Here is a 72,089-nt window from a genome sequence, read left to right as displayed (position 1 = left end):
CCTTCGAAGTAATTGGTCAGAACACCTTTTGTAGAGCAAAGGGTCATCCCAAAAATACTGCTTAGCTTCATGATGGAACCTCTTTCTCCCTTGGTGATTCAAGTGTTATGGCTCTATTCTGGCAGCCAGGTAGTTTGCAATATCTGCAAACCAAGGAGCTTGTTTTTCAGAATTCATCAGAAGCTGCTCATCAGGGAATGTCTCCTTGATATGATCTCCTTCTTGTGGGCTTGCCCTCTCTAATCGAGATAAGTGGTCAGCCACCTTGTTATCACTTCCTCTCTGGTCCTTGATCTCAAGGTCAAATTCTTGGAGCAACAGTACCCATCTAATTAGTCTTGGCTTGGCATCCTTCTTAGCAAAGAGTTGCTTGATTGCTGAATGATCAGTGAATACTGTGACTTTGGAGCATATTAGATATGAACGAAACTTGTCACATGCAAATACAACTGCCAGCATCTCCTTCTCCGTCACTGTGTAGTTGGCTTGTGCCGGAGTAAGAGTTCTACTGGCGTAGTAAACAGTTCTGAAGACTTTGTCTTTTCGCTGCCCAAGAACTGCTCCCAAGCCGAAGTCGCTGGCGTCACACATTAGTTCAAAAGGAAGACTCCAATCTGGGCTTTGAATGATGGGTGCGGACACCAGTCTCGACTTGAGCTCCAGGAAGGCTGTCAAACATTTTTCATCAAAATTGAACTTCTTGTCTTGCTCCAGAAGTTCACAAAGTGGTTTAGCGATTTTGGAGAAGTCTTTAATGAAACGTCTGTAGAACCCAGCATGTCTCAAGAATCTTCTGATCCCTTTTACTGTGGTAGGGGGAGGTAGCTTCTCAATTGCTTCCACCTTAGCCTTATCCACCTCGAGGCCCTTGCTTGAGATTTTGTGTCCTAGCACAATGCCTTCTCTTACCATGAAGTGGCATTTTTCCCAATTCAGCACTAAATTGCTCTTTACACATCTTTTCAACACCTGTTCAAGGTTATTAAGGCAAGTAGGAAAAGAGCAACCAATGACAGAAAAATCATCCATGAAAATTTCTACTTCTTCTCCTACCAAATCAGTAAACAAAGCAAACATGCATCTTTGAAAAGTTGCAGGGGCATTACATAGCCCAAAAGGCATTCTTCTGAATGCAAACGTCCCATAGGGGCACGTAAAAGTGGTTTTGTGTTGGTCTTCAGGAGCAACCGGGATTTGGTTGTATCCCGAATACCCATCTAAGAAACAAAAGAATTATTTCCCAGCTAGATGATCCAGCATTTGGTCAATAAAAGGAAGGGGGAAATGATCCTTTCGGGTAGCATTATTTAATTTCCTGTAGTCTTGACAAATCCTCCACCCAGGTATTTTTTTGGTGGCTATTAATTCTTGTTTGTCATTTTTAACTACAGTAATGCCACCCTTTTTTGGAACGCATTGCACAGAGGCAACCCATTTACTATCTGAGATGGGATAGATTATACCTGCATCAAGCCATTTGATGATTTCTTTTCTTACCACCTCCTTCAAATTGGGATTCAGCCTCCTTTGATGCTCCACAGATGAGCTGTCAGGGTCTTGGAGCAAAATCATGTGCATGCAAATTGTTGGGCTAATTCCTTTTATGTCAGCCATGGTCCAGCCGATTGCTCCTTTGTAATCTTTGAGCTTTTGTGTGAGTTAAAGTTCATGTTCATGGGTTAGCAAAGAAGAAATAATCACAGGGAGAGTGTTGTCTTTACCCAAATAAGTGTATTTCAGGTGTTCAGGTAAGGGTTTTAACTCCAAGGTAGGTGGTTGCTCTACTGAAGGCAATTTCGGTCTTTGCTCCTGCTCTGATCGGTTTAAGGATTCAAAGTCCCTTTCTTTTCTTCCCTGGGGTTGGTGGAAACTGATGGATGCAAGGTATTCTTCCAGCTCTTCAAAGTCCTTCATGCCTATCTCTGGCTGCAAATGCTCCTGATGTTCTTCTCTTATGACCGAGTCAAGGATCAAAATGCTAGAGCATTCCTCAGTGTTATCTTCATCAAACTTTATTGCTTTCATGACATTAAACTTCACTTCTTCTCTGTTTAAACTCATAGAAAGTTCACCCTTTCTGACATTTATGATAGCATCACCGGTAGCCAGGAATGGTCTGCCCAGAATTATTGGAACTTCTTGATCTGCTTCAAAATCTAAGATGATGAAGTCAGCTGGTAGAATGAACTTGTCTACTTGGACAAGGACATTCTCAATTTTTCCTTCTGGCTTGGCTATAGATCGGTCTGCAAGTTGAAGAGTGACTGTGGTTGGTCTTGCTGCTCCTATGTCAAGCTGCTTGAAGATGGAAGCTGGCATTAGATTTACACTTGAGCCCAGATCACAAAGTGCCCGACCAAGATAGTTCTTCCCAACTGTACACGGGATGGTGAATATACCAGGATCCTTTAGTTTGGGAGGAATTTTAGTCAGGTACTTGCACGATTGTTGAGAGAGGGCTACGGTCTCAAACTCTTCGATCTTTCTTCTTTTTGACAAAATGTCCTTCATAAATTTTGCATACGAAGGCATTTGCTCCAGAGCTTCTACTAGAGGAATGTTTATGTGAAGTTGTTTCATCAAGTCGAGAAACTGACTAAACTGATTATCCTCGTGTTGCTTTTTCAACCTCTGTGGGAAAGGAGGCTCAATCGGTTCACTCCTTCTCTTGCATGGGGGCACATAAGTTGGAACTGAAACTGATTCACTGACTTTTGTTGCTCCAAGGTCTGCTACAGGTGTTGCGTCATCCGGTTTGATTTCAGCAGACTCATTGCTCTGGACCTTCTCTTCTGGTTCTGTCTGAGCTTCAAGGTGTGAAGGGTCAGTGGCTTCTTCAACTTCATTTCCTATGGGCTGTTTTGCTGGTTCGCGCTTTCGAGGTCGTGCCACTAAATCTGGGGGTGGTAAAGTCTTTCCATCTCGTAGGCTTATAGCATTACAATGCTCCTGGTTATCCTGAGACGGCTTTTCTGTGTCACTAGGGAGTGTCCCTGGTTGCCTCTATTTGAGTGCTCCAGCCAGCTGACCAATTTGGGTTTCTAGGTTTCGCATGGCTGCGCTATTCTGATTCATGTACTCCTTGACAAAAGTCTCAAAGGATTGGGACTTCCCTTCACCCTTATCCCAGTTTTGTTGGTTCTTCCTGGGATACGGGGGTCGGTTCTGGTAGTTTCCTCCACTACCTCCAGCATTATTTTGATTCCTCCAGCCTCGGTTATTGTTCCCTTGATAGTTGTCATTGCTCCTGTTGTTGTTGTCATACCCTCCTGCATAGCACACAACAGCTAGATTGTTACAGTCCTCATATTCATGAGGACCTCCACAAGTGGGACAACTCTGACTTGATTGAGTCAAGAGAAGTTGCTCAGTTGGTTTTTCTGTTCCATGGGCTTCCAGTTTTTTATAGTGTTCTGGAGCGAAGCCATTTGTGCTGAAAGAGCATCAGCTGAGCTTAGCTCAAGAACTCCTGCTTTCTTAGGAGCACTGTGTCGTGTGGAAGGCCATGAAATATGTTTTTTTGAAAGTTTTTCCAATAACTGGTAGGTTTCTGGATAAGTAAAATCCAAAAGATCTCCCCCTGCAGCTGCATCAACAGTTACTTTCAATGGTGGGGTTAGCCATGATAAAACGTGTGAATGATGCCCCAATCAGAAACTCCATGATTCGGGCAAATTCGTATCAATTCTTTAAAGTGTTCCCACGCTTCATACAGACTCTCTCCATCATACATTTGAAAGGAAGCTATATCAGCCCTCACTTGGGCTTGTTTTGCTTGGGAGAAAAATCGGGTAACAAATTGTTCCGCCAATTGCTCCCAATTGGTGATGGAGTTTGGGGGCAATGTTCTCCTCCATTCTTTGGCTTTTCCAGCTAAGGAAAATGGAAAAAGCCGCATCCGCATGTTTTCTTCCGAAATACCATGAACTTTGAAATTATCAACTATCTCAGCGAAATTGTCCAAATGGCTGTGAGGGTCTTCCATGGGCAGCCCATGGAACTAACCAGCGTTCATAATCATTTGGAACATTGCAGGTTTTATTTCAAAGTTCGAGATATTCAAAGGAAGGGGAACATACCCTCGCTCTGGACCATTTCTGAAGGGAGCAGCCATATCATTCAATGATGGCCCTCTTCCTTCATTCGGTCCTTGTTCAGGCTCATGATTATGATTTCCATTGTTATCATTGTTTACAACCTCCTCCATTGTAATGTTTTTCAACCTTTGAGCTCTTCTTCTATTTCTGAATGTTCTCTCGGGTTCTGGATCAAAAAGTACTATTTCTAGTCCAAGTTCTGTAGGTTCTGTGCTCATACAAATGGAGGAGGTCTATCAAAACAAAAAGACTGCAATTAAACAACAAAAATGTTTCCTTAAAAAAAATGCCCTTTCTTGCCAAATGATCCCCGGCAACGGCGCCAATTGCTTGGTCGAACCGAGAGCTGCTCGGGAATATCTTTTCAGAGAGCAAGAGTGCAGAGTAATAATCAGGATTGCCAACAGGAGTAATCTACTCTGACTAAGAGTAACCCTCTTCAACTATACGCAAGCGTACGTGTCAAGCAATATAGGGTATTGTAGCCCCGGATTTATCGTCCTCAGGGAGCAGTTGTGAAGTAAGAAGCGCTAAAGGAAACTTATTTTGTAAAATGGAGCAACAAAAGAAAGTGTTATTCTCAGCTAAGCTTCACAAAGAGCAATCTCTGGGCAGCTAGTTAAACAATGTTAACCATTCTGAACCAGATGAGAGCAGTGAATGACTTAGCACGGTCATCGAATAAAATTTTTATCAATTTAAGTAACTTCACGAGCTGTCAACGAAGTGAAAGTAAGAGCATCAGCTGGTAAAACACAATTCAGTTATCGTGAGGAAAAGGTTGTGATAGAAGGTTGAGTTAAGATTAATTTCAGAAAAAGTCAAGTAGGTGTTACGGGTTCCATATTTTCATCCCTTTGGTTAACCCTGCTTGGTAGCATATTTTACAAGTGGATTTTGCTCCTTCCCTTGTTTTGCTATAGGTAAGCAGGGGGTAAGGCCTTACTCTCCACGTTACTCCATAGTACTTGGAGTTATATGCAAGGAAACCATGCTGCCTTCTCAAAAGAGCATGGATTCACATGGCAGTGCTCCCCATTCCAGGTGTTTCTCCCTCCTTTCTTCAGGCTAAACTACCCCAGGATCTTGAAAATGCTCCACACGCCTTTGTCAGTGTTTCATCAACCGAGTGGTCCCGGAATGAGGTTGCCAGCCCAAAGGGTTTCACAAAATCAATAAATTAAAACAAAGAGCAACTCAAAATTCATTTATAAAATATGTGTTCCTTACAAAGTTATCCTAAGACAAAAGGGGTTACTTCTATGGAACCCTCACCTACTTAGAGGAAGTTAGCTTCTAGTGAGCATTTTTACAAAAAGAAAACAAAGAGATAACGAGTCCTAAGATGGGCGCTGATGATGTTCTTTATGAGGAATGCTTGTTCCTTTTATAGGGTTCTTCATTTGATCTTCATTGTTCCTTTCATCAAGGGTCTTGCTCTGTTTAAATCCTCTCCAATGGTAGCTTTGCTTCTTGCCAGCTCAGCTCCGAGTAGAAATCTTCTCCAATGGTAGCCTTGCTTTTTGCCAGCTTGGCCTTAAATGGAAGTGGTCCCCCTTGCTTTTGGCTCCCTTTGTGAGTGGGAGTATCGGATTCAGGGAGACACCTCCACTCCTTCTGCTGCAGCTGACGTGGCGGCTTTTGATTGCTCAGCTTCTTTGCTTTCGTACTGTAGCAGAGGTAGCACCTCCACCTTCTCTGTTGTGGCTGACGTGGCGGCTTCCCATTGCTTCCTTTGACTGCTGTTGTACTACAGCAGGCTTTTTCTTTCTGCGCAACACTCCTTCTCTCTTCATTTTGTGGTTCCTTCTGATGGGCCTTAGGTGTCCTGAACAAAGCAAACTAACCCAATAGTCATATGAAAAAGATAATGTTAAATTTGCTCTAGGTCTACCTTAACTCCCACTTTCGGTATTGCTCTGGTCCACTATTCAAAACAGTTGCTCTATATGGAAAGAAGAAGGTTGAAGGGAGTGATTTATTACCAAAACATGGGTTTTGTGGAACAATTTACACTTAATTGGCCTCAACTTTTGAGGACCATCAGGTATCATCCTGGCAAGGCCAATGTGGTAGCTGATGCTTTGAGTCGGAGATCCAGTAGTTCATCCAGTTTGTTACTTGGTAACTTCGATGTGGTTGAGAAGTTCCGCAACTTGGCAGTGACCGCTCCGTGTGAGAGTGTACTTCTCGGATTGGAACCATCTGATGTTGTGAACGAGCTGCTTGAAAAGATTAAAGAGGCACAAGTTCAGATAGAGTGTCTGGATTATGTGAAGAACCAAGATGGTGTGTCTTGGAATGATGATGGATTGCTTTTGTTTCAGCAGAGGATTGTAGTTCCTCGAGGCTCATTGACAGAGAAGGTTATGGCAGAAGGCCATAAGGGTCAGTTTTCTATCCACCCTGGTGCTACTAAGATGTATCAAGACTTGAAGAAGAACTTCTGGTGGCCGGGCGTGAAGAAAGATGTTGTTATCTTTGTGTCCAAGTGTTTGGTTTGGCAGAAGGTGAAGATTGAGCATCAGAGACCGTCTGGTGAACTTCAACCTCTTGAAGTACCACAGTGGAAGTGAGAAGGTATTTCCATGGACTTCGTGGTGGGATTGCCGAAGACTCAGGCGGGTTGTGACTTTATTTGGGTCGTTGTGGACAGACTGACGAAGTCTGCCCATTTTCTTCCAGTGAAGGTGAGCTTCACTACAGAGCAGTTGGCCAAGCTTTATGTCCGCGAGATTGTGAGGCTTCACGTGGTGCCGAAAGTATCATTAGTGATAGGGACCCGAAGTTCACATCTCGGTTCTGAGAGGCGCTGCAGGAGGCTTTTGGTACGCAGTTGAGATTGAGTACCGCTATCACCCTCAGATTGATGGACAGACTGAGAGGACCATCCAGACCTTGGAGGACATGTTGCGAGCTTGCACATTGGAGCAGGGCTCGACATGGGATAGGTACCTTCCGTTGGTTGAGTTTTCTTACAACAGCAGCTTTCATGCTAGCCTGGGCATGGCGCCCTACGAAGCACTGTATGGTAGGAGGTGTCAGACTCCTACTTGTTGGTCTGAGGTTGGGGATAAGGAGCTTTTTGGCTTGGACTTTTTCCAAGATACCACCTTGCAGATCCAGATGATCCGTGAAAAGTTGAAGTAGGCGCAGAATCGCCAGAAGAGCTACTATGATATCAAGCATCGTCCGCTGGAGTTCAGTAAGGGTGAGCACGTGTTTGTGAGACTTTCACATGTCACCGGTGTAGGTCGGGCACTCGGAGTGAGGAAGCTGAGCCCGCGATATATTGGGCCACACCAGATCCTTGGTAGAGTAGGACCTGTTGCCTACCGGCTTGCCTTGCCTCCGAACCTGGCTAACATCCATGACGTGTTTCACATGTCTCAGCTTCGGAAGTACATAGCAGATCCTTCGCACGTGGTGCAACCGGATGATGTGGAGGTTCAGGAGAACCTAAAGACTCCCGTCGGACCACTCAGGATTCTCGATCGTGGCGAGAAACAGCTGAGGAGCAAGATCATTCTGATGGTCAAGGTGCAGAGGACCGGAAGGACTCCTGAGGAGTGTACTTGGGAGCGTGAGGACGAGCTTCTCTGGCAGTACCCTGAGTTTCGACCAGGTATATTTCTGATTTTGAGGTCAAAATCCTAAAAAGGTGGGGTGAATGTAAGAACTCGCACCGTTAATTAAGGTATTTAATTAATTAATTATGCAAAATTAGGAAATGACTCCATAATTGACCCTAATAATTATTTACGAGGCTTAATAATCATAATAAGTGATTAAGAATGCTGAAAGTCGCTTTTCGGAAGAAAAGCGCAGATACCAGTTCTGCTAGTCGGTATAAATGCGTGCCGAAAAAGTATCCCGGAAAATTAAAGTAAGAGCATGATAATTACTAGAATAATATGTAGGACTTGTAAAACGAGTTTCAAGTCCAAATAATGAGAACGGGTGCTAGAAACCGGTACTGGCTTTGAAAAGCGCGTACCGGAAAGGTGCTCAGAAAAATATAAGAAAAATATGATAAATCTTAGAAAATTATGTAGTTTCATAATCCAAAGTTTGGGATTAAAATGCTAAGCGTAGCAATTAAAGTTAATATTGTGTGTTTGGGCTATAAATACTCTCATTATGGGCACAAAACCCTAGGATCAGAATTCTATACGTGACTTGGTGGCTGAGTGCACCTTGGCACTGTTCCATTGTTGTGTTCTTCTTCCTTGAGAGTCTTGGAGCCATTTCTTCCTTGTTCTTTGTGGTTTCTTCTTCTTAAACACTTGTGTGAGGGAGAGTCACCTTTGGGAAGGGGTTTGTGGTGTTGTTTATGAGTTGTGAAGTCTGTGTGAGGGAGGTTTGGTTGTTGACTTGTTGGTTTTGGGTTGGGAGAAGCTTGGTTTTGGTTTTTGGAGGTCCAAGTGGTGACCTTTGTGTTAAAGAACCAACCTTTGTGAAGCCATTTTCGTGCATCTTCCTTGAGTCAGACCTGGGGGGCTGTGTTGAGCTCCAAGAGCATCTCCATTCTGAGTTTTGAGCCTTGGTATGTTGTACCAACCTTTAACTTGAGTTTTAAGGCTTAAAAATGGTACCTTTATGCATCTAATGACTAAAAGATGATAACTTGTTGTTGGGTAATGTTGAACACGCCTAGAAATGCATGATTAGGTGTTTAAAATCGGTAAAAAGGGAACCTTTAAGGGATATCTTCACGAAAATGCAGAAACTGCATTCTGTCGTGAAATATCCGGATATGTGAATCTGTATATCCGGATATTGCATATCCGGATATGGTCCCGAGGAATATCCGGATATTCTGGGATTTCGCAGAACAGTAGTTGTGCTGTGTGTACAGTAGGCTATTGGGGGTTTGTGGACCCTAGTTTGTTAAAGTTGAACTTATGTATGCATTGGTCTAAGCCAGTATCATGGGATTAAGGGCTTGTGGCTTTGTTAGAAGCTTTAAGACTTGAAAACATAATGAAAAGGCGTTGTCTTTAATTTGTATGTATGTGGTACATGTTATTGATTTATATTTGGTCCATATCAGATTGTGATCTGCTGTGATTGGACTTCGAGCTTGTGGCATTGGATAGCTAGCTTAGAGGTAAGCTTTCGTGTCCTCGGTTTAGCCATGTTGTGGTTCCATCATGTCCCATGTGGATATGGTATATGCATGTTGTGTTACATGCTTTTGATGTTTTGGAAATGCTGTTGAGCTATTATATGTTAGTGCCTTGTTGATATGCATGGAGGTGTTCCACCTATACGGTAAGCCTGAGTATGTAGAACATACAAGAGGGTGAGGCTGTGGGTGAGGTGCAAGCGGTGTTCCTTGTACTACATGTAGGGAATAGACATATTCCTACATTTCTCTAGCCAGTAGATAGTGATTACACACATGCCATAGATATCTGTTGCACTACATAGTTTTGGAACTGATAATGATATAAATGCTTTTTGAACTTATATTGCACATGTAAGTGAGCTTGGGGTGGAAGATCCTTGAGGACCCCTTGTCTTACTGAGATTTCTAGTTTAGAGATCTCACCCCACGTTTGGGGAATGCTTATTTCAGGGTCAGGTAATGTTGAGACCTCAGGCGGCAGGAGGCCGGAGCTGAGTTAAATTGCTGTTATATTATGCTGCTATGATTGGATGCTGGATTTGCATGTTGTTTATATGCTTATAGCTTCAGTTATGTTTATGGAGTTTTATGATGAGACTGGTTGTGTACTATGTTTATTTGGTGAGCATGGGGATTGTCCATGACACCTAGTATTGTTATGTCTTGAGTCTTTGGAGTTGTATTAATGTATCAGGATATTGTCCGGATTACTTGATGTAATGCCGTGATTTAGATACACACTTTATCTATATATTGAGGTATTTCAGTAGATGTCTTAATGCAATTTACATACAGGCGATATTTTATGAAATTGATTAAGTAATCAAGTTGGTAATTGATAATGAAGTCATAATTGAAAAGAAAAAGAATATTCTGCATTTTTAATTAAGCACCGCTTAGTACGATGTAATGTTAATATTCCGGGTATACACGGGGTGTTACAATACTTGTTCTTGATAGTAACTTTATTCAACTGACGGTAATCAGTGCATAATCTCATGCTACTGTCCTTCTTCTTAACAAATATAACTGGTGCTCCCCACGGGGACACACTTGGCCTGATAAACTGCTTAGCCGAAAGCTCCTCAATATGCTTCTTTAACTCGGCTAATTTCGGTGGTGACATCCGATACGGAGCCAGAGAGATAGGCCCCACACCAGGCAATAGATCAATCATGAACTCAATCTCTCTATGAGGCGGAAGTTGCGGAATTTCATCTGGAAACACATCCACAAACTCCTTCACCACGGAAATAGTGTCAATCTCCTCATGACTTCCGCCTACTAAACCCCCCACAAAGACAATCCCAATGCCCCGGCCCTCAAAGCCTTTCTAACCTGCAACACAGATAGATATGGGGAAGAACTAGTAGCAGAATCATCAGCAGCAAGCACAATCCTTTTACCACAGCAGTCTATCATAGCACAGTTCTTTGACAACCAGTCCATTCCCAAGATAACTTGAAGGCTGATCATAGGTAAACAAATAAAATCCAGCACGTAATCTCGGCCTTCATACTTGAACTCAACATCTTTACACAACACAGATGTATAACACTCCTCTCCAGTAGCAGTAACCACTTTCATTGGAGGGCGAATGTCGTACATTTGCAGATTTAGCCTAACGGCCATAAAATCAGACATACAGGAGTGTGTAGCTCCTGAGTCAAATAACACTTCAACATCCATATTATCAATATAAATTGTACCTTTCACTAGATTCGGAGCCTTTTCCGATTGTTGACGGTCCATGGTATATACCCTACCAACCGTCTGAGACTCTAGCATAGGTGGAACAACAGAGACAAGAACAGCAGTAGCTTGAACTGCCATAGTCCTCGCTTCGTTCTGAGGACACTGCCTGGAATAGTGACCGGATCTTCCACATTTAAAACAGATCACTTCACCGGTAACACATGGACCTCTATGCTCCTTGCCACATCCCTTGCACTTGGGAGGAGGTCCTCTATCAACAAAATTCTTCTGAGTCCCGGGCTTTTTGACCAAGTCAAAGGGCCTATTCACATTCAGCTTCTTGCCTTGCATCTTTCTGTTCTTCCAATAACCTGAGCTCGTTGCTTTATTGGCGTTAGGTGCCTGGGCCTCAGAGGACTTCTTGGTTTGGGACACCTTGTACACTTCTTCTACCTTCCTGCACTGATTTACAAACCGACTGAACTCTCGGATGTCACAATTTGACATCTTCCGAGACATCTTCTCATTAAGACCCCATTGGAACTTGGAGGTCATTTCAGCCGGAGAGGGTAAGGCTCGCCCATAGTTGGCGTATTTCACCAACTCATTAAACTTATTGAAGTATTGGTCAATAGACATCGACCCTTGCTTGAGATCGTTATACTCATTCTGCTTTTGTTCCCTAGCCTCCCTAGGGAAGTAGTTATCTAAGAACAATGTCTCGAACAACCGCCAAGTGATTTCCCGGCCTTCAGCTTCTAGGGGTTGTACGATATTAGTACACCAATCCTCCGCTTCTTTTTCCAGCATGTACATGGAGTAGATTAACTTCATTGCATCAGGGCATCTCATCACCCTGAAGATTTTCTCCATCGCCTGAAGCCACTTTGCTGCAGCCATTGGATCATAACCCCCCTTAAAAGTAGGAGGTTTATGTTTCCGAAAAGCCATCAATCTTCTCTCTTCAGCTTCATGTTCATCAACATGCTCTGCACGTGGTTGACGAACCTCTGTGTGATGACTGTGGCTTCCAGAAGGATGACTAGCTTCACCTTCATTGTTACCCGCTACAACCTCTTCTTGTGAAGGAGGTGGAGAAGGCGTAGCCGTGTGAGGAGGAGGAGTGGGTTGCCGGTTCGCGGGCCTAGGACCCCTCAACGTCCTCAACTCGGTCATCATCACGGCCATAGCAGTCCGCGAGTCCTCATTTGTCTTTAACAAATTTTCATTGGCTTGCCTGCTAGCAGCCAACTCCCTCTGAACGGCTGCAAGAGCTTCAGCCACGGGATCAGGTTGTACGCCCGTTGCCCCACGGCCACTTCTGGGCCTCACAAGAGCAGCCACAACAGGTTCTGGCTGAGCATTGGTGTTTGATGGTCCGGGGTTGTTTCGGTGCCTCGTCATGTCACTACACATGTTACACAAGAAGTGAGTTGATCAGGCACACACTTATTGATCACAAATGCAATAATCATCAAGAGTACTAAAACAACTATAAGGCATCAAACACTAAGCATACACAACAATAGCTAACAATTATTCCCGATGAAACTGCTCCGATACCATAAAATGTAACACCCCGTTCTAGAACCGGTTTGTTAACATCGCATTATGATATTAAGCGCAGTTACAATCACATGGGTTCAATTAAAATCCGGATAAATTTTTCATTTTTAAACATGCCGAATTTATAATGCCCAATTGCGTGATCATAACCATATTACATTGCGGAATAAAATGAATTAAGCTTAACATCATACTCTTATATCCTTAGACCAAAGGTTATTAATTGTCTTCTTCTAATCATTAGCTACGCGTTGCTTCGAACTGCTTCTCATTTGGAGCACTGTAGCTCGCGTTATGACAAATTAGAGCAACGTAAGTGTATGTTGGACACAGGCCCCGCGCACTTCAGCGCGCTACCGGGCGCTCAGGTGCGCGTTATCGGGCGCTAAAGCCTCCATCTGGGCACTTAAGCGCACGGAGGCAGAGAGCATCAGGTCTTTCTGTGTAAATGGGCACTTAAGCGCGCACCAGGGCGCTTAAGCGCGATATCCTGGGCGCTTAAGCTCCCATTGGGACGTTTTAGCGCGCAGAGACAGAAGCATCTCCTCCTTCAGTGGCTAAGGGCGCTCAAGCGCGAACCAGGGTGCTCCAGCGCGCAACCCTGGGCGCTTAAGCCCCATTCTGGGCGCTAAAACCAGCGGAGACAGTAAGCCTCCCATCTTTCTGCAGCGAAGGGCGCTTAAGCGCAAACTAGGGCGCTCAATCGCGCAATCCTGGGCGCTTAAGCCCCTACTTTGGGCGCTCCAGCGCGAGAAGACAGAGAGCATTGGCTCTCACAGGGGCAGCAGGGCGCTAAAGCGCGCTCCAGGGCGCTACAGCGCGCTGCCAGGGAATTACAATACCCTCATTTTTCAAGTCCAAGTCTAGGGGAAGATGCATCCCCATTCCAAACCCCAATTGTTCATGCCTCAAAACTTAATCCTAGCACTTATCCAACCTCTCCTCATAAGATTTAGCTAGAATTTGGGCAGCATAACCTTTGTTTTCTCAATTTACACAAAAGGTACCTAATTGATTCTCAGCCTAACCAATTCAATAACTCAATACATAAAAAGCATGCATATATTGAATTTCAAGTAGGCATCATTTACAGTACATATTCATTACAAATCATGGAACTTAGCTTACAAAACACTATGATCATTCCCTTGGCTCCCATCAACAAAAGAGATGACCAAAGGCATGAGCATAGGCTAAGTCCATTCCAATATACCAATCATAAATCTATCATTGCCTATAATTACAATTCTATACATGTGAGCTACAAAACAACATGTATAATCTCAAAAAATGCAACACTTCATGCATGTGCTAATCCAGATATGGCCACTTGCCACCAGAGGCTCCTGCAGCATCCTTACCTGAAAGGGGGTCCCCATAACACGGGGTGAGATATACGAATATATCCTGTAAACCAGGGGTCCTTGGAGCATCTCTCCACCCCACAGTTCCATATCAGTGTAATAGCAATAACAATAATAATGCAGTAAATACATATCTATGCAAAGTGCAATAACATCTCCAGGAGAAATCCCTCGAGCTCTCAAGCTGTCCTAAGGAAACTCAGATGCAAATAGTCCTACTGGCCAGCTAACTACCAAGTATGATTTACGCATCGTCATGCAACATACCAACATAGGGAAACACCATCCTATGCCACACCAAATGCATACACATACGTATAACAAAGCATTACACTATTTTATTGCATTTATATACACAATCACAACCTCTACCCTTTCAGGGCTTGGTGGAACAGTCAAGGGAATTACACCCAAGGTCCGAAGGCTTACCTCAATGCTTCAGTCGACCTTTGTTCTTCACCAACAGTTTCAGCAGCCAATTACAATAATCACTCTTTTCAAATAAAACCTACACAAGGTTTAATGCAATTAACACATATTGCATCCAATAACATCTCATAGCTATCAACCAAACTATCCAATTCATACCAAACCTAAGCATGAATTTACCTATTCCAATGAGCTAATCAAGCTCCATAGCTTGCACCAACGGTTGGTCACTCAATGTTGGTCCAATTGCCTCAATCCTAGACAACACCAAGGCATAATCAACAACCAACCATCTATCACCAATGCAAGAAAACTCATAACCAAGTGCCATATTCTTGCAATTTTCCAAATATACTCATTTAACTATCTAAGCTCATTTTCACCGATTAAATGTCATTCCTAGCATTTTTCATAACATGCACTAAGTCTCATTCTTCCTAGAACATAGCTAATTCAACTACATTTCATCAAAATCCCAATTTACTATTCATAAACCCTAACTTATGCAATTTCAAGGAATTATGAGGTTCAAGGGGTAGAATCTTACCACCAATGGTTGCCCAACCAAGCAAGGAGCGTTCCTCAAGCTCCCATGGAGGTAGAAATTCCCAAAATCCCAAAATCTCACAAAGGGCCGAATATTTGAGAGGCAATATCTCTCTCCACAATGCTCCCCACTCAAAACTAAGCTTAGATTATGAAAGAGGGAAAGATTTAGAGTGGTTTAGTCTTTTGAATCACTCTAATCGGTGGAGGATTGCTCTTCCTCCCTTCCTTCTCCTTCCCTCTTCTCTTTCTTTTCCTTTCTTCCCTTCCTTCTCTCTGGCTGTCGACGGGAATGGGTGGGAAATGGGTTCTCTTTTTTTGTGTCTTAGTCACTTAACATAGGTTAAGTGACTTTAAGCGGGTATTGGTTCGTCTATCTATCTATTCAACTCCATTAATTACCAAACTTTACCCAAAAGTCTGGAATATTATTCTAGGAATATTTATATTTATATTTTTATATTTTGGGCACTTTCGCCAGTACCCATTTATACCCCTTAATTTTCACTGAGTACACTTTTTAACTTCAAAGTGACTCAGATTCATTTAATTAAGCCTTATACTTAATTTTACTCACTAAAACATGCTTAATTATTTAATTACATGTAATTCGCTAATTAATTAGGTTAGGGCTATTATACTTATATATAATTTTATTTATAAATAATAAAAATTTATACCCTTAAATAATTATATCTATTTTGAGTATATGAATTTATTAAATATTTTGGGGTTTTGTTTTTATCCATGGATAATTTTTGTTGGATCAAACACTTACCACTAAGTCAAAAGTTATCAAGAATACAACTCTTTCTGTTTAGAGGTGAACAACAAGGGTGTTGGTAGTTGTATGTACGGAGCAAGTGAAAGAGATGACTGGCAATGATGGGTCCAGAACCTCTAGCCAAAGTCAATCGGAATAATCGATGGTAAACAACAAAGGGATGTGTGTGTGAATTCTGAGAATAGTGAGAGCTCTAAGACTAAAATGAGTTATGAAGGTGATAAGTCTGAAGTGTCTTCCCTAGGGGGGTACTATTCATGTATTTATATTGGCCTTGGAAAGCAATTATAGAGATGGTCATGCCCCAATAGTGGTTTTCCCATATGAGATCGTGGGTGTCAGAGAATAGAGGGAAGATTGTGGGTGCAAATCCATGATCTGAGTTGATAGGCTTAAGCCCAAGTTGAATAAGTCTATCGTGGATGCAGGCCCACTGGCTTAAGCCCTAACTCGAGAGGGCTTCCCCAGGTGGGAAGTCTGTCTTGGGCTTAAGCCCAATAAAAGGATCCAGAATCATATTCGCAACACTTTCTATTTATCCTTATTAGCCCAAGCATCATAGTTTGATTTGAGTCTGATTCCACATTGAAACTTGCCAAACCAAGATATTAACTTAACCATTTATTTTGATATTTTACTTATAATTTTTTATTTTTTATTAGGGAAAAATGTTTCTGCAGTTAATGCAGATAAATTATCTGCATTTTTTCAAAACGACGTCGTTTTGGCATTGAAATCTTAAAAAATTATAAATATAAAGACTATTATAACTCTGAAATAAATTAAAATTACAAAAACACCATGATTTTCGCCCTAAAACGATGTCGTATTTGACGTACTGCAGATAACTTATCTGCAGTAACTGCAGAAATAGGAAACCCTTTTTATTAATTATATTTTTGACATTTTACATAATAAGGGCATTTTTGATAATTTGACGGTTAAATGATACGAGGGATATAAGTCATAAATGATGTAATTACATGGATGTAAGTGAAGTTTTTCCTATTAAAATTTAAAGGGATAAGATATTATCCCTACCTTTTTTGTGTCTACTTTACATACCATTCTCCAACATCGTTATATCATAATCTCAAAAGTAGAGAGAAGTGATAAAGGTTGGTTGAGATTATGATCTAATGATGTCGGAGAGTGGTAGATAAGTACGTATGAAAATGAAAAGTAGGTAGATATTTTCAAAAAAAAAAAGGTAGAATAACGTATCTCAATTTAAAAATATAAATATTACTTCAAAAAAAAAAAAAATTATAAAGTTAAAACACTAAAGGTTTTTAAAAAATATTAATATAATTTTCGGAAATTAACTAGTTAAAAGCAATATTTCAAACATTAATTTATATTAAAATATTTAATGTTGATAAATTAATAATTAAAGACAAAAAAATAAAGTATTATGCACAAGAAAAACATAATTTCTTTAGGTTTACAATTTTTTATAAAAAATTTAATTAATCTAATTCCAACACTACCAGTATATAAGGTGGCTTTCCTAACAATAATTTATTATATTCCCGATATTTGTATATAAAATTTTTGTTCATAATATCAACCCTATGTTTCATAACAATACATTTATGAATGTAATTCTTTCGTTATATGAAACGATTTCAAACAATTTTTGTGTTAATAAATCACTAATTTCAAAAGCTCAAAAGCAATTTAAGGTTTCAATGTATCGATTGAAAATAATTTGAGAAATTTTCTAAACTTTCATGTAATAAAACCCAGAAATTCAGATTAATTTTCTTGAAATATTGAATAAAAACATGCATATGATATATGGTAGAAAACTCACATCAAGTAGAACAAAAATTCCAAGGTTTACAAGATCAATTGCAAAATTTTCCAAACTAAAATTTATCATGAATTTAATTTATTGAGGAAATTATATTATGTTTTACTTTTTTTTATTAATATCATTGCATTTCTTTGTTATTTTTTATTGACTCTTGTAATTTTAAATATTTGTTAAAAATTAATATGGTTTTCTATACAAAAAAAAATTCACATGATTTTTTAAAATCTTATAAATCCATATTGTCCTATCAAATCTTATAAATTCTTTCAAAATCTAATCTTATGAAATCTTGATCGTAAAAAAGTCTTTAAAATTCCTCCAATTCTAAATAATCTTTTAAAATTTATAAAAAAATTTATTTCAAAAAATCTTTTAAAATCTTAACGCAGTACACCGTGAGTTTCTAACCGTACGAAAAATTTAATACATCTCAGGGCCACCACTTACCAGTTATTGAGTGGTCTCTTTTTCATAAACAAAAAATTTTCTTCTATTTCTATCTTCTTTTTTTATCCCCCCCGCCCTCCTCTCTTTTTTTTTTTTTCTTCTTCTTCTATTTTGGAGAAGAAAGCCACCAAAAAACTTCTCCTCACCGTAATGCATTTGGATGGAAAAACAAAAAAAAAACATCCACAATAAGTATACAAGGAAGTGATTATAAGCGAAATTATTAGGGATTTTTTATCCAAACCTATAGTTGAAGGGACATCGATTACATTTGCTCGTTCAGTTTTCGCTAAAACCGTTGTCTAACATGGAAGTGACGACTATTCTTCATCTTCCATTGCAACCTTCATTCTCCGTTGATTTCTCTGTAAAGTTCTCTTGCTTAACCTCAAACTCCACACCTCTTTTCAAGTGTTATGCTCATTCAACTCCATCGCTGTTAGGTAACTTTCTGGATGCTGTGAATAATGTGTAAAACTTGAAGTAAATGGGATTCTTGGTTTTGTGTTGCAGCTTTTTTATTCATTCATTTATTTATTTTACCAAGTGAAATAAACTGTATTAAGTTCTGCGTGTTTTTCTTATTTGATATTTTTTTTTCATGTTTAAACTGTTACACTTCTATTCATCCAGGAGGAAATGCAGAGAATTGTGTTTTTGTTTAATTATTTTCAAGATTAAATGGAAAATTCTGTTTTGCTTTGTGTAAGTGTTGAATTAGGTCTTGCTTAATTAGGTTTTTATTAAATTTTAAATGTTTAATCTTTGAAGTTCTCTTCTTTTGCAGCTGTTTTATGTTAAGAACCTTGGGATACACCACCCCAAAAACTAGCTCAAGAGGTGGGAGTGCTCAAGGCCTTATAAAGGCCATATTAGTTGCCCATCCAATCAATGTGGGACTATATATCTCAACACGCCCCCTCACGCAAGAGCCCTTTAGGCTAGAAGCGTGGAAATTGCACAGGCCCATTTTTGGTTTACCTTTTTGTGCTTTTTTTTTTATTTATTTTAATTCCACTTTTTAAAGCGGGGGACAGTGAGGCTCTGATACCATATTAAGAACCTTAAGGTCAAAAACGCCACAAGAGAAAGTGGGGGGCGGCGAGGCTCTGATACCATGTTAAGAACCTTGGGATACACCACCCCAAAAGCTAGCTCAAGGGGTGGAAGTGCCCAAGGCCTTATAAAGGTCATATTAGTTGCCCATCCAATCAATGTGAGACTATATATCTCAACATTTTACTTCACCAAGTCAAATAAACTTTGTTGGGTTAATGGGCCCTCGTTATTTTCTTATTGATTTTGTTCTTCTTTTCTTCTTAGCATTGTGAAGGGATACAATGTTATTTCCTATGTCATCTTCTATGTTCCAAACGGTTCATTTTAGTCCTTTTTTCCTATATTTATTTATTTCTTCCCTTTTATTTGTTTTCCTTTTCCGTCAATCTTTTCGTGTATTTTATCTGAGTTCATGGACAGCCAATCCCAAAATCCCAACTAATTTGGGATAAAGATGATGATGATGTTCTTATTTTTCTTTCTTTTTGTTTTTCATGTCTTAATTGTTACACTTGTATTTTTCCAGGACAAATTGCAGGGAATTGTGCTGAGGCTGCAAAGAATGAGAATGTAATTTCCCTTACTCAGCATGGTTTGTTAATGAGCTCTTACTTTTACTTACTTTCCAATGTTTGGCTAAAGGGAATGATTGGAGTGCTCCTATTTGTGTGTTTGTATGAAGTTGAGCCTAGAATCTTGGTCTCCATTATTGCATGTTGTTAGAGTGTAATATAAGTATTTCATTTTTTCCATGTTATCTATATCTAGTTAAATGACATTAATGCATCTGGTATGCATTTACTTATGGATTCTATGGAAGGGTTGGAGCTCAGCTAATAACAAATAGACATGGTTCAAATTGTATACCATGAGAAGTGAGGTGAGTAATATCAGTTCATCGAATGTTTGATTTTCACAAGTACTCTCTAGCTTCTGGTATTTTATAATTACATTTTCTTTTTTACATTATCTTTTAGCTGATCTCCAACTATCATGTGCTCTTTCCTTGAATAGTCTCAGGCTCTCAGCCATAAATATCAGACTAATTATGATTACATATGTGTTGACTAGATCAGAGAGTAAATGAAGTGCTTGAAAACTAGAACAGAAAGCTGGTAGTATCTTAGTCATCTGCTTTACCCAAACTCCAGTAAGCAAGAACCAGGATAAGGTTGGAGAAAAGCAATTTTATTTAAACGGGACCATATCAACTTGAGTTCATCGCAATGATCATATATGTTGACTGTTCAACTTGAATTAGGAATTCAATCCTTCTATAAAATATCTATTTACATTTTCATTTTATCAAAAACCTATCCAACCATTTACTCATTAGGTGCAATTTCAAGTGAACTTTATCACTTGATACATGTGAGAAAATAATTTCCAAAATGGTGTAGTATGAAGAGTGCAAATAATAAGTTCTAATAATATATGATTTATGTGCAAGTGTTTTTTTTTTTTATATAATATTTTTATTGAAATTTGGCCATGACTTAGTAGGAGTTTAATTCTTTTATATTATTGAAGTTGTGAGCAATCATGACTTTGGGTTTTAATTTATTTATAGTATTTTTTATTTTATTGGAGCGGTGGTAAGTTTGCTTTTTTGTGACTGAAAGGTCACGGATTCAAGTCTTAGAAATAGTCTCTTTGCAAAAATGTAAAGGTAAGGCTGCGTATAATCGAACCTTAACCCTTTCCACGCAAAGTCTTAGAGTCTTGTGCGCTAGGTTTTACCCTTTATTTTATATTTTATTTAAGTCATTGATTAGACCACGACTTAGGATATGCATTTTTTATATTGTTTTAGCAAGTCACAACTTATGGCTTATTTTATATGATAATATAAAAATCTTGAGTAGAAGCGGCTTTCTTGCCACCGACCCCATCTATTTTGGGATAAAGGTGGTGTTGATATTGATGAGAAGCGGCTTTCTTGCATACTAACATGAAGGTTGGTAGATGGATCTCATCTACCACACACAACACTTTGTGCAGGTTGAATTAATGACTTTTACAGAAGAATGTAGTTTGGAGGGGTAAAATAGTCTCCCAGTGTGTGAAAAAAAAATTAAAATTAAAATTATGTGAGGGTGCATATTCTAGTGGTGTAGTTAGAACATTACTTTCATTATTTGTATTGTTAGTAATCAGAATGCTATAAAAATGAAGTAAATAATGAAAAATGCTCTTACCACACCATTAGAATACGGACCCTCACAAGGTTTTTTTTTATGAATTTTTTTGAGAACACAATTTATGGCTACTTTATCCGTGCAAACTACAATCTTAACCACTTACTTAGTATGCAAATCATTAACTCTGCCTTCACAGATATGTTATGTACCCTAGGCAACATCTACATATCAGTCTTCTAGTTTGTACTTGAACAAGTTGCTCCTACTCAACATTTTATTGTGCTTGATAGTTGATAATATAAAATGTCGTGGCCTAGTACATATACATAAAAAATACATATCCTAAGTCATGGCCTAAACTAAGACTTCAATAAAATAATTTAAAAAATTAAAGCTTACATAAAGTCATGTCCCTTGGCCATAACTTCAATAAAACAATTACAAAAACTAAAACTTGCACTAAATTGTATGCCATGAGAATGACTAGTTCTTTGCACTGTTTATCCTATACCTTTTTGACAATTAATTTCTGACATGCACCAAAGTGGTAAAATCAACTTGAAAATGCACCTGACAAGTAAAAAAGTTTAGTTATTATCTAGGACCAAATGGTTAGATGTGGAAATAAAATTGAATGACAGGCCTCAATTCTTTTGATTTCTAATCTTTTTTTATTTGTTCCACATATCATAGTGGCAAAAGTTTGATCAGTTGATCTAGTTGAATCTCTTATGCAAGATACCATGCTGTAGAATATGTAGAATATTCTAGATAGTATTTATTGATGTAGTTGGTAGTTGTATATTTAGTTGGTAGTTGTATATTTATTGATGTAGTTGGTGGTTGTATATTTATTAAAGTAGTTGAGGTAGTTGGATGTACTCAATATAAAAAGGACCCATTGGGTCTCTCAATGAATCAAGAAAGTATTATTCAGATAAAACACTTCTTCCACTTCTTCTTTTCTTCATGGTATCAGAGCTGGTTATATTCCAGTCTCTTCCCCGTTCTGATTTATTTTTAAGTCATTTTCCTATTCCTTTTTTTTTCGTTTTAGCCACTGCCCAAGCCAGAATCCTCACCTAGACACCTCCAACCACGAAACCAAGGCCACCATTAGGTTCAGAACAAGATTCTGAGCCAGCCCACAGAAGACCCGTAGCAGTACTGTTCATTACTGCAGCAGTACTATTCATTACTGTAGCAGTACTGTTCATTACTGTAGCAGTACTGTTCATTACTGTAGCAATTATTGTTTCACTGTAGCCAAGATTGCTCTCATTCATTGATTTTTGCGAGCAACCCTCTTCCTGTTTTGAGGGTCAAAATCGTATTTGGAGGAACTTTTTTCTGGGTACCTGTTGTTAGAAAACCATGGACGTTGAAAATTTTGAAAATTCGTCTTTTCAGAAATTGATGTCTCAACCTGCTGAGGCAACTAGTCATGTTGCTCAAAAAGGTATGGCATTCCATGTTGAACGTAGTAATCGTTGGATCCTTGATTCAGGGGCCTCTGATCACATGACAGGTAATGCAACCTTATTTTTCTCCTATACCCCTTACTATCACCCGTCACGAATAAGAACAGCTGATGGGAATTTCTCCACTATTGCGGGAAAGGGATCCATTAAACTTTCTGAGCATATTATTTTGAACTCAGTACTCCATGTTCCCTCTCTTACTTGTAATCTCATCTCTATTAGCAAACTTACTGCTGAGTTGCATTGTGTTGCAAAGTTCTCTGCAAATGCTTGTATCTTTCAAGAACAGGACTCGGGGATGATGATACCATGTAAAGTGGGGGACAGTGAGGCCCAATTTTTGTATCTCTGCAAAGTTCTCTGCCCAATTTTTGGTTTACCTTTTTGTGCTTTTTATTTTAATTCCACTTTAAAGTGGGGGACAGTGAGGCTCTGATACCATGTAAAAAACCTTGGGATACACCACCCCAAAAGCTAGCTCAAAGGGTGGGAGTGCAAGGCCTTATAAAGGCCATATTAGTTGTCCATCCAATCAATGTGGGACTATATATCTCAACCCACAGCCTTTTATTATTTTTGCAAACAAATTTTCTATCTAAATGAAAAATTGTGGTGAATATTTGGTGCAGGGTCCCTTTAGAAATAATATATTTTAATGAAAGCTATAAGAGTGGAGAAAAAGGCTGTTTTGAGAAGAAAAGTTTCTTGTGAAAGAGGAGATAATTTTATTCTCTTTCTGGAACTTTCTTTGGCAGGCTCTCTTGTAATTTTTTTTCTATATTTAATATTTATTTTTTTTTGTAAATACTATATTTAATATTTAGTTGTGTACTGTTTCTGGAAATTTCTTTTGATAAAAAGGATGTCTTCTTTGAAACCCTTCATTGGAATCATTTTATTGATATAGAGTGGAATCTGATTTTGTGATAACTGAATGTGAGGTTTTACAAGTTCAATGACTGATTTTATTTATATGAATTGCTGTCCTTATTTTAGCTTAATATGTTCCTTGGGGGAAGATATGTTGAGCCCATTTTGGTAGTTTCTGACTTCCTGTACACTTATTTGTTGAATGGATTGAGCGTTTGAGTCTCAATTGGTGATGAATCCCACTTTTCTTTGCAGGCCTCTGGAAAATTACTTCATTTGACTAGGTGGGATGCACAGCAGGCTGCTTTGCCAGCTGGTAATGTTATTCTACCTAAGGTATTAATTTGTAATGATTTATGTATAAAAAAGAAAAAGAAAAATCCTATTCTGACATTTTAGTGTATGCTATCACTTTTAGTATATTTAATGGATCCTTTCTTGAAGAACATAGAAAGTAATCTTATAGTTTGAACTAAGAGACAGGCTGCTCTAGCATGCCAAACATACTTTTGCCAGGCTTTTGTATACCTTTTGTAAGTTATGATTTTGTTCTTGATTTAATGTCCTCATTCCTGCATAGTTCTGTCTTTTTTGATGCAAACAGGCAAAAGGAGAGAGGTCAACTAATTTCTTGGAATTCATTGACCAATGTACAAACATAATGCAGCTAAAGCAAATACATGCTCACATGCTCCGCACATCCCCCTTTTGTGACCCATATATTGCCAGCAAATTACTGACAGCCTATGCTCTCACATCATTCTCGTGCCTCAGATATGCTCAAAATGTGTTTGATCAAATCCTGCAGCCAAATCTATATTGTTGGAACATCCTTATTCGTGCTTATGCCTCCAGCTCAGAACCAACGCATAGTTTCTTGATCTTTTTGCATATGCTATATTCCTGTTCAGAGTTTCCAAACAAATTCACTTTCCCTTTTCTCTTCAAGGCAGCCTCACAGCTCAAAACTTTGCATCTTGGAAGTGTTTTACATGGAATGGTTATTAAGGCATCCTTGGCTTCAGACTTGTTCATACTTAATTCACTAATACATTTCTATGGTTCAAGTGGGGCTTCGGATTTGGCCCATAGAGTTTTCACCAACATTCCAGGAAAAGACATTGTTTCTTGGAATGCTATGATAAATGCCTTTGCACAAGGGGGCTTGCCAGAGAAGGCATTGCTTTTGTTTGAGGAAATGGTGATGAAAGATGTGAAACCAAATGTTATCACCATGATTGGTGTTCTTTCAGCTTGTGGCAAAAAGTTAGATTTGGAATTTGGAAGGTGGATCTGTTCATATATTGAAAGGAATGAGATTCCTGTGGACTTGACTTTGAATAATGCAATGCTTGACATGTATGTCAAATGTGGGAGCATTCATGATGCAAAAAATTTGTTTAATAGTATGCCAGAGAAAGATATTGTCTCTTGGACAACAATGCTTGATGGTCATGCCAAATCAGGAAATTTTGATGAGGCTCACCTTATCTTTGATGCAATGCCTCATAAAGAGGCCGCTGCTTGGAATGCCCTGATTTCTGCATATGAACAGAATGATAAACCTAGGGAGGCTTTGTCTCTCTTCCATGAAATGCAGCTCAGTAAAAATGCAAAACCAGATGAAGTTACTCTTGTTTGTGCGTTGTGTGCTTGTGCCCAGTTGGGGGCAATAGATTTTGGTAGTTGGATTCATGCATACATAAAGAAGCATGATATTAATCTAAACTGTCATGTAACAACCTCTCTCATTGACATGTACGCTAAATGTGGAGATCTAGAGAAGGCAAAGGAGTTATTTTGCTCAGTAGAAAGGAAAGATGTGTATGTTTGGAGTGCCATGATTGCTGCCCTGGCAATGTATGGTCAAGGGATAGCGGCCTTCGATTTGTTCTCAAGCATGTTAGAAGCTAATATCAAGCCAAATGTTGTGACATTTACCAACATATTATGCGCTTGTAGCCACACAGGACTGGTCAATGAGGGAAAGCATCTTTTCGAACAAATGGAACCATTATATGGCATTGTGCCTCAAATACATCACTATGCTTGCATGGTTGACATATTTGGCCGTGCAGGTCTTCTGGAAAAAGCTGCATCATTTATAGAGGAGATGCCAATACCACCAACTGCCTCTGTGTGGGGAGCTCTGCTTGGGGCATGTAGCCTTCATGGCAATGTTGAGCTTGCTGAACATGCTTGTCATAATCTGCTTGAGTTGGAACCGCAGAATCATGGAGCTTTTGTCCTTTTATCTAACATATATGCTAAAGCAGGGAAGTGGGAGAAAGTTTCCAATCTAAGGAAGCTTATGAGAGATTCTAGTATAAAGAAAGAACCCGGGTGTTGCTCAATCGGGGTTAATGGTGTTGTTTATGAGTTTCTGGTGGGTGATAACTCCCACCCTTTTTCTCAAAAGATATACACCGAGCTGGATGAGATTTTAGAAAAATTGAAGTCCATTGGTTACAAGCCAGACGTGTCTGAAATCTTGCAACTTGTTGAAGAAGATAACTTAATGGAACGGTCCTTGAAACTTCATAGCGAAAAGTTGGCAATAGCTTTTGGTCTTATTAGCACTGCTTCGTCTCAACCAATTCGGATAGTGAAGAATCTTCGTATTTGTGGGGACTGTCATACAGTTGCTAAACTCGTTTCTCAACTTTATGATAGAGAGATATTATTGAGGGATCGCTATCGCTTCCATCATTTTAGAGGAGGGAAATGCTCATGCATGGATGATTGGTGAATGCTGCAATAATTTGTAATGTTTAGATGGGTGAGAATGGAGGAAAAGGGTGGGGAAGAAGACACTTTCATTTCCCAACCGGGATAATTTTATTGGTTCTGGGGTCCTGGGAAGAAAGCTCAATAGATCAACTAGTAAGTTTGAACTAATGTTGCTTATGCTCTTTATCTCTTTTTAAGTTACAACTTGAAGTTGATGGTTGAAGATGTGAGAAATCACTGGTTCTGTGCGGAACAACTGCTAAGGTGGTCTAGACTCAGGTGAAGGGTAAATTATGTTCTATCTCCTTTTTATTAAGGATATTCCTGATGTGGCTATTGGAATGAATGCATTTAGAAGTCAAACATGCAGCAAACGACTAAAATGTGATTGGTTTAACATGAGGAAAACCTAGGGCAAATGGATTCAAATACTAGTTTTGACTGTTTCAGAGCACTCTTTAGAGCCCCATCTACTTCTTCTGTCATCTGATGAATAAGACAATATGTATTTAAGCTAGCCATGGTTATACATTTTAGTATTTTCGTCTTTTTCTTGTTGGCCCCCCCACCTTAGCTTTCGGTTTCTAATCCGAATTGTCATTGCCATCCAATTGAATAGCATTCCAGTTGTCAATGGCTTCTTGTGCATTTTGTATCGTGCTAGAGCCTAGGGCTGCGAGATTCTTGATCCTTGTGTCGATGATTTGCTCTGCACCCTTAGCTGTTTTTTTTTTTTTTTAAAGTAAAAAAGAGAAAATGCATGTTATTTTATGATGTAAGTGTCAGTTATGGTGTTCTTTCTTTGCCTAGAAGAAGAAAAAATAACTGAAAATCATATACTGATGTTTAGGGTGTAGCCAACTTGTAAGCTTTTAAGATGACCCAAGAAAACGTTTGCGTATCTTGAATTTAAAAAGTTAGACTGTTATTGGAATGAAGATTGGTTGTATACTATATGTCCTTCAATAATTTGTAATAGTCATAAAAGTAATGAATTCTATTTTCTGATTCATGTTGAAGTGGCAAAAAATTTGAATCAACAAACACTAATAAGTCTAGGCCTAGCGGCCTTCCCTTGCTTAAAAAAAAATTGTATCGTAAAGGTATTTCATCTCAGTTAATACACTCTTTTATTTGTAATATTAACATTGTTTTTCTCAACTAATCATTGATATCTGAGCAACTTATATACTCGAAATCAGTATGCTCCCCAAACGTAATCACACCTACTACACGTCAAGTTTTATTGATTGTAAAATATAAACCAGATCAAATGTCTCCTTCAAAACCAGTTACCGCACAAAGAACGCAAATAGAGTCATATAAACGTAAAGGAAAAGCAAATAGCCAATCATAATTGGTAGGAACTGTACATTTACCTGCTGTGCTGGTTTCTTTTATTATTATTATTATTTTTTTTTTTTTAGTAAACCTCTTTTATATCCTTCTTAGATACTATTTTCATATTTTACTCATTCAAAAGATGTTGTTTATATTAATTTTGTTCATTAATAATTCAAAATGTCATTAATTCAATCCTTCAATTATATTTTTAGTCTTATACAGAATAATTTTAAATATTATTTTTCACAATCTATTTTTTTAAAACAAATCAGCCGGTATTTCAGTTGCCAATGGATTCCGACTAATCTAAATTTGAGTTGGGTAGCACCACAAGGATAATGAAGTTTTTTCTACCAAATTTTAACATGTAGTTAAATATCTTTGTATATTCTATTTTAAATAACGACACAGTGTTATTTTTTTACAAAATGAACAATTGAACATTGCAAAAATATAAGTTAACCTATATATCCTTACAGTTTCACTGACTTTTACATAAATAAATAGTTTAACAAATTATAATTGGATACTTCTACTTACATTTTTAAATAAGTCTTTACTGAAACTTGAGATTTCCTTTAACATTTATAAGAAATGTTTTTGAGTCAGCTTAGGCATTTATTTAAGTTATTTTTTTTTGCTATTATACGATCGTTCTTGATAATTGTTTCAGTGATTTATCGTACAATACATGTTTTTGAGAAGGAACAATTGGACAAATTAGAATCCAAACTTAACATTAACATTAACATTTACATTGATGTTCGTTGGTTACTGATCAGATTTGTAAATATGTAGAATTTACAGAATACATTTCTTTTAATCAAATTCGAATTAACTTTCCTCCTGGGTACGGTAACCTAGACATTATACTCATAATTATTACTTTGAGCACCAACACCTTGCAGTGAGGGGGCGTTTGATAGAGAAGAAATTTTTTTTAATAAGGTAAATATAAGTAGTGGAAAAATGCTTGTAAACTAAAATTAGCGGGGAAATTTAAAAAAAATTATTTGGTAGACCAAAATATTACCAGAAAAATTGATTTAAATTTTTGAATTCTATGTTTGGTTGAAGGTAAAATATAGATGGAAAAATGGATTGAAATTACAAAATTAACCTTTTTTATTTTTTGAATCGGATCGATCTTGTCGAAAATACAGTTTGTAAAAGCCAGCTTAATTGCTTGGTTCCTTTCAGTGTCTTCAATCCAATTATCACATGGCTATTACTTTTACCATAACCACCTGTTACGCTCTCGGTTTCTTCTGGAGAGAGCTCAGTTACCTTACACAAGAAAAGCAACACATCAGGATTTGATATGAACAATAATATGTAGAGAGCAAAGTAAACAACAATCTCATCCCAATTTTAACTTGTGAATTACAACGAACTCACCTCTCCTTCATATGCTTGTCCCACAAAACCAGCAGCAAAAGGCAATGCTCTTCCACAGTATGACTTCTGAGGAAAGAGAGTCGAAAGGCAAACGGTAGATGAGGGGCAATTTCCCCAGCAAACCCAAAATACGACCCTCAAAATGGTTTTCTGAAACAGTGCAAAACAAGAAATTTTGCAAAGAAATCAAGTTGGCCGGGCAAAGGATTTTGCTACCCAAATTTTTTCATCTCTTGTACCAAACGTAGTTAAATTGAAAATCCATTTCAAGTTGCCTAGGTATCTTTGCCAAAAACTTCTACCAAACACCCCCTAAGGATAAAGGACAAAGCTCTTATCTTATCCCTCCTAATAGTTTCACTTCCATCAGGATTCTACACCTATAACTAACCCATTTATAAAAGGGGATAAAACCATCAGGTACACACTTTTTTTTCTACCTCTTTACCTAGGCAAAAAAATTAAGTTAATGTTTTTTAATAAATTAATTACGTATTTATTACAATTTTAGAAATAATTATACATTTATTGCATAATATGACGCCTAATTTGGACGTCACTAAACACGCCTAAATTGGGCGTCACTCAAGAGGCAATTACGCCTAATTTAGGCGTCGCTCATCAGGTGTTGACACGTGTCGTACTTTTTTTTTTCAAAAAAAAAAAATTTAATCATAAAACTTCTGAATGCCATAACTTTTGACTCGGGTATCTAAATCAGGTAATTCTTTTTTTGATTCCACATAACTTTTCGAGATCTACGCAATTACATCTCATTTGATATATTTTATTTCTCACAAACACAATTTAAATTTGCAAGAATGGTATTATAAGAGCGGTTAAACCCAGAAGCCTCCGAGTTCTGGATTTGTGATTTAATATAAAAAAATAAATAAATTTTTGATTTGTGATTTAAATTTTTTTATAATACTTTTTTTTATTATAACAAAATTTGGTTTGTGATTTAAATTAAAAATAAAAATAAAAATTATTATTAATAAGGAAAACAAAATAAAGATTTGATTTGTGATTTAAACTAAAAAATCAATTTGAAAAATTTATAGAAATAAAGAAAATAATTAAATAAATATTCTCAATCTCTAAGGAAGAAGGATATTATTTTTGAAATTAATGATTATTGCTATAAGCTTCTAGGTTATTATTTGTGGTCTGGAATTATGGCTTATGAATGTTTTCAAAACTAAAATTACCTAAATTAGGCGTGATTGCCTCTTGATTGAAACCCAATTTAGACGTCATTGGTGACGTGTCAAGTGTTGACATGTGTCACATTTTTAAACTCAGAAGCCTCTGAGTTCTTGGTTTGTGATTTAATATAAAAAATAAATCAAGATTTGATGTGTGATTTAAATTAAAAAAATAATTATTATTATTAATAAGGAAAACAAAATAAAGATTTTATTTGTTATTTAAACTAAAAAATCAATTTGAAAAATCTATAGAAATAAAGGAAATAATTAAATAAATACTCTAAATCTCTAGGAAGAATGATATTATTTTTGAAATTAATGATTAATGTTATAAGCTACTAGGTTATTATTTGTGGTCTGAAATTAATTATGGCTTATGAATGTTTTTCAAAAATAAAATTACCTAAATTAGGCGTGATTAGCTTTTGATTGAAACCGACGTCATTGGTGACGTGTCAGGTGTTGACACGTGTCACATTAAGTTCTGGATTTGTGATTTAATATAAAAAATAAATCAAGATTTGATGTGTGATTTAAATTAAAAAAATAAAAATTATTATTAATGAGGAAAAAAAAATAAAGATTTAATTTGTGATTTAAACTCAAAAATCAATTTGAAAAAACTGTATTAATAAAGAAAATAATTAAATAAATATTCTAAATCTGTAAGGAAGAAGGATTACTTGATTTAAATTTAAATTATGTTTGTGAGAAATAAAATATATCAAATGAGTTGTCATTGCGCGTAGATCTCGAAATGTTATGTGGAATCAAAAAAAGAATTACCTGATTTGGATACCTGAGTCAAAAATTATGGCCTTCAGAAGTTTTATGATTAAATTATTATTTTTTTGGAAAAAAATATGACATGTGTCAACACATGATGAGTGACGCCTAAATTAGACATGATTGCCTCTTGAGTAACGCCCAATTTAGGCGTCTTCAGTGACACCCAAATTGAACGTCATATTGTACAATAATTGTGTAATTATTTCTAAAACTGTAATAAATACGTAATTAATTTATTAAAAAGCAATAAATTATTTTTTTTTCCTCTTTAACTGTCATTGAATACATATCGTATGCTCTGGCTATGTCTGTTATCGTTCATGGACAATGATATGCTACGGCTATGTCGTTATCGTTCATGCACAATGATATGCTACTCCTTGTGATGTCTCTTACATAAATTCTTACAAACATACTGATCCAAGATACAAATATCAACCTTTGGTTGGATATTTTCGATCCTCTCGGATCAATCATTGCGCTATTTGTGGGGAACAATAAAATTTGATTCTCATTCCGTGATTGGTATAAGTGCAGCGTGGTGAACAACCAGAAATGAAAGATGAAGGGGGAATTGATATGTATACAAAGGAAATGATACGGTGGAGTGGTGGAGCTAGAGACCACTTTTGAAATGTTAGAAACTCTTTTGAGTTGCTATTATGCGGGAAGGTGAGGATGTGATCTGGTTAGTAAAGAAATATGGGTGAAAAACCCAAACTACCCATTTGAAATAAAATGAAGAATAGAACTCATGGGATGGGATGTTATAGGGAATTAGCTAGGTATTATTCTATTTTTATTATTATTTTAATTTAACAAAAAAATTATTTTAGTTTATTTTAAAGAGATAAAATTTTAGGTGTTACATTTTTTACCGTTTGATTTGTGGACAAGTGGATAATGTTTGTTGCCACGATCACCACCACAATTGTTTTGTCACCTGACTCACCTCTTAATTAACCCATTGGTAGGAGAGTTTTTTTGGTATCAGAGTAGTGACAATATCTTTTTCAAAACGGAATAAAAAATTAGGATATAGAAGAAAATAAAAAAAATATAAATTCAAATGAGATAAAAAAATTTATTTAGAAAAGAATGTACTGAGTTGGATATTACATGATTACCAAAAAAAAAAAAATCCCATTGGTAAACTGTCCTTCCTGTTTCCCTTTTGTAGACATGTGGATTACTTATGCTTTTTTTTCTTCTCCGTGGTAATTTAGGCTTTGTTTGATTCTGTTCTGATTTTTTTGTTCTTAAAATTGTTTTGTAAAATAGTTATGGAAAGAGTTATTTTCTATATTTATTTATTTTTGAAAGTTAAAAATCAAAACAGAAAACAAAAACAACTCAGACATGTTCTCTAAATTTGATTTTAAAAACAAAAAAACAGTTATAGTTTTCAAAACATTTTTTACAAAACAGGTCTTACCAAACGAGTTTTTTAGTTTTTTTGTTTTGAAAACTAAAAAATTATTTTGTAGAACAGTATTCAAACAGAGTCTTAGTCACAACAAAATATTTTATGATTCTAAAGCCCCTTCCCCCAATTAGAAATTATTTTAAAATTATTCTTTCAACTTATTAAAGTCTTATAACTATGTCATTATTCATGTTTTAAATAATACATTCTCTGTCTACCAAAAAACAAAATCTCATTTTCATTGATAAAATATCTTTGGTTGTTTTCAATTTTTTGGGGTGTTACAGATTTAATCTATTAATATTCGTTAATTCATTTTTCTACTTAGTTATATTTTTTATTTATAATTTGAAACATTTTTAATTACTTCACAAATTCCATTTAGATTAATTGTAGATATATATATATATATATATATATATTATTTATATATAAGATTTTAAATATTCTTCTTAAATATATTTTATATATTTAAATTTAAAAATACTCGTACAATACATGAAATATTTGTTAGACTTATTACGGTTGGCAATTGGATCGACACGACATGACAAGAATTTAACACGAATATGACATAAGTTTAAAATTAGGTTAAAACTTTCGATATGAACATGACCTTCTTATTTTGCAAGTTGACATGACACGATACAAATAACCTGTCAACCTCAAATTGTATTATTTATTATGGTGATTGACACGACACGATAAGACAAAAATAACCTATAAGAAGATTATCACAAGTCAATTTTAAATTTGCAAGTAGACACACAACATGATACAAATTTTCTCGAGTATTTTTTGCTAACACAAACTTGATACAAAATTGAAAACAAGTCAACTCAGACACATTTTTGGTGTATATCAATAGGTTATGTTAAAAATTGCCACCCATGAATCTATCAATTTATGACAAAGCCAAGTTTATTGTGACAAAGTCAAGTTTATTGTGTTAAAAAGTGTTACCAATGAATATATCAATATATCAACGACTCTAATTTTATAAGCATGTGATATGATTGATCTTTTTTTATCTTACGACCAGGGGCGGACCTACATGGGGGGCTAGGGTGGGCCCCCGCCCCCCTCTAAAATATGAAAATATGTTCTACTATATGATATGCAACATAGTCTGTGAAGACAAAATTTTGAAAGTGCTTTTAAAAAGTAAAAGACAAGCGATGCTATTCATAAAAAAAGTGTTTCACCCGTTCATTGCACCCAATTAGAGATAACTATTATTTACCAGATTCAACCTGTCAGCATATATGGCAGGTTTTGTTCTTGGTCTGCTACCCTCTCCAATCAATGTGGAAAGCTGACTTTTTCGTTGTACACAAAGAAGAGTTCAGTTAGTAATGTATATATTCACTCTACCTATCAAATTTGTTTAGAATTTTATTTTATATTGATTGATTATCTAATTTTCTTTTTTTTTTTTTTTGATAACAATCTAATTTTCTTTTTATAATCATTAAAAATTTGTACAGATTGTTATGTCAGAACTCACGAGAAGAATATTTAAGTTTTGACTTTGTTGGCAAAGAAAAAAGGTCACTAATAGTTATCAATTATTAGTTGGGACCAAATGCTAAAGATAAATAACACATTAATTAATTTATTGTGTCTCCTGCTAAATAACAGCTAAATGAGAAAATAAGACTTTGAAGAAATCAAAGAGAGTGCAATTATAACACTAGAAGGCATGAAGATAAACGATAAAAAATTGATCTTACAAACAAAATATAGGGTCTTAAGGCTAGTTCCTCATTGAAATAGAGGGTGTATTGGACCATTGTCACAAGAAGCAAAAAAATTGACATTTCAACTAAAAAATTGGCAAGAAATTATGTAATTTTATTAGGTTCTTCTTAACAGGTATTTTTGTATTTTTAGTGTGATCATCCAACCAAAACTGTCATTGTCTTTTTATAGTAATAATATAAATTATCGCCCCCTGTCATATAATTTTCTGGGTCCGCCACTGCTTACGACTATCAGATAAAGTGTCAAATTTGAAATTTGATACTGGTATCAAAGGATTATATATATATAGGATAAAAACCAAATGGTGATAGCTCAGTTGTCGCATGAGAGCTATGGTGGTAGCTCAGTTGGCGCATGGGAGCTAAGCAGGTCGGATAAGAGCATGTGTTTGAATTTCCCCTGTACCACCTTTGGGACACCTTTGGGAGGGGTTTAAAGCCTTAGTCCTGGACCCGATCAAAGGATTATATATATATATATATATACACATATATATATAGGATAAAAATCAAATGGTAGTAACTCAGTTGGCGCATGGGAGCTAAGCAGGTTGGGGTAAAAGCATGTGTTCGAATCTCCTCCGTACCACCTTTGGTAGGGGTTTAAAGCTTTAATCCTGGACCCGCCCCGAATCGGGTTAGTTGCGAAGCAATGAACCGATTGAAATATTTCCAAAAATATATATAGGATAAAAAATAAATTTCCTACATACACAATAAACTAGTGGGTCCATCAGTTAATTTTTCTCTCTCCTCAATCCACTTTCTCTCTCCTTATTATTGTCTCTACCGGAAACTTTTGTTTTGTCCTTAAACATTATTGTTGTATTTCCTAATTACATATGATAAAAAGTATTTCTCTTGCAACAAAAGATAAAATTATTTCTTATAACTCTAAAATAACATTATTTTGGAGTTAAAAAAAAGAGTATTTTGAAAATTTTACTTTTCTTTTATATTATGAATTTTATTATAGAGAATAATATTTCTCATGTTGTAGGAGACAAAATTTATCACCTACACACATAAAATTGTGGGATCGATCCTTATTTTTTTCTCTCTTCTCCCCACATGACCTTTCATGAGCCTCACACATTTTATGTGTACGTAGAAGATAAAATTATCTCCTAAAAATATTATTCCTTCATTAAAACACTTTATATTGTTTTTTTAAGGGAAAAATATTTCTTCAGTCACCGGAGATAAAGTTATCTCCAGTGAGCTCAAAACGATGTCGTTTTGAAGTTATAAGATTAAAAAATTATAATGATAAAGACTAATATAGCCCTGTAATATATTATAATTACAAAAATACCTTGAATTTTGTCCTAAAACGATGTCGTTTTGGGCTCACCGGAAATAACTTATCTCCGTTGACCGGAGAAATCTTTTACCTTTATTTAAATCCAGAAACAATATCATTTTAGGATAAATATTAATCCCTTAAAAAAATAAGTAATTCACAAATTTCATACTAAACAATGTAAAACTTACCAATTTAGTAAATTTCTTAAAACAAATTTCCAAATTATTTTTTTCAAACGCTCATCCAAATGATACTGATATTATATTTATCTTTTCGATGTATAATTTAATTCCTTTACTTGATTTTTCGATGATTGAAATATTTATGTTATATGTAAAAGAAATCTCAAGTCATTTACTAATTTTTGTTTTCACAATTTTATGTTTTAACTTTTAACACATGTTTTCCATTAAAAAATAGTTTAGAAAAAGTCATAAGTAGTCACTGTGTCCAAAGCGGTGAAAATATCGAACTCCTCTTGTACTTGGGAATTCTCGTCCAGCTAGGAAGAAGAATCGGCAAGACCAATTTCAACCCATTAAATCATTTCATTTTGAAGACACAAAATGCCTTCTCTTGACCCTTCACATTAACCATCAAAACCCCATTTTTTCTATTTCTACCATTTTCCCTTTTCATGCTGCTTTCTGTGTTGTTCTGTTTTTGATTTCTCGCTTGATATAGGTACCATTCTCACCTTTTATTGGGTCTTGCTTTCTTCTCATTCTGACTTAGCTGCTTCAGCCAAGACCCTTTATGATGAAGTTCGCTTTTAGTTTGGTCTTAGTCAGTTTTGAACTTTTTATTGTTGTTAATATGTTCTTCCTGCTTCTTCGGTGTTTTCTTTTGCTGGGGGTTGGTTCTGTGTATGAACCAACTTGTGGGTAGTTTTTTATTTTGTTGCCTTCTTTTTCTCGATATATAGTAAACCTGCTGAAGTGAATTAACGATGTATGACTATAAGCTGCTCAAGTGAATTAGTTATGTGTGACTGCTATTCTCTTTGATTTTCTGATCTTTAGTTACAAAATTTTGTAAATTGTTCTAGATCTACATAATGACCCCACAAGCTTTTTGAGATTATGGGTTTTAGGAATATTCTTCTATAGGGTTAAACTTCATAGGTATTGCTTATGAAATCCTAGCCTCCTTTATTGTAATTGTGCACACACCACCCTATTGGCTTCAAGCCTGCTTTTTATGTACAGTGATTTGTCACCACCTGCATGTGTCTCCTCTATAGACACCGTTAGCTCACATATGTCATATTAATTACAATTCTCTTGGATTGAACATAAGTTATATACGATTCTCTTGCTTGTTAATCTCTGGAATAATTCATTTTTGTTAAGCTTAATTATTTTTTGGTTTCTAATTAGTGCTTTGTCTTTCAAATTCTAAGGATTCATGTGATCATGGATGTAAAAACAAAGAGGAGAACTGTTGTAGAGAATGGTGATGTGGGGGAGGATTTGGTTCTAGCTACTTTGATTGCGAATGGGGATGATGTTGGTCCTCTAGTAAGGCATGCCTTCGAAATGGGTAGGCCTGAGTGGTTCCTTCACCAGCTGAATTATGTTGTTAAGAAAAAGGAAGCTGAAATTGAGGAGACGTGCAAGACCCACTACGAGGAATTCATCCTTGCAGTTGATGAGCTTCGAGGCGTGTTAGTTGATGCTGAGGAGCTAAAGAGTGAGCTCCAAAGTGACAATTTTAAGTTGCAGCAGGTTGGGAGCGCCCTTCTTGTCAAGCTTGAAGAGCTTCTTGAATCTTATTCTATTAAGAAGAATTTGACTGAAGCTATAAAAATGTCAAAGAACTGTATACAGGTGTTAGAGCTTTGTGTCAAGTGTAACAGTCACATGTCTGAAGGCTATTTTTATCCTGCATTGAAAACTGTTGACTTAATTGAGAAAAACATGCAGAATATTCCTGCAGTGACTCTCAAAATGGTCATAGAGAGGAAAATTCCTGTAATAAAATTGCATATCGAGAAGAAAGTATGCAGTGAAGTTAATGAATGGATGGTCCACATAAGGAGGTCTGCTAAAAATATTGGACAAATGGCAATTGGTCGTACCGCGACAGCTCGTCAGAGGGATGAAGAAATGCTAGAACAGCAACGGAAGGCGGAGGAGCAAAATGTACCGGGAGTTGGGGATCTAGCTTATACTTTGGATGTTGAAGAAGTTGATGAGGATTCTGTATTCCAGTTTGATCTTACACCTCTTTATCGAGCTTGCCATATTCATGATTGTCTGGGTATCAGAGAGCGATTTCGTGAATATTACTATACTAATAGATTGTTACAATTGAATTCAGACCTGGAGATATCTTCAGCACAGCCTTTTGTTGAATCATATCAGACATTTTTTGCTCAAATTGCTGGATTCTTTATAGTGGAGGATAGAGTCCTGAGAACTGCTGGGGGCCTTGTGGTAGCTGATCAGGTTGAAACAATGTGGGAGACTGCTGTATCTAAAATGACATCAATGTTGGAGGAGCAGTTCTCTTCTATGGAGTCTGCCACTCATCTTCTCCTGGTGAAGGATTATGTCAGTCTTCTTGTGTCTACTCTTCGACAATATGGACATGAAATCGGTACACTTCTTGATGTGCTTGATAGCAGCTCTGACAAATACCACTTGCTTCTTTTGAAAGAATGTCGGCAACAAATCGTTGATGTTCTTGGCAATGACTCGTATGATCAAATGATGATAAAAAAGGAAACTGACTATGAGAATTGTGTTTTGTCTTTTAATCTTCAAACATCAGATGTTATGCCTGCTCTTCCATATGTTGCACCATTTTCCTCCATGGTACCTGATGCTTGTCGCATTGTGAGATCCTTTATCAAAGGCTCTGTTGATTACTTGTCTTATGGTGCACATACAAACTTCTTTGATGTTGTTAGGAAGTATTTGGACAAGTTCGTGATTGACATATTGAATGCAACATTACTTGATAAAATAAATAGTGGCAATATCAGTGTACCTCAAGCCATGCAGCTTGCTGCAAACACAGCTGTCCTTGAAAGAGCTTGTGATTTTTTCCTTCGACACGCGGCCCAACTATGCGGTATCCCTGTCCAATCAGTTGAAAGGCCTCAAGTTGCTTTAACTGCAAAGGCGGTCTTGAATACGTCAAGGGATGCAGCTTATATTACCCTACTGAATCTGGTAAACACAAAAATAGACGAGTTTATGACACTTACTGAAAGTGTTAATTGGATTTCTGAGGAGACAGATCAGAATGGAAATGACTACATACATGAAGTGATCATTTACCTTGATTCTGTTATGTCAACTGCGCAACAAATTTTACCCTTGGATGCTATGTACAAAATTGGGAGCAGTGCTTTTGAGTACATTTCCAATTCCATAGTGGCTGCTTTCTCTAGTGATAGTGTCAAAAGGTTTAACGCGAATGCAGTTATGAATATTGAATATGATCTTCAGATCATAGAGAATTTTGCAGACAAAAGGTTCTATTCTGCTGGTTTGGGTGAAATTTACAATGAGGGTGGTTTTAAGAGCTGCTTGGTAGAAGCACGGCAATTAATTAATCTTTTGCTGAGTAGTCAACCTGAGAACTTCATGAATCCTGATATAAGGGAGAAAAATTTCTATGCATTGGATTATAAGAAGGTGGCTGCAATCTGTGATAAGTTCAAGGATTCTCCTGATGGGATCTTTGGAAGCCTTGCTAATAAAAATTCAAAGCAAAGTGCAAGAAAGAAATCAATGGACGTGCTCAAAAAGCGACTCAAGGATTTCACTTGATAATACTTGGAAACATTCTTTCATTGGAAGTAGGGTATAGTTTAAGTATTCTTCTTCTATTTTTGATGTTTAACTTCAGAATGAATAGTGTTTCAATATTATTCTGACTTGTTTGGGCCTTAAATCTGTTATCTATTTATTCTGGTAATTTAGAGTTTGTTTGGATTCTCTCTTTTATAAGTTATAAGTTACTTATAAGCTAAAGCTAAAAAAAAAAGCTTAAAAAAAGCTAAAAACCACTACAAAAAAACATGTATTTACTGGCGGGCATTTATTGGCAGTCAAAATACACCCCCAAAATAATTCAAATTTAGCATTTTAGTGACCGCCAGTCCGCCACAGTTTAAATTTTGTTCTCGCGACTCAAGTAATTGAATGGCGGCCTAACACGCTGCAATATTTTATGTAACATTTACTACTAATTGTTATTCTTATTCATTTTGGATTTTTGCACAGCCACAAATTTTCCTTATATTAATTTTTTAATTTCATCTTTATTTTATTTTTAGTGTGTTTAAATCTTCCCAAAAAAATTCACACCTCGCTCATCGTTTCCCATGAGATTTCACTCCGATGATTCTCTGGCGACGTTGTCGTTGCCGAGATTGATGCTTTTATTCGTCGTCCGTGCCAAGGAGATACCCCTAACATTCGTCTTTGAACTGCAATATTTGCCGCCTAATTCTGTAAGCTTGAGTCGCAGGTTTCTGAATTGCAACCCTCCCTCCACCATCGTCTTTGCAAGCTCTTGGAATTGCAATCGGTGTGAGTCTTGGGCAATCGCAGGTTTCAAAATATATTGAATCATATCTCTGGTTACTTGGTGTTTTGATATGATTACTTTGGTTTTGTAGGTTGAAAAGAATAAAAAGATAGCGGTTGAGGATGGAGGTGGGAGAGTTGCTTTAATTGAAGAGCTAGTTGATTGAGTTGAACGATTGAACTTAGCGAGAAGAATGCAAACAAATATATAGAGCTATCTCGATAAGATTGTGAGTCCCTTAATTTGCTGTTAGGAATTACTTTGGTTTTGTATTTGGTTTTGTATTTGGTTTGGTAGCTCTTATAACATTATCTTGACAAGATTGTAAAGTTATCTCGAATTTGTGATGTTTATCCAAGATTCCTAATTGATTCTCTTTGTACTACCTGTTTCTATGTTTAACCTTGTCCAAAATTTTCTAAGATGCTCAATAGCGAATTGTTAATTTAAATTTGAGATTCCATGGTTTTGTAGTTTTTCTTTTCTGCATGTATAATTTGGAAATTTTAGCCGTCTATACTAGCAAACTTGTTCTACAAATTGGAGAGAAAGATAGTTTTGTAGTTTATATGTTGTTTTCTTTCTACCTTGGTACAGCACCTTTTGTCTGTGAGCAAGGAAAAAATATCGGCCTGCAGTTATTTTATTTATTTTTAATCAATCTTTGATTCTGGCATGTAGTTACATGTTGCTGTACTCAATACAAACAGCATAATAATTGCAATTTTACAAACAGAAGATAACTAAAGTCTTTATTGTTTATGTCACTTTATTTGCCTTTTCGCAATTTCTCAATAATGTTTTGCTGTGTTCAGTAATTTTTTTTTTTTAACAGTTCAATAGTTTCTAATGTTAATTGATTACTCTTTTTGATATGATGCAGAAATAAAGGACAAAGTGCTTAAGAACAATGAAAACTTTGTTTGGGCAATTGAGGTTCCACTTACTGGAAAATTCATTACTGATGTTGAGTTCCTTGATTTGAAGACTGCATCCCCAAACGTTAGTACAAAATACCTATCTCTTTATAGTTGTATTCATTGCAAATGATAATTATGTTGAGACAATTAGAATGTGACGTCTAGCTAAAAATAATTCAGGGTATATTGAAAAGAAGTTTTTGTATATTGATATTGAATAAATTACATGAGTGAGTATTTATACAAGAAAGAATCGCTAAGAATGACTAAGCGATAACTAATCAATCCTATTACAATCCTAATCACAATCAATTCTAATCAATCACAATTAATCCTAATCAATCATAATCAATCCTAATCAATCATGATCAATCCTAATTAATAGGAAATAAAAACGGAAACATGTTTGAATTCTAATTTTCTACACTCCCCCTCAAGTTGGGAGGTAAATATTGATCATTCCCAACTTGCCAATCAAGTCTTCGAATGCTGGACGGTGTAGGCCCTTGGTAAGGACATCTGCCGTTTGCTCTTTGGTTGGAACATATATCAAATGCACACTTCCATCATCTAATTTTTCTTTGATGAAGTGACGATCAACTTCCACGTGCTTTGTTCGATCATGATGCACAGGATTTTGAGCAATGCTAACAGCTGCCTTGTTGTCACAATATAGTTTTATTGGTAGGGAATATGAAATCTTCAACTCTTGAAGAAGTCTTCTTAACCAGATTCCTTCACAAACTCCATGAGCTAAAGCTCGAAATTCTGCTTCAGCACTACTTCTTGCAACCACTGTTTGCTTTTTGCTTCTCCAAGTAACAAGATTTCCCCACACATAGGTGCAATAGCCTGAGGTAGATCTTCTGTCTACTGATGAGCCTGCCCAATCTGCATCAGTGTAGATTTCAATTGTCCTTTTATACCCCTTTTTAAAGAATAATCCTCTTCCTGGAGTATTCTTGAGGTATCTAAGCACCCTATAGACTGCACTAAGATGCTTCTCCTTGGGTGAGTGCATGAATTGACTAATCATACTCACCGCAAAGGCAATGTCAGGACGCGTATGAGATAAGTAGATTAGTTTACCAACCAATCGCTGATATTGTTCTTTATCCACCTCATTCCCATCTTCAATACCTGACTTGGTATTAGGTTCCACAGGTGTCTCAGCAGGTTTACACCCTAACATTCCTGTTTCCAACAAAAGATCTAGAACATATTTCTTTTGTGTTAGAGTGATGCCTGTTTTGCTCCTAGCAACTTCCATACCAAGGAAATATTTGAGAGTGCCAAGGTCTTTGAGTTCAAATTGAGCTGCTAGAAATTTCTTCAAGGTGTTCAATTCCTCAATATCATCACCTGTAAGAATTATATCATCTACATATACAATAAGAATAGCAATTTTACCATCCTTAGAGTGTTTGTGGAAGAGAGTATGATCAGTCTGTGCTTGAATGAAGCCTCTTCTTTTGACTGCTTGTGTGAATTTGTCGAACCATTCTCTGGGAGACTGTTCCAATCCATATAGAGACTTTTTTAGTTTACACACTGATTCATTTCCCCTTTCAAAACCAGGTGGAGGATCCATATAGACTTCTTCATGTAAGTCACCATTTAGGAATGCATTCTTCACATCTAACTGTTGCAGAGGCCAATCTAGATTGGCAGCAAGAGATAAGAGAACTCGGATGGTATTGACTTTAGCAACCGGAGCAAAAGTCTCATGATAATCTATCCCATGAGTCTGAGTGAAACCCTTTGCAACCAATCTTGCCTTGTATCTGTTGATGCTATTATCTGCATTGAATTTTATTGTAAACACCCATTTGCATCCTACTGCCTTTTTTCCTTTGGGTAGGGTCACTATCTCCCAAGTTCCATTTCTTTCTAAAGCATTCATTTCTTCAAAGACAGCATCCCTCCATTTTTTATCATTGAGAGCCTCATGTATATTTCTCGGTATCTTTGTACTATCCAACATAGTATTGAAAGCACGAAACCCTGGGGACAACTTTCCATATGAAATATGATTAGAAATAGGATGAGTAGTACAAGATCGAGTACCTTTTCTGAGAGCAATGGGCAAGTGTAGATCATTTTCACCATGACACTTAAGTATTGGGGTGCTGGAACTAGAACATGGTTCAGAATCCTGGCAGTGTAGAGGCTCTGGGTTATTCACACTTTGAGGAGGCTTTCGCCTGCTATAAACTTGTCCCCATTTTGAGGAGGCTCCTGATGGTGAGGATTCTGTAGCTCCCCCTGTTTCCAAAAGTAGAGGTAATACTGTGGCATTAATAGGTTCCCATGACTGATCTTCATCTACTCCTATAGACTCCCCCTGAAGAGAAGTCGAGGGGAAGAAAGGGTCATTCTCAGAAAAAGTGACATCCATAGAGACAAAGACCTTACGAAGAGAGGGTGAATAACACTTATAGCCACGTTGAGTAGGAGAATAACCAATAAAGACACACTGGAGAGACTTAGGATCAAGCTTAGACCGTTGATGGGAGGGAATATGGACAAATACAACACAACCAAATAACTTGAGAGGTAAGGAGGAGACACCTCGGAAGGAAGGGAAGATACGAACAAGACTAGAAAGAGGAGACTGAAATTTCAGAATGCGAGATGGCATTCGATTTATCAGATACGAGGCAGTGAGAACTGCCTCTCCCCAAAGATATTTAGGAACACTCGTGGTAAACATAAGAGCCCGAGCAACTTCAAGGAGATGTCGGTTTTTTCTTTCCGCAACTCCGTTTTGTTGGGGTGTGTCAGGACACGAGCTTTGGTGAAGGATGCCATGTTGGGAAAGATATTCTCCAAGAATAGAGTTAAAATACTCTTTGCCATTATCTGTACGAAGAATTTGTATAGCAACTTGGAATTGGGTTTGAACCATGGCATGAAATTTTTTAAACACGGATGCAGCATCGGACTTATCCTTTAGAAGATACACCCAACAAACTCGAGAATGGTCATCAATGAAGGTAATGAACCATCGAGTACCTGAAATATTTTTAACACGGGCTGGACCCCATATGTCGCTATGAATTAAGGAAAATGGGGAAGAGTCATGGTGAACTTTAGAAGGATAATGAGCACGAGTATGCTTGGCAAGTTGACAAATATCACAAGAAAACAAACTTGGACTTTTATTAATAAATAAGTTTGGCAACAACTTCTGAAGATAAATAAAATTTGGATGGCCTAGCCTACGATGCCACAACATAACATCATTACATGAATCAAAAGGAAACATAGAGTTTTTTTCTACGAAAACAGCTTCATGAGTCACATCCTCCTCAAAGTAGTAAAGTCCACCATCCTCTCTAGCACTGCCAATCATCCTCTCCGAGTCCTGTTCCTGAAAAACACAACCATGTGGAAAGAATTTAGCAAAGCAATGCAACTCAGAGGTGAGCTTGCTAATGGAAATGAGATTACAAGTCAGAGAAGGAACATAAAGAACTGATGTCAAAGTAATCAGCTCAGAAAGTTTAATGGTTCCGTGTCCCGCAATCTGGGAAAAACTGCCATCGGCGATCTTGACCCGAGAAGGTTCAGAATATGGAGTGTATGAACAAAACAAGCCAAGATTACCTGTCATATGATCAGAGGCTCCAGAATCAAGGATCCAATGATTTTGACTATCAACATGGAAAGTTGTACCTTGCTGGACCACATGACTAGTGGCCTTAGGAGGTTGCTCGTGGTAATAAAAAGAGTGTTTTGAGGAAGCCATGAATAAAAAGAGAAGGGTTGACCGTTGATGAAAAATCAAGTTTTGTAAACTTTTGATCTGACCTCTGGAACAGGAAGGGGAGAAGCCGGCGAGAAGGTCTGTGCAAGTCGCGACGGAAAAAAAACGTCTGGAAGGCGGCGCGTGGTGGCGCGTGCAGCGGCTGACGGCGATGGGTCCAGCGGCGGTCGACTCGTCGGATCCTTCTGAGTCGAATGGTCACCTCACTTTTTTGATCGGAGGTCAGTAAACTAGGTTTCTGTGTTGGACAGATTCAAGGTGGTGTTTAGGAGGTGTTTGACGGTGATGGAAGTGTTTGGATGGTTATTTCAGATTTGAATTAGGGTAGGAACGAACCCGCTCTGATACCATATTGAAAGTAGTTTTTGTATATTGATATTGAATAAATTACATGAGTGAGTATTTATACAAGAAAGAATCGCTAAGAATGACTAAGCGATAACTAATCAATCCTATCACAATCCTAATCACAATCAATTCTAATCAATCACAATTAATCCTAATCAATCATAATCAATCCTAATCAATCATAATCAATTCTAATTAATAGGAAATAAAAACGGAAACATGTTTGAATTCTAATTTTCTACAGGGTACTAATTGGATTTTGTAATCCACTGTTATAATCATAAGCACTTTAGTAATCCCTTTGTAACTTTGTTCAGTCTTGATGGATAATTACCAATGATGACTAGTGATAATAGATTAGTACACCAAGCAGTTCTGATTTTATTATAATCTGACAGGAAATATCCAATTTATGGTTGAATTGGAACTTATTTAGAATTAGAAAAATTGAAACTCTTTTGGGAGAACAATTATTAAGAATTAGATTTTGTTTTAGAATGCAGGAGTGATATTTTAAAAGCTTTGGTTCTCTATTGAATAGGAAGAGAGGCAAAACCAAAGTTAGAGCTTAGTAAAACATGTTCTTAAATACTTATATTACTCTTAAATGACGTATGGTTATTCTTAAAACTTACGTCCCATGAGACTTTTGAGATTTGATGGCATATTTCATTTTGCATTGAAGATGAAATTTAGTTATTATGGTTTATGAGAAGCTGCTTTCTTCATTCTAGATGTTATGTTTGGAGTTATTGTGAGAGTTTTAATGAAAGCTGAAGGTGTTTCCTTTTAACATCTTTATCACACTACTAAAAGTAGTCACTTTGAGGCCTATCGGGATATTCCAAAGATCATAGAATTGAGGGAGAGGTTTAAAAATATCAAGCAAATACTCAAGTCACATGTGTTTTCTAATTTTTCTAGGTATACTGTTACTGATTAATTTCCATATTCTGCTATTTTTCGAAATCTCTCTAGGCACTACAATATTAATTGGATATACAATTTTAACTTAGGTTGCTCATTTGCATTTTTTCCGTATATTTTGTTTTGTGATATGTACTTAACCTTACTAGATATGGAAGTGGTTTTGTCCCAAGGAGCCTGTGTAACTGGATAATGCAGTGTGGGTTATGTACATGGCGCTTCCAATTATAAAGAAGAAGAATCTCTATGCAAATCCCAATTATTGGTTGGATATGAAAAAGATGAATGAGATATACAGGTATAAAGCAGAAGAGTACTCCTTGGAAGCCACAAATAAGTTCAACATCTATCCAGAACAAATTCCAATATGGCTAATGGATTGGATTCCAGAAGGAGGTGGATTTCGGAATCTTCAGCCAGCTCACATGGATTTCAGGTTTTTCATGCTTGGAAATCTTTGGTCTGTTGTTTCGTCTTTGGATACCCCAAGACAGAATAAGGCTATTTTGAATCTGATAGAAGCAAAATGGGATGATCTTATGGGGCACATGCCTCTTAAGATATGTTATCCTGCCTTGGAGAATGAATAATGGCGCATAATTACTGGCAGCGACCCAAAGAATACGTAAAAATTCTTTATGTGGTTTTTCTTGCAGTTGTTTGCATGTCTGTGAGTTCTTGTTTTTTTTTTTTATTTAGACATAAGAAAATGCTTTGAAGAATTTTCAATATTTGTATTCATAATTTTGCTTCTATGGTGTTCATCATAAACTTTATTATTGATCTTGTTGTGAAAGACTCATCTTCACAACTAAACTTTGCTTTAATATCTAATGTGTTTGCTCATGCATGATCTTTAGTTCACGTTGGCATGCATCAAAATTGAGAGAAATGAACTAGCTCAGAAAGCAGTTGCTTTGGCTGAGAAAAGGCTACTAGTTGATCCTTGGCTTGAATATTATGACACCTGAACGGGAATATTTATTGGAAAACAAGCCAGGCGTTATCAAACATGGACATTAGCTGGGTTCCTTACTTCTAAGATCCTTTTGAAGAATCCTGAAAAAACAACCTTCTTGTGCTGGTATGATGATTTTGAGATTCTTGAGACATGTATTTGTGTCTTTAGTAAGAGTGGCAGGGCAAAATGCTCCTGTGATGCTGCAAAGTCTCATGTTCTCGTCTGATGAGGCACTGCTGTATAGTTAAAAAGTTTAGTGTATTGTATGAGTTCTATAGGATAAGTAAAAATTACATTGGAAAAACAGTATCTTCCACATTTCTTTACTTTGACAAATAAGGCTTTCTTTATAGGGGAAAGGGGGATTCTTACTCATCAGTTTATAAATTTGCAAATATGTAAATTTGTAAATTTTAGGACTTGATTCCTTACTTATTCTTGTTAGTTATCTATCTTATACTTTGTATTTGGATGAGACAGATCAATTAAGACAATTAACTTCAACTCATCAAATGTGCAGCTTTATTGTGATTTACCATTATCACTAGTACTAAAAATAAAATTGGCTAACAAATCAAGTGATTAGATAGGCCCAATCCCGAGATTATGATATATAAAACTTTCCACTCATATATAGACAATTTGAAGTTGCTATGAAATAAGACACTAGTGGGGGTATAGAAATGTCAAATATGCTAAATAGATTGTGGAGGTTAGAGAATGCCATAAATTGAAATATTTTGTTTAACCTACAAAATATCAAAATGTCAAAAATTGCAACATTTGTGGGGGTCTCGAATCTCCAAAAAATACTCCAACAAATTGTGGCGTTGTACAAAAATATGCCACAAAGTATGTTGTGGCAAAGGCAAAATTGGGGGTTGATGTGAATGTCACAAATGTCTTTTGTGGGGATCAAAGACCCCCACAATATGAAAATATGACCCCCACAAAATGCCTGAATTTTTGTAGTGAACTGTTTGATAATTACATAAATTTTTTAACTTAAAAGCACATATTTCAAAAAAAAAAAACTATTTCTCTCTTTCTATTTTTATAACTCTTCATTTTAAAAAAAAGCACAAAATTCAAGAAAAATAGATAAGAGCTTGAGAAAAAACTCCTCCTAGGAGCTTTTAGCTTTTTTCTTCATTATTAAAAAAAGAACTTTTCCTTATAAGAGTTTTTTTCAAAATCCGTTTGGCTTAAGTTTTGCTTATAAGTAGCTTTTAATTTAAAAAAGAAAGGATCCAAATATGCACTTAGTCTTGGAGCAGGTAAGGTTGTTCCTTATAAGCGGAAGGTCATGGGTTCGAGACAGGAAAATAGCCTCTTTATTAAAATGAAAGGGTAAGTAAGGTTGCGTACAATCATGTGCTGTTATTTTAAGAAAAAGATAAGGTATATATAATATTTAAAAAGTGATGGGACACTTTATTCAATGAATTGGTTGTCTTTTTCTTAACATGATAAAATATTTGGTTCCTATGACATGATGGATGTATTTCCCATATTTCTATAGACACAAGTAAATGCACAGGCATCTTCTGTCGGTTCCGGGGAAGTCCATAGTAGGGGACTATCGTTAATGAGTTAATTAAATATATAAAGTTGGTGCCCTCTCCCAACCCATCTCCAGTGTTAGGCGGGTCTAGGGAGAAACCCGTGGCGGGAGACACCATCGATGAGCTAAGGCTACACCATCATATTATTTAAAAACAATAAAACTAACACAAAAATCTCTATATATCTAACATAGATGTAAATATCTGCATACAAATGAAAAGGAACAAAAATATCAGACTTTGTCATAGTTGTGCCATGCTTAGATTCCACTGAAATGACAGTTTCTCGTAATACATGGGAATTTTGTTGAAAGTTGCCAATTAACTAACTGCCTTTATTTGAACAAGTGAACAGAGGTCCTAACAAACCATGTACGGAGTAAGAATTAGAACTGTTGGGTTGACTTTCATACTTGTCCATGCGAATTTTCCTATTCATCATATATTAATCTACTTTTGTGCTAATTTAGCATCTGAACACTTGTCATGTTTGTACAATATATGGGAGGCATTGTCTAGAGTAACTGCAAGTAATGTTTGTTCAGGAACATAAAGTAAATGAATTGTTTTGATATTCAAGACATCAGAGGGGCAAAATCAGCAAGCAAAAAGTGTTAAATTTTGGGATAGCAGGATTGAGTTCATAGATAATTTCAAAGTCCAAAAAAATAAAGTTCAATCTAATTTTTATATGCCTTAGTACAACAGATCTGATAACCTCAACTGAAAAGTAATTCCACCCCCAGTTGCTGCTATCATAAGAATCAAAAACCCAACTATAATGAAAGAAAATAGATACCTCTATAAGTAATTCCCATTTTATTGATACACTTCTCATAGGTATTTCTTCCCTTTCTCCTTCATTCTTCTCTAGATAGGAAAATATTCTTGTCAAGTCCCTATTCATATATTAATTTTGTTCAATCCTTTTAAAGGTAAAGTTTAGCTGATCACTAAAACACACATTCTTGAAATAACTACAACCAAATAAACCATAGCCTTTGGAAAAGCTCCTATTAATTATGCGGCAATAACCTCAAGGAAAATATCAGCAACATTAACACCTAAGACAGCTCAGATGATGAAACCAAAATATGCTTGTGTTCTTAACTCTTCCTCTTTTGTAAAAATACCATAGGAAACATACAGCCAAATCAAAATCCAGCTCCACTATAATAGTCCATCTTAATTAATTAGTAAATCAAGTGTAATTAATTAATTAAACATGTTTTAGTGAGTAAAATTAAGTATAATGCTTAATTAAATGAATCTGAGTCACTTTGGAGTTAAAAAGTGTACTCAGTGAAAGTTGAGGGGTATAAATGGGTACTGGTGAAAGTGCCCAAAATATAAAAATAAAAATAGTAATATTCCTAGAATAATATTCCAGAATTTTGGGTAAAGTTTGATAATTATTGGAGTTGAATAGATAGACGAACCAATACCCGCTTAAAGCCACTTAACCAATGTTAAGTGACTAAAAGCCAAAAGAGCCCCATTTCCCACCCCATTTCGTCGACGCCAGAAGAGGAGAAAAGAAGAAGAAGAAGAAGGAGAAAAGAGGGAGAAGGAAGGGAGGAAGAGAGAGAGAGATCAAACCTTGACCGTTTTGGGTGATTCAAAAGCCTAAATCGCTTAGAATCTCGCCCCCTTTCATAATCCAAGCTTAGTTTTAAGTGGGGAGCTTTGTGTGGTGAGATATTGGCTCTCAAAAATTCGGCCCTTTGGTGAAAATTGGGGTTTTGAGAGTTTCTACCTCCATGGGAGCTTGAGGAGCACTCACATCATTGTTGTGCAACCATTGGTGGTAAGATTCTCACCCTTGAGCCTCATGATTCCTTGAAATTTGCATGAGTTAGGGTTTGTGAATAGTAAATTGGGATTTTTATGAAATGTAGTTGAATTAGCTATGTTCTAGGAAGAATGGAGTTTAGAGCATGTTGTGAAAAATGCTAGGAACGACATTTAATCGGTGGAAATGAGCCTAGATAGTCATTTGATAATTGTTCATAATATTGGAAAATTCATGCTTGGATTGGTTAGTATTCTAGCATGTTGAACAATTAGTGAGTGGAATGATTGATTGGATCCTTGTGATGTCTAGGATTGAGACATTTGGACCAACCGTGAGTGATCAACCATTGGAGCAAGCTATGGAGCTTGAATAGCTCATTGGAATTGGTAAGCTCGTACTTGTGTTGTGTTTTGAATTGAGTAATTGATGGTTGATTGTGAAATACTCTTGGATGCAATGTGTTGATTGCATTACACCATGTGTATGTGTTGGTTTTGGAGTAGAGTATTGTTGACATTGGTGAAGAACAAAGGTCGACTAAAGCATTGAGGTAAGCCTTCGGACCTTGGGTGTAATTCCCTTGATTGTTCCACCAAGCCCTGAAAGGGTAGTGGTGATTATAGTGTATATAAATGCAATGAAATAGTGTAATGCTTTGTTATACGTATGTGTATGCATTTGGTGTGGCATAGGATGGTGTTTCCCTATGTGGTATGTTGCATGACGATGCGTAAATCATACTTGGTAGTTAGCTGGCCAGTAGGACTATTTGCATCTGAGTTTCCTTAGGACAGCTTGAGAGCTCGAGGGATTTCTCCTGGAGATGTATTGCACTTTGCATAGATATGTATTTACTGCATTATTATTGTTATTGCTATTACACTGATATGGAACTGTGGGGTGGAGAGATGCTCCAAGGACCCCTGGTTTACTGGATATATTCCTATATCTCACCCCGTGTTGTGGGGACCCCCTTTCAGGTAAGGATGCTGCAGGAGCCTCTGGTGGCAAGTGGCCATATCTGGATTATGCATGAAATGTGGCATTTCTTTTGAGATTGTACATGTTGTTTTGTAGCTCACATGTATAGAATTAAATGAATAGGCAATGCTAGATTTATGATTTGTATATTGGAATGGACTTAGCCTATGCTCATGCCTTTGGTCATCTCTTTTGTTGATGGGAGCCAAGGGAATGATCATAGTGTTTTGTAAGCTAAGTTCCATGATTTGTAATGGATATGTAATGTAAATGATGCCTACTTGAAATTCAATATATGCATGCTTTTATGTATTGAGTTATTGAATTGGTTGGGCTGAGAAATCATATTAGGTACCTAGTTCTAAATTGGGAATTGTTGAGAAAACAAGGGTTATGCTGCCCAAATTTTAGTACAAGCCATGAGGAAAAGGGCATGCATGTCCCTTTAGATGTGTTTGTATCATGCAAGAACTAAGAACCATTTATGAAGAGGAAATTATATGATAGGTTGGGACGGTGGTGTATGTATGGAAGTTGTAGATATTTTTCTTAGCTTTCCATAGAGACCAATATTGTGTGAATTGGACATGTATAACTCTAGTTAGAGGTAAAATACTAAGAATTGGTGAAACCTTCAGAGCTTTGGCGCACCTGGCGCCAAACTTGGCGCACATCACGCCATTTTGCTCGAAAGCTTATGTTTCGTGGCGCAAATCGCGCCGGAGTTGGCGCAAATCGCGCCGGGATCACCAGCTGGCGCATCTGGCGCCAACCTTGGCGCCTCCAGCGCCATTTCGATGGGGAGCTTCTGTTTCGTTGGCGCCCGCCGCGCCACATCTGGCGCCGGTCGCGCCGGGATCGGCAGGATTCACGCGCTCGTTTCGTAGAAAACCCATAACTTGGGCTACAGTGCTCCGATTTGAGCGCGGTTTGAACCCACGCGTAGCTAACGAAGAGATCTACAATATAGTAGAAGTCGTGAAATAAACAAGAAGTAAAATAATGGTTTAAAAATGGAATAAAAACATGATGTTAAGCTTGGTTTATCTGATTCCGCAAGGTAATATGGTTATGATCACACAATTGGATATTTTAAATTCGGCGTCGTTTTAAAAAGAAAAATTTATCCGGATTTTTAATTGAGCCAATGTGATTGTAACTGCGCTTAATATCATAATGCGATGTTAACAAACCGGTTCTAGAACGGGATGTTACATCCACCATCCATAATTTGGGGTGACCGAAGTCAATTATGAGAGATAAAGCATTCCAACTTAATATATTTAGTAAAATAGAATTGAGATCTTCAAAAAAGCCTCTATAGAAAAGAGGCCAAGCCTATATGCCAGTCTATGTAATAAATAAAATAAAATAATCAGTTAAATAATTTTAAATAATAAATTATTTTAATTTTTTTTCTTTCTAATTCTTGATATATTTTGATGACTTGATAGACTTAAATAAACTAATAGATTTGGGCCAAGTCTTTTGTTTGAAGCCAAAAAGGCAAGGACTTTTCTATTTTGTATTGTATTCTACCACATATATTATGTACTGTGACTAGTGAGTACCATTTATACATCTTGTTTTGGAAAATGAGAATTCGGCAAGGACTTTTGTATTGTGACTTTTCTATTTTGTGTTCATTTGGATGTTGTAATTACAGCAACCAATACTTTTATTTTATTTTTTATTTTTTATTTTTTCTGTTGGTGCGACAAGTATCCTTGAAGTTGTTGCTAATATAGCCTTTAAAGACATAGCTGAATGAAGGTTCATATTCAATGTCATTATGACTAATATATCATTTCTTTAACAGATCTTGTCTGTTATTAAGTTTGAGAAAGGCTATCAAATGCCTGAAGATTATGCCAAATCCTTCAAAGAGGCAGTTGCAGTCTTTCAGCATGCTCGAATTGCTAATACTAAACTTATTTCTCAATTCTTATTTTTAGAATGATATTTATTATTCTTTCTGCAATGACTTTTTCCTTCTGGAATATTTGTGTAGATATGATACCAATGCTAAGAGCTTAAGCACACATGAAGGCCTCTTCCGCAAAATTTTCTTTAGTCACTTGATGGAAAGCTTGATTTCTTAGGACCATATCCTTTATTTATTATTTTTTTGTTCCCATTTTTTGGGTAATTCCTTTCCTGAAATTTTCCTTTATTTTCAAGTTCCTGCAAAGTTGAAGTTGAAGTTCCTGCACCACTTAGACAGAAGAGAAACTTTTCAGACTTTGGCTCCCATAATAGCAGAGAAAATAGTACAGGCAAGTGATATAAATTGGAGATGAATGTGTTTATTAAAACACAAGTTAATTGTGTTCAACTAACTGACAATTTTTGTGAATTCATTGCTAATTTTATGCATATTTTACTAATATGGTTTATATTTTTAATTATTATCATGTCATAAACATTTTTTTTTATGTCTGTAGTGACAAGACTCACAAAGGTAGGGACTTGATATATTGTCGACCCTTCAAGCTCAGTGGGCCTTTGTGTGAGGGGATGTGTTAAAAGTGATAACAATATAAAACCATTAAAAGGCCTTCACTCAACCTTTTTATGTTTCAATATGTCTTTCCTAATGTTTTCATTTGTTCAAAACATTGAACAATATGAGACTACAGCCTATGGAAAAGTAGTGAGTGCCATAAAAAAAGATCATTTTATTCCAGGAATTGTATTAACCAAGTCACATGATTACAATTGCATAGAGGCTTTCACTGATCCAAAGCTACTAAAACATGATTCGCAGTTACATCTAGAAGCTTAGAAAATAGATGTTAAGCCAAGCTTTTCCACTGCTGCTTTTTGGTAAGGAGTTGCTTGAACCAGTATGCTGACATCTTGGGGTATCCCTTGAGGGTTTTGAAATCAACATAGACAATGCCAAAACTTGATGTGTAGCCCAAGCTCCATTCAAAGTTATCAAGCAATGATAAAGCGAAGTATTCAACCACATTTGCTCTATCATCAACTGCCTTCTTTAGTTGAGTCAGATAGTCTTTGTAATATTTTATTCTTGTGTTGTCATGCAAACCCTTGGGAAGAGTTACATTACCAGGGTCATCCATGCCTGTAAATCATAAACTAAGTCAGATGACATTGCATCCAGCTTTTAACAGTTCATCATAACACACAGCAGAAAGAAAGTAATGCCGAAAGCGCATAGAAAAGTGGCTAAACAGAAAGTTGGAATTTCACAAAAGAGTAACCCTCCGGTTCTCAATTATAATTATCAAATAACAAAATTCAACTCATCGAATAAGGGTCATAAGCACCCTTTTATAGACTAATCACAAATTGATTGAAAATTCTAAATCTAAAATTCTAAAAATAATAAAACTTCTTAAAATAAATATAACAGTAATTAACATCTAAAAATAAATAAAAAATTACAAATAAAAAATTCAAAATACATCCCAAATCTTTAATCTCAAATCACGCCAATTATGTTGCTTTCCTTTTCTTTCCAAACAAATCACAATCACATCTACTGCTTTATTGAGACTTGGATTCGATTGTAGTTTGTCATATTTCAAATCAATGCCTCTTTCAACAATTGGGCCATACTTATTGGGCCACAACTCTAGTTGACTACGAGTTTCTTGAATTAATGGTTGGGCTATGTACAATGGGTCAACTATAAGTGCATCGTTCTCCCCTGCTAGGAAAAGATTCGTCCTCGAATCTTGTTAATCTCCACTGATCTCAATTTCTTTAGACAAAAATTCAAATAATAAATCTTCCTCTATTAGATCTTCATAATCTGATTCACCATCAGATTTATTATAAACTGGATAATCATCATAAGATGGATAATCATCATAAATGGGATAATTATCAACAATCGGATAATCATCATAAATTGGATTATCATCCTAGATCGGATAATCATCATAGATCGGATAATCATCATAAATTGGATTATGATCATAGACTTCAAAGTCAGCAATCCTGATTTGCATCTCGATATCTTGAAAAGTGGACTGATTTTCAGGTTGTACTTCCCAATTCTGTCCCTGGTTTAGAATCCCCAAGGGATTAACGTCCTCTTCTTCGTCATCAGATGCGTCATCTAATTCCATTCTTTCTTCGGATTGAATGTCCAACTTTGTCCACGCAAGTCGCCGCTCCAAATATTGAATTCTCATGCTCTGCACCTCCGCAAAAGTTTGCTTCAAAATTTGAATTTTCATGCATATCCGCACGAGTCGTCGCTCAAAATCTTGAATTCTCTTTCTCTGTGCCCGCACACATAGTCGCTTCAAAACTTGGATTCTTTGTCAAACACTTGCTCAAGTTGTTGCTTCAAATCCTGGATCCGCCTCCCGAGCTCTTCATTTTCTATATCTCGCGGCTCAATCTGACGCATTTGCCTATATTCTTCAGGAACGAATCCGCATTCCCTACCCTCGTGACTCCGCCGTCGTCGACCTCCACGATTCTGTTCAGCCATTGGTTGAAGGTAACCTAATGCTCTGATACCAAATGATGCCGAAAGCGTATAGAAAAGTGGCTAAACAAAAAGTTGGGATTTCACAAAAGAGTAACCTTCCAGTTATCAATTATAATTGTCAAATAACAAAATTCAACTCCTCGAATAAGGGTCATAAGCACCCTCTTATAGACTAATTACAAATTGATTGAAAATTCTAAATCTAAAATTCTAAAAATAATAAAACTTCCTAAAATAAATATAACAGTAATTAACATCTAAAAAAAAATAAAAAATTACAAACAAATAATTCAAAATACATCCCAAATCTTTAATCTCAAATCACGCCAATTATGTTGCTTTCCTTTTCTACCCAAACAAATCACAATCACATCTACTGCTTTACTAGGACTTGGATTCGATTGTAGTTTGTCATATTTCAAATCACTGCCTCTTTCAACAATTGGGCCATACTTATTGGGCCACAAATCTAGTTGACTACGAGTTTCTTGAATCAATGGTTGGGCCAATGTACAATGGGCCAACTATAAGTGCATCAGAAAGAATTGAGACAAAGCCAGAAACAAGCATCTGATGTTTACCATTTTCAGATAAGAGCAGCCACTGCCCTAGGTTCATTAAACGTCATCCAGTTCTTTACTCTGTCTCCAAAAGTCTGCATAATCAGCAAAATCTTTCCTGTTCAATAATTTTGAAGCATTCATTAAATATCCATTGGCCATAATTATAGTGGTGTAAGCACATCAAAACTTATTTCAAACATTAATATATGAGAAATATATGCATGTAAAAGATTAATATCTCTATTTTTTTCTTATATCCATAATGGTACTTACACAACATTTGGGCTCAATAATCCTTGGTATCTCATCTCAAGAGCTAAAGGAAGGTCATAATGATAGTATTTGCATAAAGAGTAGTGACTGAAATGGTTTCAGACAATCAATGAGGAACGAAAACAGTAAGCAAGCAACATTATTACATTTCCAATATTTATATTAACATTTAGTATCAAGTAAGTAATCGATCAACCTATTGTAGTATCAAGTATGCTACACCTTTATCAACTTGATGAATTAAAAGTTAAAATAAACTTTTTATAATGACTACAGACGCAACAATGACGACTACGCGTGAGGCGCGTGAAAAGGATTTTAAACTCCGCTAGGGTTTTTCGTCAGTTCATGGTGGTGAAAGGGGGAAGATCCCCCATCTCTGAGGGGGATTCAAAAATCATCAGAGAGCCGAAGAAGGCAAAGGGATATACAGGGATGGATATGGAGATGCATGTAGATCCTTCGATTGCGGGCGCAGTGGAGGTCGAGGAAGTTAGTATGAAGCATTCAGACGAGATGGGAGAGACAGGAGCAGATCCGGGGAAGGAAGAAGATGTGAGGAGAGATCCCCGGAAGCTAGTGTCGTATAAGGACCATCTCCTATGAATCAATGGTGTTTGGGATGGGATCCAGGAGGAGGAAGATGACTGGCTTGCTCAGTGCAAGCAAAAGGAAATCGAGGAAGAAGAAACGATGAAAGCGTATGAGCAGTTAGGGGATGACAATCCACTAAATCCCTTCTACCAGTTCGATGTGCTGGAGAAACTGGAACAATGCAAAAGGTGGAGAAAGGCACTGATAGTGAAGCTCTTGGGGAAAAGACTAGGAGCGAAATTCCTGTGGAATAGACTTCACAAGTTGTGGAACCTGGAAGGAGAATACAAGGTATTGGATCTTGAGAATCACCACTACATGGTAAAGTTTGAGAAGACGCATGACTACCTCTTCGTGCAGCAGCAGGGACCATGGATAGTGGCAGATCACTATCTCATAGTCCAAAGATGGAGGCCAAACTTTGACCCATATGATGACAGAGTCAAAAAATTGGCAGTTTGGATCATGATTCCAGGAGTTCCTAGCAAATTCTACACATACAAAGACCTATGGAGAATGGGTAACATGGTGGGGAGAACATTGAGGATTGACGAGAATTCCTTAAGGATCAGTGGATAAGGGGAGTTACAAGAGATCACGGACAAAGGCAGGTTCGCGCGCATTTGTGTTGAGATAGACTTGAGTAAAAGTCTACTATCAAAATTCAGGATTGGGCAGAGACAGCTGTTCATTGGCTATGAAGGATTGCATATGATCTGTTTCTTATGTGGATAGTATGGCCATAGGAGAGACAAATGCATGCTGAATCCAGAAAATACAAAAAAGCTCGAAGAAGATACTGGAGAGGAGAAACAATGTGGTAATCCTGATCACAGCCATATGGAAGAATCAATGAAAGAAGAAATTGAGAAGAGTCAAGAGATCAATGGATTTGGGAACTAGATGGCAATCCAGAAAAGAAGTAATAAGAGGACAGTTCAACTAGTGAGGAATAAGGAGATATATACGAGCAAAGATAAGCAGAGTGCTGGAGTTAATGACATTAGCCAGGGAAATAAAGTGTCAGGATCCAAATTTGGCCCTTTACAAAAGGTGACAGAAGATAGCTACCCAAACAAGGAGTCTAATCCTTCAGGGGAGGAGATTATTAATGGGAAGAATACTGGGGAGCCAAGCCAGTCTAGGAAAAATCAAAGTGGGAGGAAAAAAAAAGAATAATCCTGATAAGAGCTCTTTGACACAGGGGTATGGGACTGAAGTGAAGGAACTTGCTAAACAGGTAGCGAAAAATCAATTAGCTGATCCTAGAAGGGATCAGTTCCCCAAGCAATCCAGCAGGGGAGTTATTCTGGTAAATATGGGATCTTTTGGGGGAAGAATCCAGGGTGACCCTTCTTTTAGCTCCAAGTCACCGGAGATGGAAGCAACTCAAATAGAGGTCAATAGTAATGATGCAGAGAGCAAGAACAAACCTGTTCCTATGCTGAAGGAAAAGCCACCTGATGGAAGAGGTGGAGGAAAGAGCATAAGCCAAGATGGAAGAGCAGCAATGACTCTAGATGACATCACAAATGCTGTGGAAGTCAGATGATGAACCAAGGAGATGGTTAGTTTGGAGGTTGGTTTCTTAATCTTTATGCATATTTTATGATTGTTAGTACATGGAACTGTATAGGAGCAGGGAAGAAGGGCTTTTCTGCTCTTATAAAAGATGTTGTGTGCCAAAATAAGATTCAGGTTCTGGTCCTTTTGGAAACCAGAATCAATGGAAAAAAAGCTGAAAAAGTTGCAAGAAATTTAGGCTTTGATAGTTTCTTCATAAAAGATGCTGTTGGATTTTCTGGGGGGATCTGGATTTTATGGTTTAAAAAGTTGACTAATATACATATTTTAGAGGAGAATCATCAATATGTTCACACCAAAATCTGTTGGCTAAGTTCTGGGGTGAGGAACTTTTTACTTTCATCTATGGCAGTCCCAGGGGAGCTGAGAGAAGGTCTCTGTGGGATAGTTTGAAGAGGATTGCTGTAAATGGTGGTGGTAAATGGGCTGCAATAGAAGACTTCAATGCTTATTTAGAGGCATGGGAGAAACATGAAGGAGCTGGGACTTGTTGGGATAGCATGAAGGACTTTGATGATTGCCTCAGTGAAAGTGGTTTATCTGATTTAGGATTTTCAGGCCCTAAGTTTACCTGGAGGAGGGGAGCCTTGCAAGAAAGGATTGACATAATTGTTGTGAATGAAGAATGGCATAGAAGCTTTCCTGATAGGTATATGGTCCACCTTTAATTCTATGGATCAGATCATAGACCTATAGTTCTAAAAGATGGAAGTGGTTATAGAAACACTGATGGCCCCAAACCATTCAGATTCTTGGCTGCTTGGTTGACCAATACAAGCTTTAGGGAGGTGGTGGATAATTGTTGGAGCAAGGAGGCTGATTGGATTCCTGCAAAAAATAAATTTCAAAAAGAAGCTACTAGTTGGCATCAAACAGATTTAAGGAGGATCAAAAAAAGAAAATCCAGATTCAAAGAAGGCTTAGGGGGGTGGATACCCAGCTTAATAGAGGGCCAAATGAAGCAATGGAGAGACTACACAAAGATCTTTGGCAGGAACTGAATGCTATATACATCCAAGAGGAACTCACCTAGTTCCAAAGGTCCAGATGTAATTGGCTGGCCTTTGGAGACATGAATTCTAGATTCTTCCATGCAGCCATTGTAGCCAGGAATAGAAGGAACAAAGTTACAACTCTAAAAAAGGAAGATGGAGCTTGGGTGGATGACCCAGGAGAACTCAAATTAATGGCTATTAACTTTTTCAAGAATATGTATGTGGAGGAAAACCAGTGTATCTCGAAGCTTTGCATTGGAAATAGATTCCCAGTGATTGATATGGTAGTTGGAGAGAGATTGGAAGCTGCCCAAAGGTTGATGAAGTAAAAAGTATTATCTTCAGAATGCATCCTTACAAAGCTCCTGGAGCTGATGGGCTTCATGCCATATTCTTACAATCTCAATGGGATAGTGTGGGGAGCTTTGTAATGAATCTGATTAGGGAAATTTTTGAAGACCCAAAGAGAGTTGCTAACATTAATCAGGCACTAATCTGCTTGATTCCTAAGGTGGAAAATCCGGAGATGATAAGCCAGTTTAGACTAATTAATCTATGTAATGTCGTGCATAAAGTAATCACCAAGGTGACAGCTTCAAGATTGAAAAATCATATGAGGTCCTTAATAATGCCTAACCAGTGTAGCTTTGTCAAAGGAATACATGCTTCGGATAACATCATCATTAGCCAAGAGATATTTCACTCCATGAAGGTAAAGAAAGGCAAAAAGGGGTGGATGGCTATCAAGGTAGACTTGGAAAAAGCCTATGATAGGGTGAATTGGGAGTTTTTGAAAGATACTCTCCTTTTAACAGGACTGGCTACATCAGTTGTGGATCTTATTATAGAGTGTGTCACATCAGCTTCAATGGATATATTGTGGAATAGAACCAGAACTGAAGAGTTTAAACCTTCGAGAGGGATTAGACAAGGAGACCCTCTATCTCCCTACCTATTTGTGCTATGCATAGAAAGACTGGGACATTAGATAAACACTGCTGTAGAAAGTAAAGAGTGGCATCCTGTGAAGCTGGGTAAGAATGGACCTCTTTTATCCTATCTGTTCTTTGCAGATGATTTACACATATTTGCTGAAGCTAATGTTGATCAAGCAAAACTGATGTCTAACATTCTGGACCACTTCTGCATGGCCTCTGGTCAAAAAATTAGCTATGAGAAAAAAAGATGTTTCTTCTCCAAGAATGTGAATCACACAAGAAGAGAAGAACTAAGTCAGGTCTTGAATTTTTCTATAACTGCTGATCTTGGTAAGTATCTAGGGGTGCCTGTGTTACATAAGAGAATGAGCAAGAGTACTTTCAAGTACATTCTTGATAAGACAAACAATAGACTAAATGCTTGGAAGGAAAAGTCCTTATCTATGGCTGGTAGGGTGGTTCTGGCGAAATCAGTTCTGGCTGCTCTCCCTAAATATACTATGTAGACTGCTCTGATACCTGCAAGCACCTGTGAAGCTGTGGAGCAGAAGATTAAGGGGTTTGTGTGAGGATCTAGCCAGGAGAAGAGGAAAATCCATGCTACTTCTTGGAGTGTGGTGTGCAGGGAAAAGAATGCTGGAGGGCTGGGCATTAGGAATTTGAGGATGACTAATAAAGCCAACTTGATGAAAATTGGTCATGAGATTCTTACTCACAGGGATGAATTATGGGTGTAGGTGATCAAAAACAAATATAAAGTTGGGAATGATTTAATTCCTAGCATACAAAAGAAGGATGCTTGCTCTAATCTCTGGTTGGGGTTGAACAAGATTTGGCCCATGATTTGTGATGGATCAAGGATAATGGTGGGGAATGGAAAATGAACATCTTTTTGGAAGGACAAATGGCTGATGATTGGACCCCTGGAAAATCACATTATTCAGGAGATTCCTTCAGCAATTACTGATGCTGATATAACCTATATGGTTGATCCTAGATGGGAATGGAAATGGCAGGAGTTGAAGGACATTGATGTGCCTCTGGCATGTGAAATTTTCCAAGCCAAAAATAATAAGAATTTAGTCATAAAAGACCATTTTCTGTATATTAATTACTTTTATTATTTAGTTTCCCATTTTAGTTTATTTTTCATCTTTTATATAATTTTTACAGGTTAAAGTATGAAGGAATAGGAGAATGGAAAAAACCTGAAAAAGGAAAGTGGTGCTACCCGCGCAGAAGGTGACGTTACCCACGAGAACTTCAACAAAGAGTACAAAGTCCAGAGATTTGGCGCGGGTGCAGCGCCACTATGGCGCTTCCCGCGCGAACTTCAGCAAAGCAGTACAAAGTCTAGAGATTTGGCGCGGGTGCAGCGCCATTATGGCGCGACCCGCACGAACTTCAGCTGTCAGTTAGGTCCTGAGCGTTTTAAAGGACGTTACGAGAAATAAATGGGGGATTTGCTACGACAAAAAGACGGAGGAGTTCCAAGAGCAGGAGAATTTCAAGATAGCATAGGATTGTTCTTCGTTTCTCATTGTAATTTTATTTTGAATTCTCTTTTATAATTGTATGTCAGCTATGTTTATGGCTGGCTAATTTCCTTTATTGTAGTTAGGGTCACAATCTCTATGTGAACCCTTTTTACGATGGATTGATTTATTTTCGCTCGTTTATTTTAATATATTTTATTTTTACCCTGTGTGTATGGTTTATTATTTCTGTTAGATTTGATCAACCTAATAGGAGATAATAATTTGGGAATTAGAACTCGCAATAGGAATATTGGGGTTTTTGATTCTGAAAGGGGGTAAAGTAACAATTTATGCATGTTCTAGGGATGGACTTGTGTGAATTGCAGTCATTTTATCGTGATTATTGCTTAATTTCATGCGGAATTGCTAAGGAATTAGGGTTCCAATTGGATTAAAGGGTTAGATTGCCAAGTGATTGAGATTTAACTAATTATTTTTATATGATAATTTGTCTGAGTTATTAAATTGAATGAACATTGTCAATCAATCAAAAGTTTAAAGTGGGGATCATATGGTGCGTGCACCTTAACTGCAATGCCTTTTATTATTCTCTCAGAAATCCAATTTATTTTTACCATTGCTTATTAAATTTAAAATTATATATTTTAAATATTTGTCTTTATTTTACCATCAATTCATTATTTTCCAAAACAATCGAATTTTCCAACTTAAGGGTACTGGTTATTGTGGTACTTGGTTTACAATCCCTGTGGAGACGATACCCTACTTACTCATTATATTACTTGTGCGATCGGTACACTTGTCGGTGAGCATCGAGTTTTTGGCGTCGTTGCCGGGGATTGTTAATTACAATATTATAAATAACCGTTGTTCTTTGAGATTGGATTTTTATTTTTATTTTTATTTTTATTTTATCTAATTCTATCTTGTTCTGTGTTTTGCAGGTGCTACTAATCATTTTTTTCTGAGTTTTATGCAAGGTAGAATTGCTCCTATAGACTTTGTAATTGATCATGAAATTGCAAGGACTGAGAGGAGACTGAGGAAAGTTGCCAAGCAGATCATTTGGGAAGAATTCAAGAGCGTACCTGTACAACCAATACAAGAGATGGCAGATAATAACAATGCTGGTGGCACAGGCCACAATGCAAATAACCCACCTCCAAGATTGTTGGACACCATTCTGACTCCGGTGTTCAATAGGCCAAATTCAAGTATACTCAAGCCGACGGTGGAGGCAAACAATTTTGAGCTGTAGCCAGCTCTAATTACTTTGGTGGAGAGAGCTCAATTTTCTGGTGCTGAGGATGAAGACCCTCATGAGTTCATAGATCGATTCCTGATGATCTGTGACACTACTATGCACAATGGAGTGTCAGCCGATGCTATCAGGCTTCGATTGTTCCCTTTTGTTGTTAAGGGAAAGGCTCTCAGATGGATAAAAAGGCAGCCAGCCAATAGTATCATGACATGGGAAGACTTGTCAACGAAATTCTTTACCGAGTTCTTCTCTATGGAGAGATACAATCAGCTGGTGAATGAGATCACTAACTTTCGCCAGCTTGAAGGAGAATCATTGTGTGCAACCTGGAATAGATTCCAGGAACTTATCAGAAAGTGTCCGCACTATGAGGGAGTCGATGATAGAAAGGTGGCGATCTTCTTTAATAGAACCTCTCCTGAAATAAGGTTGGTGCTTAATAGTGCAGCTAGAGGTTCTATTCGGCAAAGTACATCTGAGCAAGCTCTTGATTTGATAAAGAAATTGGTCAGAAATGAGAATGAGAGCTTACCGGTTCAAACAAGATGAGGAGTGATAAAGCTGGAGAGCAATAATGATATGCTTGCTGAACAAAAGCTGTTGTCCAAGAAGTTTGACAGCTTGAATGAAAAGTTTGAGAAACTGCAAGTGTCCAAGGTTCAATCAACTTCTGTGGTTTGTGAATATTGTAAGGAAGCTCATGAGTCTAATGAGTGCCCTACTCTAATGGGTGCTAATCCACAGCAGGTGCAAGTGAATGGGGTTTGGTATGAACAGAAGCCCCAGCAAAATTTCCAAAGAAACCAGAACTTTTCTTCTGGGAACAAATTTCAGAGGAGAGGTCAAGGAAGTGGTCTTGACTATGATTCTAACAACTATCTGCAACCTCCTCCTATTCCTCAAAATGAGCTTTCTGAGCTGGAGAAAGCTATGATACAGCTTTCCAAGATAATAAATGACCACATTCTGACAACAAATGCTTTTATCAATGAGGCTAGAGCACACAACAAGAATCAAGATGCTTCTATCAGGAACCTGGAGATTCAAATTGGTCAATTGTCTAAGCAAGTTTCTTAGAGACTTCCAGGAACATTTCCTAGTCACACTATTGTGAATCCCAAGGAACATTGCAAGGCTATAATGACCAGAAGTGGTAAAGTTCTTCCATCTCCTGAGGTTGAGGAGAAGCTTGATGATGCAGGTGAGCCTGAAAAAGAAATTGAAAAATCTGCTGAAGTGTTAAAGCCAGTTGAAAAAGAAAAAGAAAAGGTAAAAGAATAGATCGTGATTGTTGAGAAAAAGCATGAGATGAGTCCTGGTTATGTGAGAGCTATGGCACCTTATCCTGAAAGGTTCAAGCAAGATGCTCAGAAGCAACAATATGGAAGGTTTCTTGATATTTTCAAAAAGTTGCATATAAATATCCCTTTTGTTGAAGCCTTGGCTAGCATACCAAATTATGCCAAGTTCATGAAGGATCTGTTGTCTAGGAAACATAAGCTGCAAGAATACCAAACTGTTGCACTTACTGAAGAGTGCAATGCTATTAAATAGAAAAGTTTCCTCCTAAGCGTCGTGATCCAGGGAGTTTTAATATTCCTATTGCCATTGGTAACACAAATGTTGGCAAAGCTTTATGCGATCTTGGGGAAAGCATCAATCTTATGCCTCTTTCTGTGTGTAAGTCTTTGGGAATTTCTAAATTGAAGCCCACTATGGTCTCTCTTCAACTTGCTGATATATCTTTGAGGAGGCCTAGTGGTATTATTGAAGATGTTCTGGTTAAAGTTGATAAATTCATCTTTCCTGCTGATTTTATAGTGTTGGACATGGAGGAGGAAACTGAAATGCCTATTTTAATGGGTAGACCTTTCTTGGCTACTGCTCGGGCTATGATTGATGTTCAACAATGGAAGCTCGAGTTAAGAATGAATGATGAGACTATCACCATCAATGTCTTTGATTCTATGAGAAAATCTTCTGACAAAGGTGATTGTTTCAGGCTTGATGTTTTACAAGAAGTGGGGAAAGAAGAGAAATCTTCTAGTCAGGAGCTTGAGGAAGAACTCGAGGCGCGTGATATTGTTCCCTTTGAGGAAGAAAAGGGTGTTGTGTTTGAGGTTCTTGAGAAGAAAGATTCTAACAAAAAAGATGGTGCCCCAAAAGTAGAGTTAAAGGAGCTGCCTGAAACTCTTAAATACATCTTCTTGGGTGATGAGGAGACTTACCCCGTTATCATTAATTAGGGGTTGTCTTCTGAGCAGGAAAGGAGGTTGATAGAATTGCTGAAGGAACACAAGACTGCCATAGGGTGGTCCATTTCTGATTTGAAGGGTATAAATCCTCCTTCTTTTTGTACTCACAAAACTCTCATGGAGGATGATGTCAAACCTGTGAGGCAACCTCAAAGGAGGCTTGATCCTACAATGAAGGAGGTGGTGAGTAAGGAAGTGTGAAACTTCTTGATGCTGGCATGATTTACCCAATTTCAGATACTGCTTGGGTAAGTCCAGTGCAAATTGTACCGTCAGGCTCGTGACGTTAAACAAGCGCTCATTGGGAGGCAACCCAATATAGAGTTTATTTTTGCCTATAAAGAAAAACCTGTTTTCTGATATTGATTCCAATTGTTGGTTTGTTCTGTTTTATTTTTGAGATAAAGTTGAAATCAAATCTGGGAATGGTGGTTTGCTATGAACTTCCGGATTGATTACATCTCCTTGCTGCTGGAGAATGTTTTATTTTCATTATTTTAGTTTATCTTTTAGAACTTTTGCTGTTTTATTATGACCGTAGGTTGATGTTAGGGTCATTTAGATGATGTGGGTTTGTATATGTCCCATACATTCTGATGTCTTTATTGTGTGGATTATAGTTTATTCTATATACTGCTATTTGTTCCATGGTGCAGATATTTCGAAAAATCTTTGGGTTTAAATATTGTTGGGGACAACAATTCTTTAAATCTGGGAATGGTAGGCATTGGGAATCACTCTGGAGCTGCAAATTTTTCTATCAGGGGAGATATTCTAAGCTCTTTACATTCTATTTTTAGTTAGCTGCTAGTTTGTGTTGCTCTTATAAAATAAAAATAAAAATTGGAAATATATTTCTGAAGCAATTCTCAGGTTTAAATGTGCTTACTCAGTTAACTTGCTTAATTGAATCTTAGGAAGTATGTGTGTATGACATTCTGGCATGACATTGCATAGGTACAATTAGATTACATGATTGCTCGTTTGTCTGAATTGATGTTGTGAAATTCTGATAATGTCTAAGGTTAGTTTTCATGAGTCTATATTGATACCACAGCTTGTGAGGTTTGAGCTTAAACACTGAATTTTCTTGTTGAGAGACCTCACTGTTGTAATACTCTAGAATTGGATTTGTTTCTTTGCGATGCATGCATTGTTTGAGATGATTAAGGCATTTTATTCTTGTTAGCCTATGGCCAAAATAGCCCACCTATATGAAATTTTTCCGTTGCTAGCCCCTTGAGCCTGAGCATATGTTGTTGATAAATTACTTGTTGGCCTGATTGATGGCTTAGCTTATATCCATGTTACTTACCCTGACTGAGATTGAATTACTGATATGTTGAAAATAAATAAAGAACTTGAGGTAAGCTCCACAAAGGTTAAGTGAAATAGGGTTGTGTATTTTAGTTTACCCAAAAAAAGTAAAAATAAATAATAAATAAATTAAAAATAAAAAATTAATTATGCATAAAAGGTGGCTGAAAGGAATTGATTCCCAAAATTTTGTGGGAATGTTAGTGGAGCAAGACCATTGAGTTGAATGTGCTAAATTGTAAGAATATCAATTTTTCAATCTCATTGTCGTTTTGAGCTACTATCCATATATTCCTACCTTTTAACCGCCACGATACAACCTGTGAAGTCCTTTTGATCAATTGATGCATGTGTTTGATTCTTCATTTTTAAGAATTTTGAGAATACGATCAAGCTTATGGTAGTGTTAAAGCTGTGTTGGATTGATTGCTCATGATACCCTAAACACTGAGTGTTGAGTGAATATTATTTATCTTTGTGAGGGGTAATCAATGTAGACTGGTATCTTTAATAAGCTGATGACATTGTTGGAAAATTTGTGATGTTAGATCAGTCATGCTTAGTATAGTGTGTCTGAGCGTGCCTGTGTATTGTTATGCTGGATTTATTGTTTATTTCCTGGGTTGAGTCTTGTTCGTTGCTGGGGACAACAACGTTTAAATCTGGGAATGATTTGATGTGCCTCTAGCATGTGATATTTTCGAAGCCAAAAATAATAAGAATTTAGTCATAAAAGAGCATTTTCTGTATATTAATTACTGTTAGAATATTAGATATGATATGATTAGATATGATTGGATTCTGTCTTATCCGTAAATATTCTGACTGTATTCTGACTGTATTAGGATTAGGTTTGGGCCTTACACTTAAGCCCATTAGGGTCTCTATATATTGTAACTCCCTGACACAGATCAATACACAACGTATTCTTTTACATTTAACTTGGTACCAGAGCTATTTCGTTCTGGGAACCCTCGCTTCCGCTTAGAAATCTTGTTCTTCGCTTTAAAACGTAAGCCCACTGCTTAGGAGTCATCTTTTCTTTGCCGTGCGTCCTTCCGGCAAGACATCAAGGACTGTAAGTCCTCTCCAGGCATCTTCTGCACGTGTCCACATCCCCAAACAGTCACCGGAGCCACCATCAGCCACCGTCAGCCACTGTTCAGGCTGCCGGAGTACTTTTCCGGCGAGTTTTCAGTCTGGAACGAACGCGAACAGCACCCTCTCCTCCCAGCGACCTGCTCTGTGGAAGTCCGGCCACCATCGGAGTTGTCACGCAATCTCACGCGCGTCCAGTCTTCTCTGCACGTGGGCTTCACGCGCCACCTTCTTCCGGCGCGTGAGCACTATTTCGGCGGCTTTTTCCGGCCGGTCTTGGACAGAGAAGCTCGTCTTCTCCTCCTCTTTCTGGATCTGTGGTTGGTTATTTGTGGGTCTGACTTTTTGTGCGCACCTCTTCTTGATTGGTGATCAGGTTTGTTTCTCTTTATTCGGTTTATATCTTTGTGATTTAATACTATGGCAGCAAACCCTCCAATTCATTCGGAGGTCAAGTCTCCATCTCCTCCTGTGAGAAATTCTCCCAATATCATCTCTACCAATATTGGGTCCATTACCTCTTCAAAATTGAAGGGATCTGTTAATTACAAGAACTGGGCCACCTCTGTTCGAGTTTGGTTCTTTGGACAAGGATATGGGAACCATCTCACGACTAAGTCTACTGATGTCCCTAAGGAGGACAAGTCTGATTGGGAAAAGATTGACAACCAGCTTCTGAGTATCCTCTGGCAATCCATTGATCCAATCGTCTTGGGTATCTTTTATTCCTTTCAAACTTGCACTGAAGTATGAGAGGAAGCAAAAAACCTCTACACTAATGATGTTCAACAACTCTATTTCATCATCTCCCAGTTTATGGAATTGAGCAAATCATCCGACATTCAGATGGAGACATATATTGGCAAGAGTCGCTCTTTGATGCAGGCATATTTGGATATGCTGCCTTACCCTACTGATGCTACTGCATATCAGAAACAGGTGGAACGTCTCTTTATGGTTGCCACATTTTCTGGCCTTCCCGAAGAATATGATAATGTCTGTGATACTATCTTGACTAGTGGGGAGCCTGATCTATCCATGACGTATCAGCGTCTTCTGAATTTGAATAAGAAATCTGCTCCTACATCGTCTTCTGCTGTTGATTCTACTGCTCTAGTTTCCCGTACTGATTTTCGCGGGAATATTGGAGGTGGACGTGGTCGTGGTAGAGGCCCAGAAGGCCGTGGCCCAGGAGGACGTGGCCCAGGAGGCCCAGGAGGTCCAGTCGGACGTGGTCAGCGACCTCGTTGTCATTACTGTCAGCAACTTGGTCATTATGAGGAACGCTGCTACACAAAGTATCCTCACATGCGACCTTCTTTTGCTGCTAATATAGCTCAATCGGATACTGCTTCAAATGGTACAGTCTCTCTCTCCTCTGAAGAATATGTAGCATTCCAGGCCCTTCTCAGGAAGTCCTCTCCTCAATCTCAGGCCTCCGCTTCAGAAACTGGTAATCCTGTTGCTTGTGTTTTTCATTCTGCATCACTTGGTCCTTGGATATTTGACTCAGGTGCTACTGATCACCTCTGTGGTAATAAGGAACTCTTTTCTTCCCTTACATATTCTGAAAATTTACCCTCTTTTACTCTTGCTGATGGAACTAAGGCCCCCGTTCATGGGATTGGACAAATCTGTCCAACCTCCTCATTGACCTTGACATCTGTCTATTACATTCCTCACATCCCTTATAACTTAATATCTGTTAGTAAATTGATCAATTCTCTTAATTGTATTGTCACATTCTCAAACCAATCTGTTTCTGTGCAGGACCCGGGTACGGGGAAAATGATTGGAGTGGGCCGTGAGTCACGAGGTCTGTTCTACCTTGATGTGCCGAGTCCTTCAGTTGCTTGTTCTCTCACAGAATCTCAACAACTCATCCACAGTCGTCTTGGGCATCCTAGTCTTGCGAAATTGCAGAAGATGGTTCCTCTTTTATCCGGTCTTCAAACTTTAGATTGTCAGTCATGTCAGCAAGGATAGCACATCCTCTCCTCCTTTGCTAATCGTGTCAATAAGCGAGCTGATGCTCCTTTTTCAATTATTCATTCAGATGTTTGGGGTCCTAGTCGAAGTGTGTCTGTTTTAGGGTTTCGGTATTTTGTTACCTTTATTGATGATTTCTCCCGTTGTACTTGGATTTATTTAATGAAAAACCGTTCTGAGTTGTTTTCTATTTATCAAAGGTTTTCTGCTGAAATTCATACTCAATTTGGTGCTTCTATTCATATTTTACGTAGTGATAATGCTAAGGAATATGTTTCTGTTGACTTTTCACATTTCTTAGCCACACAGGGTACTTTACACCAAACTACTTGTCCTCACACTCCACAACAAAATGGAGTAGCTGAATGTAAGAATAGACATCTCATTGAGATTGCCAGGACTCTTCTTATTCACATGCATGTTCCTCTTCACTTCTGGGCTGTGCAGTCCTTGCTTCTTGTTTTCTCATCAACCGCATGCCGTCATCTGTGCTTAATAATGATATTTCTCATAACTTATTGTTTCCGGATGTTCCTCTCTTTCCTCTATCCCCACATGTTTTTGGTTGTACCTATTTTGTTCATGATCTCACTCCTGGTAAGGAGAAGTTAACATCCAAAGCCTTTAAATGCATTTTTCTGGGTTATTCTCGTCTTCAAAAGGGTTATCGTTGTTACTTTCCTGATCTCAAGCGTTACTTAGTTTTCGCTGATGTCACCTTTCTTGATCAACAACCCTTTAATTCTATCCCATCTCCATTGTCACAGGTTGATCATGTTCTTCCTGTTCCTTTTCTTGACTTGTCTTTGCCAGATGCAGGTGCTTCTACTCCAGATAAGCAATCACCTATTGCTCCAGTACCTAAGAACCGTCCACTTCTCACTTATCAGCGTCGTAACACAGTACCTCCAGTCGACTCGACCCCTGCTGACTCATTGCCCCCTGCAGTTGATTCTTCCCCTCCGGATCCTTCACCAGAGGCTCTTCCCATTGCTCAAAGAAAAGGTACACGTACTACTCGTAACCCTTATCCTCTTTATACCTTCTTGAGCTATGATCGTCTTTCTCCTCCTCATTTCACCTTTGTTTCTAGTCTTTCTTCTGTTTCTATTCCTAAAACCACAGGTGAAGCACTTTGCCATCCAGGATGGCGCCAAGCGATGCTTGATGAGATGACCGCATTTCATACCAATGGCACTTAAGACCTTGTTTCTGCTCCTCCAAAGAGGTCTATAGTTGGTTGTCGTTGGGTGTTTACTGTGAAAGTTGGACCTGATGGCCATGTTGATCGTCTCAAGGCACGCCTAGTTGCCAAGGGTTTTACTCAAATATTTGGTCTTGATTATAGCGATACATTCTCTCCAGTCGCTAAGATGGCATCCGTCCGCCTATTTCTTGCCCTTGCTGCTGTTCGTCACTGGCCACTCCTTCAACTTGACATCAAAAATGCCTTTCTTCATGGTGATTTACAAGAAGAAGTTTACATGGAGCAACCACCTGGTTTTGTTGCTCAGGGGGAGTCTGGGAAGGTATGTTGTCTTCGAAAATCCTTATATGGTCTCAAGCAGTCTCCTCGAGCATGGTTCAGTCGCTTTAGTTTTGCTGTACAGGCGTTTGGCCTAATTCGTAGTAAAGTTGACCATTCTGTATTCTATAGGATTACATCTCCTAACAAGTGCATCTATTTGTTAGTCTATGTTGATGACATCATCATCACCGGAAGTGATCAAGACGGAATCCGTCAGTTAAAACAACATTTATTCAGTGCATTTCAAACAAAGGACCTTGGGAAGCTGCGTTACTTCTTGGGAATTGAGGTAGCGCAATCTAGACAGGGCATTTCTATCTGTCAAAGGAAGTATGCCTTGGATATCCTAGAAGAGACTGGTATGTTGGGGTGTAAACCAGTTGATACACCCATTGATCCTCTGATCCGTTATCCTGATTGGGAAGCTCAATTATCTTACTGTGAGATATTTCTTTCGCTGTCAGTACGGCTAGTCACATTCCCCTTGTGATTCACATTGGGATGCTGCTGTGAGGAT

At 37.3% G+C, this 72,089-nt stretch overlaps 2 protein-coding genes, 1 long non-coding RNA gene and 1 pseudogene across 9 annotated transcripts; all 4 read left to right on the top strand.

The window, feature by feature from the left end:
- Positions 1-17,968: 17,968 nt before the first annotated feature.
- On the top strand, positions 17,969-26,814 carry LOC133287085 (pentatricopeptide repeat-containing protein At2g29760, chloroplastic). 5 transcript variants are annotated; one of them, XM_061484643.1, is made up of 5 exons: positions 18,237-18,321; positions 19,464-19,507; positions 19,758-19,817; positions 23,685-23,765; positions 24,034-26,814. In XM_061484643.1, exons 3-5 carry the CDS (start codon positions 19,806-19,808, stop codon positions 26,176-26,178), a joined length of 2,238 nt encoding a protein of 745 aa, XP_061340627.1. In that variant the 5' UTR covers positions 18,237-18,321; positions 19,464-19,507; positions 19,758-19,805; the 3' UTR covers positions 26,179-26,814. The 5 variants fall into 5 exon arrangements, with proteins under 5 accessions (XP_061340626.1, XP_061340628.1, XP_061340627.1 ...); XM_061484642.1 differs by lacking the exon at positions 19,758-19,817 and having other exon boundaries at positions 17,969-18,321; XM_061484644.1 differs by lacking the exon at positions 19,758-19,817 and having other exon boundaries at positions 18,218-18,321; positions 19,464-19,529.
- Positions 26,815-35,940: 9,126 nt separating this feature from the next.
- Positions 35,941-46,182, top strand: LOC133287084 (exocyst complex component SEC15A-like). 3 transcript variants are annotated; one of them, XM_061484640.1, is made up of 6 exons: positions 35,941-36,080; positions 36,799-39,212; positions 39,688-39,943; positions 40,033-40,170; positions 40,825-40,943; positions 46,055-46,182. In XM_061484640.1, exon 2 carries the CDS (start codon positions 36,812-36,814, stop codon positions 39,176-39,178), a length of 2,367 nt encoding a protein of 788 aa, XP_061340624.1. In that variant the 5' UTR covers positions 35,941-36,080; positions 36,799-36,811; the 3' UTR covers positions 39,179-39,212; positions 39,688-39,943; positions 40,033-40,170; positions 40,825-40,943; positions 46,055-46,182. The 3 variants fall into 3 exon arrangements, with proteins under 3 accessions (XP_061340624.1, XP_061340625.1, XP_061340623.1); XM_061484641.1 differs by lacking the exon at positions 39,688-39,943; XM_061484639.1 differs by having other exon boundaries at positions 36,799-39,943.
- LOC133287086 (alkaline/neutral invertase A, mitochondrial-like) lies at positions 39,736-47,092 on the top strand (annotated as a pseudogene).
- Positions 47,093-49,961: 2,869 nt separating this feature from the next.
- Positions 49,962-51,480, top strand: LOC133287087 (uncharacterized). The gene is made up of 3 exons (XR_009748198.1): positions 49,962-50,238; positions 50,536-50,612; positions 51,207-51,480. It is a non-coding gene; the product is annotated as an uncharacterized LOC133287087 (long non-coding RNA).
- The last annotated feature ends 20,609 nt before the right edge of the window (positions 51,481-72,089 follow it).

The sequence above is a fragment of the Gastrolobium bilobum genome, unplaced genomic scaffold (genome assembly GCF_033153095.1).
Source record: "Gastrolobium bilobum isolate Gb01-03AN ecotype WA unplaced genomic scaffold, APGP_CSIRO_Gbil_v1 utg16421, whole genome shotgun sequence".
Classification (NCBI taxonomy): domain Eukaryota; kingdom Viridiplantae; phylum Streptophyta; class Magnoliopsida; order Fabales; family Fabaceae; genus Gastrolobium; species Gastrolobium bilobum.
Note: the sequence above shows the minus strand (reverse complement) of the source record. Positions and strands in the feature narration are given on the sequence as shown.

Coding starts and splice junctions, on each gene's coding strand:
- LOC133287085 (XM_061484642.1), top strand. CDS start 18,186: ATGGAAGTGACGACTATTCTTCATCTTCCATTGCAACCTTCATTCTCC. Junction 18,322..19,463: donor TTCAACTCCATCGCTGTTAG/GTAACTTTCTGG, acceptor GTATTTTTCCAG/GACAAATTGCAGGGAATTGT. Junction 23,766..24,033: donor GTAATGTTATTCTACCTAAG/GTATTAATTTGT, acceptor TGATGCAAACAG/GCAAAAGGAGAGAGGTCAAC.
- LOC133287084 (XM_061484641.1), top strand. CDS start 36,812: ATGGATGTAAAAACAAAGAGGAGAACTGTTGTAGAGAATGGTGATGTG.